Genomic DNA, 72,089 nt, shown 5'->3' with positions numbered 1-72,089 from the left:
ATCTCCTTGATGAAATCCCATTTTCACTTCCTTTTGGTGGATGAGGCTAAATTGCTTAGAATTCTAGGACAGTATTCTGTTAAAACAAAAGGCTGCTCACTCGCAAGTGTTATGGCAAGTGTTAGGATGGGGGCATGAGCTCATAGAAGAGCTGCCTAAGAGGCTGTATAAAGCCAGCTTAAAATGTTTTCATTTCTGTCGTATTTTAGCTCTGCTTCGTTTGTGGGAAAGAAAATGCAGATTTTTGTTGTATTATGTTTTTTGGCTATCCAAGAATGTCTACTTTGCATGAAAATAAAAATTAACCCTGTCTCTCTCAGTGTCTGTCTACTGCAAAGGTTCAAAGTGACTGCATTTTCTGGCTAATCTTTGATCATTTTGTCTGGGTGTTTGCTTACATCTCATTTTAAACATGCACATAAGTGCACTCTCATCAATAGCTTACTCTTCCCTATCTTTTTGTTCACTTTTTGTTCATCATATTTTTTGGATTGATGCCAATTATTTTTCTCAAAATAAATAATATATATTTTTTTATTATACTTGATTTAACTGAACATTGCAGTTTTTAAAAGTTTTGAGTTAAATTGTCCTTTTTGGGGGTCCTTTCTGAGTTTTGATAATGTAATAATGTATTTTCTTAATCTGTTTCAATTATTTACACCTCATTTTTGTTCCTCAACATATCATTCTCCCCTCTATACATAAAATAGATACAATACATAGCATACATTGCATAAACAGACAGCACCATGGACATACAAGCCGGTTTTTACATATATCTCTGTCAACGCTCCTCGTGACTTATCTCTCTGCCCCCAAATGACTCCTGATAGGGAGTTTAAGATATTTCCTTTAACAGACCTGTTTGTTTGTCACCTATAAATCCCTTGAATTTTGAAATATCTTCTTCGGACGTTCCTGAATGGAGGCCTGTGGGCTTATTCTATGGATCACTCCTCGTCCATATACACATACAAAACACATTATAAACAATCCCCCCATTACTCTTACAAAACTAGCACAGAAAACCCACTGACTACCTCTAAATTGCCTCTTAAAAATATTTTTTTTTATTTTCTCTCCCTCCCTACCTCTTAGTCCCCATATACATACCCCAATCCACAGGTGCCAAAGCACTCCCAGCATCATCACACATGCCGACAGCCATGGAAGGCCCCCACGTCCGCCGGCAACGATGGGGGCACACTGCAGACTCATTTACTTACCCTGCCATTCTTGCCAGGGTCCATCTCCCCCATGCCTGTCAGCATGTGCCTCTGTCTGGGCTATCCTTGACCCTCGAAGGACAATCCTCAGGGTCCCCTTCGTGGTCAGCCAAGTGAAGAGAAGGACCCAGTACCCTCTTTGGTGGCACCTGTGGATCAGGCATGTAGAGTCTGGACACAGGACGCAGAGAGGAAGAGACAGGAACCTGGACTGTTTTTCAAAAGTCGCCTTCTAATGCATCTCAGCACATCAAGACACCAGCAATGAGCTCACAGAATCACTGGGCTTATATAGGCAAAACACACTGACTTTCATGCAAATACAGGCTACATTTTCAATTGGCTTTCTTAACTTAAGACAAACCCTTTCTATACCGGGGTTGGTTGGCTTGACTGTCACTCATCAATTCCACAAAACATGTCTGGGCATGCCTCACTTGACTGGCATATAAGCTAATAAAATGTGTATGATGTCTAGAAAAAGCAGCTTTCGGCACCCTCTCAGTCATTTTGGCAAGCTATACTGTGCTTTTCCTGTCAAGAGTTCTATAAATACCCTCCAGACATGTCCATCTTCAGTGGACTTTCAATGAACTGCTATGAGAGAATTATTAACATTATTTCAGCATGACTTTGTGACATTCCACCATTTTGTATTCCTAGCAACCATTTTAAAATTTGCTTGACCTTGTCTCAATCAAAATGGCTGACCACTCTGCTTTTTTAAGCAGAACTCATTTTCTGTTCAGTTTTCAGTCTAGATTTTTGATATCTATGATATATGTGTACTACTTGAAATACCCATTCTAACCCTAAAAACATATATGTCACCTTAAGATGTGCTTTTTTGCTTTTAAAGCACCACAATTCTGATTTTTGCAATACTGGAACTATTAATCAGCATCACAGGTTATCTACATTCAGCTTGGGGGAGGGGTGCTTTAACACCTCCTCTACACCACTCTAGAAGAATTGACATCCGTATCTGGAAATAAAAACGTGATTGAGGAGTCTCAAACTCAGAGAACAGTTTGTTGGTTTTATAAGTAAAATGACACATAGAAAGAACATTCAGCTAAAAACAATGAATAATTCAGCAAAAGAAACAGTGCAAAATATTTAAAGCAAACTAATAGGTTATCACTGTAAGGTTAATCACTGAAAACTCACAGGGTTTTGAACAACTGCATATGTTCCATTTACGCATGAAGAACTCCACATAATATTAAAAGCTGATTATCGTCTTGCACAATGTCCCTCTCTCTATCGCTGTCTTCCTCTCTCTCTCTCTCTCTCTCCAGCACCCTGGTACCGTTGTAGCTTGTTAAATTGAAAATCACCCTCTTTGCCCCACGCGCAGATCATAAATATATGTTCTGTGTGTATTTTTAAAAAGGAGTGTCTTATGACACAAACATGATTTTTCAAATGTTTAGCTAATGAATTTGAGCTTGTATTGCAACACTCACCCAGATCTCGAAATCCCTTGTTCTGTTTTTTGGAAATGCAATTATCTTAAGTTTGAAATCTGCTAAATTCCGTTCTTTGAACAAAGGTGTGAGTTTATGAACCAGCCTGGTTTGCATTCCAGTTTGAGCAGGTTGCGCCTAGCCACAGAAAAAAGCAGGAAGTATGCACTGGGTGAATGGTGTAGCAAAGCCATATCCTTTATTCCTGTTGTGTGCACAAAAACATCCTATCTTTGATTTGTGACAAAAGGAACTAAGTCTATATCGGTTCTGTATACGGTCAACATATGATCATGATTACAATATGCATTGCGATGAGGCTCAATATGCAATTTGCAAGCAGATATAAATAATGATGCACTCTCTAAAACATGTGAAAGACATGGGTTCAATTTTTATTTTCAAAATATGCAATATATACAGATCTGAAATGTTACTTGAAACGTTTCATCAACGTATGCAGAGGTACATCTTCAAAGTTCTTAAAATTGAGATTTAGGGCTCACCTGTGTTGAGCCTCTGTCTGCTGGCTGTAAAGTTGGCATATATCAGTTCTTATGCATACAGGTGTGAGGTAGAACATGAGAGCATAACAGTGAGATTAGGGACTGACCACCAACATATGGATGTCATCACAGAAATACGATGTCTCAAAGCTATTACATTAGGAATCAAATAGGCAATGTCATTTTCCTTAGCAGGAGGCAGTGGGATGCGTAATGTGTGCCCTTTTGATCATTTTAGCATTATGTGTAGAGATTAGACCAATGATTGTTATGAGAATTATCTTTCAGTCAAAGATGAAGCATCTCAATGGAAATGGGGAGGATGCTAACAACGGGCCAACACACTAGGGATGCCTGGTCTGACCAGGCGTTCCTTGGCGGGTACTGCAGCAGTCCTCGTATTAGGGCAGCCCGTAATGAACAGTGCCGGTCCCGTACCGGCACCGTTCATTGCGGGAACGCCAGGGTCCTAATGAGGCCCTATGTGTTACTACTGACTTCTGCAATTGTATTCACTCTCCCTTCTTCCTTCTCCACTCTTTTTGATTGCTTATTCTCTGTTCTCTCCTCCAGTTACAGTTCATGGCCTGTAAGAATGTCGTTGTATTTTCCCTTGTTCCCTCCCTTGCCTTGAAGCGCTTTGAAACGCAATGTGTATAGGCGCTATATAAATAAACTATCATATCATATCATATTTATTTTTTTGGGACTGAAACTTCATGAAATTCTATAAATAGTTTCACAACATGACCAATCATTTAGGATTCAATTAAAAGAGGTTGCTAATATTTAATTAAAAATGATAAAGACATTCAAAAGCTTCACACAAAGTGCATGGAAATGTTCACAAAATTATTTCCCCAGAAAAATCAACATATTCTGGCACATATTGAACACATAGCATATTAGACATCATTCTATGGTGCTGTAGTTAATTTCGCCAATAAATGAATCGTCAATCTGATATGCATTTCATTTGCATGCCATAGGACAACAACAAGGACTGTTACGATCATTTTCCACCTTTTTCTGGATTTTTGTAATAATTCAAACACATTTTACATTCCTCGATAGTGTATTTTTTAGTGTGCACACAGAATATAAAATAACACATTTGGGGCACAACATCTATAAAGGAAAAATGCCTGCAGTGCATAGATAGACAGTCAATGTCAAACATACATGAAGGTCAAAACTAAAAGGTTGAAAACAATCCAAATGTATTGGGATGCTGGATCACTTCCTAATGCACCAAGAGCTGTTACCCCTGATCCTACACAGCCAAAAGAAGATATCCAACTATTCCATACAAATGATCTTAAACTTGCTTTTTATCCTTCATGCTAAGCAAATTAACTTGGTATCAGCATACTGGACAGCATTGTGATCATTACTATCCTATTTGGCTATCAGCATATCTCATATTCTATTTGCATATGTAATTTAAGCCATCTACTTTAACAAGGGGGGTCATCACAAGTTGGGCGGTATGCCGGTGGTAAAGGTGCCGTGATTCCGCCAAATGCAAATAGCATTACCACAACTCAGTCCAGCGCTATTAGCACCGGATCCCAAGTTGTGGAAAGGCAGTATGCCTCCATTTGTATTGGGTCCATTGGAAACAATGGGTCATTTTTGCCGCAATTAGCGCAGCTGAAAATGGGCATAGAGTCGCCAGATTTCCCTCCAGCTTATAGCTGGCTTACTTTCCACCCATCTCGTAGTTGGGCGGAGTGGTAAAACGGTGGCCGTTGGCTAGCTTGATTGTAGACCATGGGGTGTGTTTTTACTCCTATGCAGATGATACTCAGATCTTTTTTCATTTAAATGCCCCAGCGTCGGACCCCCCTCTAAGTTGAGGGACTGCTTATAATCCAATCGGAGAATGGATGACCATTAACTGGCTTAAACTCAACAGGGATAAAACGTAGGTCCTAGTGGTGGGTTCTCTTACTGCCAAGGCCTCGTGGGGTGCCTACTACTGACCTGCCTCTCTGGGACCCTCTCCTGAGCCAGTGTTAACGTTCAAAAGGCTGGGGCTCAAGCTTCTTGCCAGTGGCTCCAGTGAAGGGCAAATATCTTCTGTGTCAGATGGGCTTTGTTAAATTGAAAATTCTTAGAAAAATTCTACCATTTCTTCCTTGTGACTCTAGGACTAAGGTGGTTGCGTCTTTGATTATGGCATGCGTTGACTATTGTCATGGCATCTATCTTCGGCAACCAGCAGTTGTGCATCCGTACTTGCAGATCCTCCAGAACTTGGTAGGATGTTTGGCTTTTGGAGCCCCAAGACGTTTGCTTCCGAGTCACTGCAGGGCACGAGCGGGGGGCGGGGGGATATCCTTTTCAGTGTTGGTTCCCACTTTGTGGAATTCTCTGCCGATGCACCTCTAAGACATTTCTGATCTTCTGAAGAACCTGAAAATGTATCTCTTTTGCTCGTAGACTCTCTCAGTTTCTCTCACCCCTATCACTTGCTGCTAGTGCCTAGATGACTCTGGGCTTTAGTTCATGCTCTACAAGTCCTTACACAATACACTAAAATATGGTAAATATGCAAGTGTGCAGAGGGGACCATGTGTTCATTGGTTTAATGAAGCACTTTGTGGTGAGTTATCATTTTAATGAGCACAAACCATTTTCAAACAAAGATCATGAAGGAATCAGTCAGAGTAAATAAATAAACCAGACCAACCCATGGACCACCCATCAGAGAAAACAGTATTCTTCTAAGCGAAATAGGTCATGCAAATATGCCCAAAAACTGTGCCCCATTTCTTCCCATAGACAATCGTCTTTCCATATTTGGAAAACTCACTCAGACCATGAAGAATCCATCCTAGACCAAGATCCATGTGCAGAGAAACAAAAGGAGCCTAGCTAGATAAACACAGCACTAATGTAATAACACTGTCCTGATTTAATGACAAGCAGCTCCATACCTCAGTGTGCTGTAGGGCAGCCATTCGAACTTTGTCCTAGAAAACTCTTCATGTTGGCTCCTTTCCCAGTTATTCGAAAAATCAATGAACTGCAGTGGATTTATGCAAAAGTTAATTCTCGCGTTTATTCATTAGGGGAACAACAACTGCTTAAAAACATCTGATGTCTAGATAATCAAACATACGCGGTCATGGTATCTGCACCCCTTCTACAACCTGTCTGAGCGTTAAAGATACAAAACTGAATCCATCGCCAGCTTCCTGTACATTGACCATGTTCATTTAAGATTTGGATCACAGTTTGGGATTTGACTTACAATACATAGTTCAACTGATGATCCATCAGGATCTGAAACCTTTTACTTTTTCTGGGTGGCTAGAGAATATTTGAATTGGCCACTGAAAACTCCATTAGCTGATTCACATGGATACCTGCACTTGCTATTTGCTGCACCTCGATGTTATACTACGTTAGTGTGATTTATACTATGCTCTGCTGCCATTTGCCTGGACTTCAGGTGCTCTGGCAGAACTGAAAGGCAGGAGGGTGGGTGAGGTTGGTGGATAGAGGGAGGAGCATGCAAGCTGGCTCTGCTGTTGTGGTGATGCATGCAGACTGGAACTACCTTCGGCTCAGCATTGGGGTCAGGTTCTTTGGGTTCTGTGTCAAGACCATAGAAGCATGTGTGTACAAAGGGGAGCTTTTTGTGCGCATGGTGCTAGGATGCATTGGGTTGCGGTGTGGTATGTAGGTTGGTTTTAGAGGTCTTTTGTTCTGATGTCTGTTGTGAGTTGTGCTCAATAGCTATGTGTCGACAGCTTAGTTGGTATTCACATTTTGTGTTGAAATTTAGAATATGAGATAGTTAGTGCAGGGAGCAGTTAGACAAACCTGAAGCTACATATTGCGGTTCATAAAATGGCATAGTAAAGCCTGAAAATGTTCACGCAGGACCTCATTATGCATTACAAATAATTGAAACACATGGAAAAGTTCTTATAACAGTTGCCGTTGCTAAGCAAACAATTCTTCTAATACAACTTTGGAGCTAGGGCTGCTGTTGCAGTGAGCATCTGTTGCTAACAATTTCTAGAAGTCACTCTTATCCTTAACATTCAGGTAGTCTGTTAGTCATACTCGTTTTCCCTTTTCTGGACACAAAATATGTTTTAGTTCTGCCTTGGTTGGCTAATTGCATTTGGTAACGTGTAATTGGTAATTTTAAGTCATAGGGTATTCTTTGTCCTGTTTCCAACCTTGTAGGCTTTGCTTTATCAGCTGGTTTTGTTGCATACCTGCAATAAATATTCAAACAACATTTGAATGTGGCTAAGATCACTTTCAGAGGCTTAAACAAGAGAATGAGCTTATATCTTATATCTGTCATTCACTCTCTAAGATCGTTGGTATGATGGTAAAAGGGTCAGAATGGGGCCACTTAACGGCACTACATGTGCTTAAAACTTCATTGTGTGGTATAGGACAGTGTTCTCTACGTAAATTGGAGTACTTGAAATCTATTTCCTGCAACAGAGGATAGTAACTACTCTCAATCTTGGGTTGAACCCCAACCCCCTCTACCAGGTATCAAAGCCCAACACAGGCCTAGGACTGCTCTACCTCAACTTTCTTTTCCAAAACATCTTCCTTCTTGAGCTCTCCGCTCATCCACCTCCACCTCTCTGAGGGTCAGATGCTTCTCCGTGCATGGGATTGGGGGCAGATCTATCTCCTCGACTGGGGCCTCGCTCTGGAAAAGCCTCCCTGCCTCTGTCAAACTTGAGCAGAACCACCTCTAGTTCCAGAAGCAACTGACGACCTTCCTTTTCGCTTCCGCTTTCTCTCTTCCTCTCCCCTGCTGATGCACCTGACTGCTCCGCGCACTGGTCACCTGGTTACCCTCTCAACTCGGGCCCAGGCTCCTGCATGTCCATTTGCCCTTGCACTGCCACCCGGCTCCCCAGCACCCAAGGGTCTGTATCTGCAACCCTACAGTCCCTTCTCTCTGCACTTATGCGCCACCCGCTGGCTGCACTTGTTAGTTAACTGCACTTCCCCCTGGCACTTCTCCCCTTCCCTCTTCCCCTCACTTGCGCGATCTGAATGACACAACGCAAGTAAGATTATTATGTCCTCCCTTTGTTTCCCCCTCCTTGTCTTGTCACGCCTAGAAACACTTGTGTACAGGCGCGTTACAAATGCAACATCATATCATAAATATAGAATCCATCAGATTAGCTATTGTGCCTATTCTACCGGAACACCGTTATGGAACATCTGAGGAAACTCCACTTCTTTTGGTGTCATAGTGAGGATGAAGACAGCAGTTGATCGCTGAGCATGCTTGCTTATTCCATATACAAAAAATAAAGCTGCAGGATTACCCAAACTTGTATCTGTGCATTTATTTGGTGACTGTAATTTGCTTTGTATTAGTTGATTGATTTTTACATAACATTTTATAAAATGTTAATGTACCACCTGTAACCAAAATATATGGAATTATAGACAGGTAGCTATACACTATGGGGATATATTCTATGATGGGGTCAGCATGACATCTGATAGACAACAAGAGTGACGTTTGAGTTGTCTATGATGAACCGTTATAATTTTGGACTGGAATATGTACGATAGTTCAAAGTCACCAAACTATCTTTTTATGTTGTGTATGGCCCAGCTTTATTTTTCCATCCACTGCACTGGCCAGTGGACCAGCATGGCAGGGTGTTGACAAGGGAGGCCTGAAGGAACCATAAATATATTAGGTTCCCTCTCAGCCCACTCCACAGCAACCTAAACATGGAAACAAATCCTGACAGAGAAAATGATGTATGCCCATACAGTGACGTCATAGCAGTTGATTAATAATTCCATAATCCTCTGCCATGGTGTCACTGCAGGGATTACAGCATGTAGAATAATCCCGATACTCAACCACAATACCCTGGGAAGGTCACATTATTCCACCTTTTGGATAAGACCAGGCGGTGGTGATGGGCGCAGTATAAATATTGGATAGGATGACATAAAATAACATAGGCATTGTGGCCTAAAAATGTCAAGTTGAAGCAAATGTTCAAACAAATCCTACAATGTACGAAAGTGCCATAACTTCAGAAATGAAAAATGCAAGGAGATAAAGCGAAACATTTGTAGTGGAAAATTAAGGAATCACAAATAGAGGTTTGCAAAACATGTTTAAAAACAAACATATTTTTATCATCAACTAAGAGCTCACTGCAAATAGATAGAAAATACATGCAACCACCCACTAAAGCATTGAACACCCATTGACTGTTTTATGAGGTCTCAGTGACCCTTGAAGCATTTTACGAAATAGCCTGTTTAACCAGGGTCCGACTGCGGCATAAAATTGTCTCGGGCACCATTAAAAAAGTGGCCCACCGTTCCAAATGGCAATTCATGCCTTTTTTGACAGGCTGTTTGAGTAGTGCACAAATGGGAAGTTTTTGATAAAACATGATGTAAATTGTGCATTTTAAAGAATAGTTATTCGGTAACACTGGTCAAAATTACTAGCAGCATGGTGAAGAAACTTATCAAACTGGCCCACAAGTGTCCCAGTTTGACAAAAAAACAGGCCCACGCTAGCACTTTGTGTTTTGGGTTCGGGCATTGGCCTATTGCCCTGTAGGCCAGTCCGAGCCTGCGTGTTAACTCTTTAACATAAAATGCGCCTTAAAACCATGTCCCCATTCTCTCGGCCGCTGTCTTCAGCTACCTGTCCAGGCATGCTGTTTAACCAAACATTATTCACAACCTTGCCCTCTGGCATTAACTCCTGGGGGATGTGTGGCCTGTGCAACTCTGGCCTCCACCCTGTTCACTTAAAATAGATTGAACTGTAACGCTGATTTCACTTGCATAATGCGGAAGATAGAAGTAATTAAGAGTGCTTAGAGATGAAGCTGATGTCAAGCAACCTATATCATGTCATTGGTTTTCGGCATGTGTGCAGACATACTATTCTTTAGTGATAGTTTTTAAATCTATCTTGAATGATGAATAGTAGGGATTATTTCTATAATATGCTTTGAATAGCCTCTCAGGAAGTCACATCTAGGAAGTGTGAGGCTAACAGGGGATTTGTTATTAGCTCTTAATCCTTAGTAGTAGATACATACCTTTGCACTCTGATTTTAACTGAATTGCAATTTCTTGAAGCCTTTTTTTTTTGTTCATGCCACTAAATGAAGCTTTGCTTGTGAGAGGAAATTAGTTTTATATCTTTGCATGAAACCTGGCTTTTTTTGTGTCTGGCCCGCAATATTCAAGGAAATATTTTGGCAGTAAATCAGGTACCCGTATGTGTCATTGTTTGTGGTTTATGTGCTGTTAAGGTATGAGCTAGACATTTGTAGTAACCCACTCTTCTTTAGCTTGTGGTCTCCTTGTCGAAACTGGAGCCGGATACGGAAAGGGCAGGTCCATTTCAGTCCTTGACATTGGGACGCCTCCGAGCTGTACTGTGAGGTTACCTTCAGTGCGCCTCCACTATTGTAGCGTGACCTACCTACTTCTTTTTGCAAGACCACGCAATAAGCAGGGCTGAGCAGAGGCAGTCAGAAAGACGGAGGCTTTCACGAATAAGATAAATACGTTTTTCTTGGCCAACTCAGGTCAACCAGAAAGAACAAATCAAGATTTGAGTTCACGCCCGGTTGAGGCAGCATCAGATAAAACTAAATATTTCTTATGGGAAGCAAATACTGCCTTCAGAGATAAGTCACTGAATTGGCCTCTACAAACTGAAAACACGCAGCTCTAATTTCTTTTAAGAGTTTAAACAAAAGAACCGAGGCAGTGCTTGATTTGTAAGAAAAGAAGTGCTAGGGTCCAAATATTTTCTAGCACGCCTGTGACACACCGGCGTGGGCACCACCCACGTCTGCTCCATACAGTGTCAACATATTTGGGATTAAAGCTGCAACCCCAATAGTTTCATTGAAGGTGATGAATGGTCTGACTCTGGTAGTGGCTACATAGCATATTAGTTGTGGCTCGAAATAACATAAATGTTTAAGTGTTTCTTTAAAACACATCATTGCTAACATTTTGCTCTAATTCTATAATTGGCAAGTGGAACATTTTGACCATCTAACCACAGATAAAATAGTAAACATGCTTTCATTCTACGGCTAAACGATGGACAGATACAGGCAAAATTATTACTGAACTAATGAAATTACCTTGCGGACATTGCAGAAAGGACTTCTTGTAAAGGTCAGAGTATTAGTTTACAGTTCGAGCAAATACTCAGAAATAAGTGCTGCGGCTGAGCCCTGGCAAACACCCCCTCAAATTAAGCATAGGGCTGAGGGATAGCCTATCCCATTGGCAGAACACTCATCTATGGATCCAGGAAGATTTGTGAGTTTTCAGACCCAGTGTCAGTTGTACATCTTGCACCAACCACATGGTGCTTTTCAATAATAGAGTTCCACCAACCTTTTTTTACTTCACTTTCTTTATTGCATTTATGTCATGGTCCAAACATAAACAGTAATAACCGTGTAAGCCGGAACAGTTCAGAAAGAGTGCAAAGAGAAATGACCAGTAGACTCCTTTAACCCCTTCCATTGATCCTAACTCTTCTGAGTGGGTAGAGAATACTTTTCCCTGTAACCCCCAATATAAAACCCTGCTATCTTTTATCATCGACTAACGTTCTATACCATAATGCTCTGCTTCCCTGACAATCCAGAATCCCTACTAATTACTAATAGATTCTCAGCTATTATCAGTGTTAGGGAGAATTCTCTGTTTAGGCTGAATGTCCTAACCTAGTGAGTCCCCCAGCAGCTTTGCTGGATTTTTGGGGTTTATTTTTTTCTCCTGCCAAGAGTGAGACTCTTTTACCCTCACTCTTGGACATGATTTGAGTGTGTTTTATGGGCTATGGGGTCTTTTACTTCATAGGGCTTCATGTGTTTTTGTGATGTGTGTTACACAGCACCCTCACTGCAGTAAAACAGGGGTGTCATAGTGACCCCCCAGTATAGACTCCATACCCTGGGACTGACTACTGTCTCCCAGGGCATGTAAAGTCACCATTGACTTTACTAGTCTCAAATTCTGAACAGAACCAGTACAAACCATCATATTGTGGACGTACTGGCCGGGGCAATTCGATTGCCCCGGGGTCTGTTAGTCGAGGGGGCACGTCTCCGTCCGCCTGATTGAGTTTTGGCTGGTGGCAGTGGATACTACTTTTTATATTCGACTGCGAATATATCCCTATGGGATTTGCCATTGTTCGAGGCTACCAAATTTAATTATTTAATTCCTATAGCCCCGAACATACCGCTGGTTTATTTATTTAATATGAATTCTCCGGTTGGTATTTTTTGCCAGAACTCGGTTCTAAAATGGCGTTTGTGTTCGCTTCTGTGACTCCAACCCAAGTTGAGCCCTTTGTTCCACTTTTTGGCGGGCTTCTCCACAGAAGCTCTCCAAAGTGGTGCCACTTTGTCTGGGGTACTTAGGAGGGGTGGAGGGGGATTTAGGCACCCTGGACTGAGTTGCCTAGGCAACTCAAGTCGCACTCCATCCTGATTGGCCCAAGTGGTGAGCCGGCCGGCTCACCAGTTAGCATGTTTGAGTGCCAGCTAGGCTGAGTGAATGGGGGTTTTCTGCATAAAAGCAGGGCTTTGGGGACTGGAACTTTAGAAGTCACCACAGGACCTAAGAATCCGACGAGGGAGAAGCTGAGCTGACCTGCTACGACGACACCACCGGTGGAGCCCTGCTGAACCGTCTCACCACTTTTCCCAACGACAGAGGAGATCTCCAGCCCGGAGAGTCTTCTTCCTTCGACTGGTGGGGATAACCAGTTTGCTTCCTTTTTCGCTCCCTGGAACATCTCGTGGCCGCCTTGCCTGTGCCAAGCACCCCGGCAACCGGAATACCACGTGTTACCACTACCGTGAATCAAAGGGTAGTACCTTTAACCAGAAAACTCTGTGGCTGGTTTCTTCCCTGGCAGTGCAACGACCTTCATCTTTCCTCCACGTCGAGATCTTCTCTTCCTCTGGACGACGCCGTGACTTGCCAGGAACAAGTGCCCCTGCTGGAGGATCCTTTCCACATAAGGTACCATGTTCCGCCTGGCTTCCCTTGCAACCGACTGTACGGGGTAGATTTAGCCCCGGGCTTTCGACCCTGGGTTAGCCTGGGACACCCTAGCTAAACTTTTCTGAGCCTAACTAAAACCTTTCCGAACACCCTGCAAGACTTTTTAAGCCTGTTGTCATTGTGTGATCTTGGGTGCATTTGTGCCCTGCTCTCTCCAAGAGTGGGCCCGGCCTATAGACTTTGGCTCACAAGTAACTTTGACTTTCCTGCCTAGCTTAAGAGTTCCTAAATATTAGTGTGGTGTATTTTCCTACATTCTGCCTTTTTCCCTCCCTTTTTTGTTAACTTATTGGAGTGCCATCTATAGTTAAGCACTCACCTCTGTTTGGAAATAAATGGTGTTAACTAAGACTTGTCTGATAAGGAAGAAGGAGTGTATATATAATAATAGTAAGTGTGTTTAGAGTGATTTACAATAAAACTTCTTGAGTGTTTCAATAAGTGTGTTTTTAAATAAATAATTATATACCTTGTTACCAAAGCTCGGATCAGTGTTTGCTTGTGCTATTGTATCTGAGTGCCTATTGTGTATACTTTGCATACTGCCTAACTCTTCTTGAGGGAAGTCTGACTGCTCAGCCACAGCTACCAGGTAAATCTGGGTGGTACAGACTGCTACCAAGTGGGTTTACTGCCAACACCTGTAGTCCTAAATCTTTTGCATTGGTCCCCAAGGGAACTGCACAGGTTTCTGCCTAACAATCATAATGATCTGACAATTTTTCCCACATCTTTCCAAACGTCTGTGGCATCCACGATATATGCAATGTCCTCTATCCCAAATCAACATGGTGCTCACACCTTGACTCCATTTTACGACCGATTGAGCGATCAGCTCCATCGAGCGCGCAGAAGTATCGCTCTTTGCGATTATAAAAACATTATTCAAAAATTGTTTTGTATATCTAGACTACTCTATTTCTTTCCACATACCCATACTATTCAATTACATGTTTACATTTATTGACAAACCTATAATGTCCGAAAGAGCCTTCATTATACTGTTCCAAAATGGTTTCAGGGCAATACATTCTCAAATCACATGAAAAAAGTGCCCACGTCTTTGTTACACTTGGGGCACTGATTTTTGGGCAAATAGTATGTCCAGTGCAGATAGTTAAACTGGATCAATTGTAGTCTAAAGCAGATCTCTACATCCCTTGGATGTTGTAGCACCTCCATAAATTACTCTCTAGCCACCTCCCACAGATCAGACTCCCAAACTCGCTGCAGTTCCCTTAGAGGGGAAATTTAAAGGAAGACAATACTCCGCACAAAATTGAAATTTGCTTAGTTTTAAGCTCCTTGACATATATATTATGTTCTAGTGGGGAGGCATTCAGGAGCTCCAATTTAGTTCCTACGTGTTTAACCACTACATGTCTCAATTATAGGTAGTGGTACTATTCCCCGGTCTCCAACCTAAACTCTTATCTCACACCCTGGAAGGATTTGAATTGACATTACAATATGTATGAACCCATAATTCTCTGATAATTCATTAATTCCAGCTAGGTTTCTATTTCCCCCTATAGCTCATTCCAATGTTACCTTATCTACTCGACTAAATTGTTGCATGACCTGGGATAATGCTTCTTACACTGCTCTTGTGAAGCGCAACCTAGTGTTGCTCTTATTTGCTCTATACAGTAACTGGGTAACTCCATTTAGACCCATTCCCGCAAGTTCCATGTCTACCAAATAACTCTCTACTCAGTGGATTCTCGAAACAATTACCACCATTAGGTGTGAAGCCCAATAATAGCCTTATATAAGGTGAATAGTGCTACCTGGGGTGTTTGATTTGCCACAGAAAGGATTACATTGTCTTTTCAATTATCTGTATATTAAACCGTTTCAGCATTATCAGGGAATTCGACACTAGGTATAGAAATCTAGGGAATGTGATAATCTAGCATAAAGTCCCTCAGTCCTTAGAGACAGTGGATTTGTGTTCCAAAGTATATCCCCCAGCGGCCAGTAACAGATTATTATTGTGATACGAATCTGCTTTCAGACTTATATGGATGACCAGGTACCTAAACCCCTCATTTGCTAAATCCCAGGCAACATGTTTGTGATCTGCCTTCCCATTCTAGGTTATGGGTAGGTGAATGGATTTCTCCCAGTAAATGTTTAAACACGAATGCAAGCCAATGTCTCTTACACTATCCATGTCACACAGAAGTGACACTTTTGTTTTTTTCCAGCTACAGCAAAACATCATCTACATACAGAGATATGTGTTCTTCTATCCAATCAGGCCCCATCCAACCGGATAATACAAGATCATTCCTATCCCGCCTCTTCAGTGGCTCAATCGCCATCATGAAGATCAGAGTGGAGAGTGGACACCCCTGCCTTGTTCCCGGCATGAATTCGAAGCTGTCTGACAAGACCTTATTCACCTGTACCCTGGCCCTTGGTTTACTGTATAATAAAAGCACCTAACTAAGAAATGTTGGACTGAAACCCATCTTCTCTAGTACTTCATGGATTATGGAGTCAAACACCTTACGGGAGTCTAGGGAGAAACACTTGGGGGTGTTTCTGTTAGCATTGCAAGGGCTGAGACAATATGGAGCCTCCTTACATTGTCCTTTGTAGATTTGTATTGTATTTATTTGTAACGCGCACCACCAGGCCCGGGGGCATCAGGGGGCAAATTTGAGAGTATTTACATACAGAGTTAAACATAGTTACATACAAGTATTTACAATGGGAGTTAAGGAGGAGGAGAATGGCAGTCATGTGTCGATATGAGCACAAAATATTTACATACATTTTGTATTTAAATACAAAGTTAAACATGGTTACATACAAGTATTTACAATGGAAGTTAACGATGAGAATGGCAGGCATATGTCAGTATGAGCACATAACATAAGGATCAGAGCATGACATAGAGGAATGGAACGGTCGACAGGTATTAACACAGGTTCAGCAGGTAGCAAATGCCTAAAATAGAGAGGAGTCAGAGGCAAAGACAAGCGACTGCGAAACTGTGACACATAGATCACTAGAAGAGTGCCTCAGTTCTGATCAAGGAGCCATGTTTTGGATTTCAACTTGAAGGTGTTGAATGAGACCTCAGATCTGATGGTAGCTGGGAGAGTGTTCCACAGCTTGGAGGCTAGAACAGGGAAGCTCGTGCCACCAGCTTTTTGAAGCTTGAAACTTGGAATCGATAGGCTGTGAGTCTGGGCAGTTCTTTGAGGTCAAGAGGAGGTGTGGAGGGAGAGCCGGTTGGAGAGGGAAAGGGGGGCCTTGTTAGCCAGGCATTTGTGGGTAAGGGCGAGTGTTTTCAGTGAGATTCTCTGCTTGACAGGTAGCCAGTGTAGGTTAGTTCTAAACTCAGATATGTGATGGTTTCTGGGAATGTTTAATGCTGCCCTGATGGCATTGCTGTGGGTGATTTGTAGTTTATTCAGGTTCCCTTGGCTGGTCCCTAGGTAGAGAGCACTGCAATAGTCAATTTCAGACATGATGAGGGTTTTAGCTGGGGTGACGCTGTTTGATGTAGTCAGAAAGGGTCTGCAAGCTTCAATAAGTTTACAGGTGTAAGCAGAGGCTGATCTAACTACATTGGTTTGTCGCGTCAGAGACAAAGTGGCGTAAGATAGAAACCTAAGGTTTTAGTATCTTTAGAGACCTTGATGATGTTTCCATCTATAATGAATGACTGGTAAAATGGAGCTAGTTTGTTGAGACGTTGCGAGGAGCCCAAGATGAGGAGCTCCGTCTTGTCGTCGTTGAGGCATAATTCGTGTTGGGCCATCCAGGCCTGGATGACCAGATAGACGTTGTTCAAGGCCTTGGTGTCAACTATATAGCCGCAAGAGATGGGAATGAGTACCTGGGTGTCGTCAGCATAGTTAGTGTAGGAGACACCCAGATAGTCAAGTACATCAAAGAGCGATTTAGTAAAAATGTTGTAAAGTGTAGGTGACACGCAAGAACCGTGAGGGACGCCACAGTGAATAGGAGCGGGGTCTGCAGCTGCAGAGGGTGAGAAGACCCTCATGGATCTGTTACTCAGAAAATATTTGATCCGCGCAGTGGCTGAGTCTGAGAAGTGGGCAGCAGAATGAAGGTGCTGGCATAGGATTTGGTGATTGACCAGGTCAAAGGCAGCAGAAAGGTCTAGGAGTAGTAGCATGGCTAGTTTCCCGTTATCTTTCAGGACCTCAATTTGGGTTTTCAAGTCTATCAAAGCCATTTCGTTCCCATGTCTGGGCGGAATCCGGATGGACCTAGGCCCAGGAGATTATTGGATTCCAAGTAGTCTTGGATCTGCAGGTAAGCTGCACGGTCTAAGGTTTTAAGCAGTAACGGGACAGTGGTTATGGGTCTGAAATTGGTAGGTATGCTTGGGTCTAATTTTGGTTTTTTGAGCAATGGGATCACCCATGCGTCCTTGAGGTTTTCAGGGACAATACCTATTTTAAAAGAGGAATTAATAAAGGCTGTGATGAATGGAGTCAGGTCGTGGGCAGAATCCTTAATGATAGGAGCAGGGCAAGGATCGCCTTGACAATTGGATGGTTTGATTCTTTTAATGATGTCTTCCACCTCAACAATAGTGAGTGGGGAGAAGACAAAAGGTTTAGTATTGGGCGAAGCTAGAGCAGTAACACTTAGAGGTGGACGGTTGTCCAGCTTCAGGCTGTCTTGTCTGTCTTTGATTTTGGATTGTAAAGTGGAAATTATATTCAGTAGAGCGGACTGAATGTTGACACACCATTTACTATCTTTGATGCTTGTGTCGGGGGGGTGGCTGGGGATTCAAGTTCCTTTAAGATCTTAAAAAGTTCTTTTGTGTTAGAGTCTGCTTGCAAGATACGGTTATTAAGGGACTCCCTTTTAGCAAGGAGGATAGCGTCTTTGTAAGAGAGGGAGGCAAGGATGAAGCCGTCCTTATGTTCATCAGAGGGGTGACTTTTCCAGCGATTTTCTGCGCAGCGTATAGCTTTGCTGAGCATTCTTAACTGAGGTGTAAACCACGAGTTGAGATGTGAGGTGTTTTTGAATGAAGCCACATTAATCTGCATGTATAATTTCCGGTATTACCTTGATGAGCCAGTTTGACATGATCCGCGTAAGGATTTTTGTTTCCACATTGATCAAAGTGTTGGGTTTATAGGACTTGCATTGGTCAACTGGCTTCCTCCTCCTTAGGGATCACAGTTACTGTGGCCTCTCTGAGGTCCGATGAGAGAGACCCTTCCACTCTCCCCTTCAGAAGCATTTCCCACATTGCCTTCACTACTTCATTTTACCTTTTTTACCACAATTATGAAGATAGCCCATTTGGACCTGGAGTTTTCCCCACCTTAGTCTGGTCAATGGCTTTGTCAACCTCCTTTCCTGTGAGTTCCATTTCCATCAATTCCTGTTGCCTCTCTGATAATTGAACAACCTGAATGTCAGACATAAAGCATGAAACATATTCATTGGTGCTTTCTCTCTACTTGTGCTAGAGCTCTCAATAATAATGGAGGAAGGCCTCACTAATCTCCTTGGGGTCTCGAATCCTCCCCTACCACTACCTACACAAATCTTGCTTACCACTTGCGATTGTTCATGTTGACAAGCGAACTAAGCCATTAGTCTCTGCGCCTTATCTCCTTGTTCTTAAACCCTAGCACTCACAGCTGTGAGGAGTCAGAAATGCTACTCGACACACGTTAGACATGATTTTTGCTAAATACCTTTATTAGACCATGAAAGGGGTTGGCATCACTGTCCCTGCAATAGCGGAATTTCCCTACCCAAACTCAAAACTAAGAGTCTGTCGATGTCTGAATGTCCAAAACAAAATCGCCCTGTGTCCAAAGTACTATTCTGACACTCACATTCTAAGTAAATTATGTCTAAGGTGAAAAGGATAATGCCTTGGGCCATGGGGCTTTCCTAAATGTTAAAAATAGTGGAAATATCTATAACTTTATTAAAATGAAGTCTCTCAAGGATGGGTATCTCTGTTCCAGAGGGTTCTTCCCTTCCACTAGATCCTCATTGTTTTCTTGTGTTAAAAATAACAGTTCTTGATGTTCCCTGAGTCAACAACAAAAGTTATTTTCATACTGATAGTCTTTCTCTGTATGTTTGGTTGGGATACCTGGTGCACTCTCCTGCCAGGATTTATGTTCCCAAGTCTCTTAAAGCAACACAGCCTGTTGGCTCTGCCCGGTATACTCTCCTTCCAGGCTTTCTGGCTTCACACTTTTACAATTACCTGGTATACTCTCTTGCCAGGGCTTCTTGAAACACACACTTTTATAACTGCCTTGGTACTCTCCCGGTAGGGCTTTCGGTAATTCTGTATGTGTAGCTGCCAGGCATACTCTTCTGCCAGGGCATGTCTCTAATGAACAAACCTACAGCTGCCTGGTGTACTCTCCTGACAGGTCTTTTCATGTGTGAGTTATTGCTCACTTTCCCATCTTTGATGGCTATGCCTTTTGGCCTTCTTGGCTATTATGCCTGGTTTCTTATCTAATGCTTATTTTGTGTCTTTCTCATATAGCTGCAACAAACATTGACAGACTCGAAAGTCTGTTCCCTTAGAAAACTTCTCTTTCAGTCTCTCTCTCACTCTGGTTTCATAAACCGTTCCTTTTCTTTCTTGGTTTCATTATTTACAATTATTTCAGTTTGGCTTAGATGCCGATATGCCCTGGTGTTCCCCCTATCCCTTCATGGACTCATCAGTTCTTGAGGGCATTTCTTGTTGCCTGTGTGGTCTGCCGGTGGCAGTCTCCTGCTTCTTTCTGCTTTGTTACCTTTTCTCCACTGTGCGCGTTCCTGCTGCCTGAGGCTTCGGCTGCGTTTGTCTGCTTGGCATGGGATTCCGGTGAGCAAAGCAGTGTTCTTGAATGCCGGCGAACACCCAGGAGTCCTCCCCTGGCTTCTGGCATTCTTTCTGTGTGTCATCCGTTTCCAGCAGCCTTCTCCTTTCAAGCTCCTGAGCCGGTTAGCTCCAGAGATGTCTTTCTGCATGGAGAGGAGCAACCCGCTCCTGCCAGCAGATTCTCTGTGTTTCTTGCTTCAGTGATTTAATCATCCCTGGCACAGGAGTGTGCTTGCTGCCCGTGCTTGTGGTTTCCTGTGCTCTGCATGTTCCTATTCTTCGTCCCAGTGTTGTATGCATTGTGGGAATCGTAGTCCCTTTCTAAAAACACTAGGAATGTTTGCAACAGTTTGTAAAGGCAAACTACGTTTGGAAGAAGAGTATGTAGTGTTGGGAAAACTGTCTTTCACAATTTTATAAGACCAATTCGATTCTGATAGTTGTCCTTGGGAACGCAACAAAAGATTCTTACTGCTCTGCATAGGTGGACAAGAGGAGGTACTACAATAGGCCATTAGTCCATGGGGAGTCGGAGTTGTATCTTTCAAAAGGAATGGGGGATAACATGTCTCACCCAACAATACCACCACACTCTCCCGGAGGTTGTCTTCCCCATGTGATCCTCCCTCATATCATAAATGTATTTATTGGTCATTTGTAAGGCACTTACACATAAGTGTTTTCAGGCACCACAAGGCAACACAGGAGGGGGACATAGGAAAGAACATCAACAAAATAATAATAAACGGTTCTATTAGGCCTTGTGACAATTCATATCATGGAAGTGCAATGAAACCATAAGTGCAGGGGAAGGGGGAAGGTTGGGGAGGTTGGGTTGGATAAGGGAAGGGGTGGAGGGGGGGAGTGCTTGAGGCGGGTACCCAAGGGGCTGGGTAATTTTATGGGGGTTATGGGGCAAGTGCCAAGGAGGAACCAGGGGTACAGGTCAGTTTAACAAGAGGGCAGGGACCAGAATCAGGCTAGTCAGTGAAGGGTGACCGAGGGCAAGTGTTGGTATGGGTGCTGGAGAAGACTGGTCAAGGAGGCCCTGGTCCCTGTAAGACTCATAAGGGGCCAGGTACCAGTCACATCAACAGGGGGACGTTAGCATGGGAGGGGAGAGCGAAGGAGTAGGAGAAAAGGAAAAGTCTTGAGAAGCTCCCAGATCTTAAGGAGATCTGGCTCAAGTCTGAGGGCGAGGGAGGCCATTCCAAAGGGAGGCTCCTGCTGAAGAAGAACGAGATCTACCCCCACTCTCTGCTTGGTGAAACGTCTTATCTGCAGAGAGTTGGTGCTAGAGGACCGAAGGCCTCTACTGGGGAGGTAGTTAGGGAGAGAAAGCTGGATGTAGCTGGGTTCCAGGCCCCAAAAAGCCTTGTGGATGATACAGAGCGTCTTGGATTTGATACTTGCAGCCACCGGGAGCCAGTGGAGGAATTTCAGGGCTGGAGAGATGCGTTCCCTGGGCTTGAGGTGAAGGATACCTCTTGCAGACCTATTCTGAATAAAGTGAAGAGGGAAAAGGGAAGAAAGAGGCAGATTGAGGCGGAGGCTGTTGCAGTAGTCCGCCTAGGGAGAACTAGAGTGCTGGAGACATTGAGCTTCTTAGGAAAGGTGAGGAAAGGGAGAATGCATCTGAGGAGGTGGAGCTGAAAGTTGGAATTCTTGGAAAGGTCCTTGATGTGAGGAGAGAAGGAGAGAGAGGAGTCGAAGATTACCCCAAGATTGTTTGCCTCACAAGAGGGTGAGGAGAGGGGACCCAAGGAGGGCAGCCAGAAAGAGTGAGGGAAATGAGGAGCAGGCATCCCAATCAGAAGGATCTCAGTCTTACTGGCATTAAGGCAGAACTAATTAGCAGAGCACCATGCCTGAATAGCAGCAATGCAGTTCAGTATGAGGGAGAAAGGAAAGGAGGTAGAGGAGGAAAGTTTAAAGGAGAGCTTGGTGTCATCAACATAACACTGGAAGTGAGGAGAGAAGGTGATGATCAGGTGAGCAAGAGGGGAAAGGTAGATATTGAAGAGCCACAGTGATAGGATAGAGACCTGAGGTACATCGCAAGTAGAGATTGAGGTGGAGGAGAGGAAAAGGCCAAATTGCACTTAGGAAGGCCGGTTAGAGAGGAAAGAGGTCAGCCAAGCTAGTGCCCAGTCCGAGATGCCAAGGGTATGCGAGAGGTGATTTATGAGGATGGCATGGTTGACCGTGTCAAAGCCAGAGGAAAGATCAAGAAGGATCAGAACTGAGGGTGAGTTGGAATCCAGATTTGATTGTAGGTCATCACAGGTGTTCAAGAGAGCAGTTTCCGTGCCTCTGGATGCTCTGAAGCCAGACTGGTGGTCGTGGTCGTGGATTTGGTGTTGTGGGTCAGTTGGGGGATGACCAACTTCTCCATGAGTCTGCCCAGGAAAGGGGATGATGGTGATATATAACCACCCCCAGGGTCAGAATCAAGTAGCCGCTGCTGCCCCCTGGCCACATGGGAGGAGATTGCCACCGGGAAAGGAGTGATGATACCACTGAATTCATCACATAACCCATAACTGGCTTCGAGCCTTGTCAAGTGCCTTAGCCACCATCTTGTCCCCCATCTTTCTAGTTGCCCTTGTATCTCTTTCAGCACACTGCTCCTCTGTTTCTGTGAGTTCTTTTTCAAGTATTGCTATCTCCTCTATTTCCATTTTTTCTTTCCCTCATATTAATCCTATGGCATAACCTCCCACACTGCCTGTGGATTAATGACTGAATATTTATTGAGGCGGAAAGTATACACTTGTAACCTCCCTCAGGGCATTCACTATCCCCATGTCCAGCAAATTAAATATGCTGGAATGCCAAATTTCCATCTCTCTTGGAGTGCTATAAGTCAGAAAGAAGATCACCACAGGGGAGTGGTCTGAAATACTCCTCACCAAATAGCCCACATAGATGACTAGCAGATTTGTTCTAAGGAGAAAGATATAATCAAAAAGCGACATTGTCCAATGAGCATGCAAACAGAAGGACTACTCCCTTTTCTCAGGGTAGGCCATACACCACGCACCTTTACGTCCCCTTGTGTCCATTTAGGATGCCAACTTAGTTCGTTTTCCTTAGCATTCCCACTACTGCATGGCCTATCCAGGTACGGGTCCATAACTGCATTGAAATCACCAGCCTCCACGCCTCCACCAGGATCCAATTAGGGTTCTTTAATAGCAATTCTTACATTTCCTCCAGTGTATCCATAAGCAAGGTTGGTGGTGTGTAAATATGAATGAATGTGTATCTTTTCCCTCTTGGCAGAACTGTGGACCTTGTCTAGTGAAAGCCAGCGGTGTGGGTTGCACACCCTTCCTCTAGATAAAGATACAGAGGAATGTACGTTATTGGTGTTGGTGATCTTGTTGTATTCGTAGGATGAAAAAAAGTACATGACTACAGATTCTTGTTGAGACAAAACAATGTCGTATTCAATGTGCTGACCACTATACTGCGGCCAGTGGCAAAAAGCTGCAAAGCCTATGCATTTTGGAACTGTGGTCCATTGTCAAGGCATATAGCTGTGCATGTCGTTAAGAAGGCCATCAGGACCAATCCTTAGTTTGGTCATACAGACACTAACTAACCTTGGATGAGCCACCCGGCTATCTGCCCCTTTACGCGCACCTCCTTATCTGCTAACTTTGTAGCCAGTCGGCTCATCCAAGGTTAGTGTCTGTATGGCCCTCAACAGGAGGAACTGGATCTCAGTGAATCTAGTCCCTGAGTCTACAAATAACTAACTATTAGCGACACTGACTAAGGATTGGTAACAACGACCACTGTAGCTAACATTATGCCTAAAAAGGTCCTGCCTGTGTGTCCACAACTAGGGATGTCAGAGAAAGAATAACACCCCGTAGGCCTCACACAGACAAATGAAGGACACTCAAGCTTTGTAGATGCATAGTCTACCAATTTGTCATATGCACTGTGGTTGTTGGATTATTTTTTTTGTTGGATTTTGTTGGTATGTAAATGTATTTTGAGTAAAAGTATTGTTCACATCTGTATCTTTATCTATATGTGATTTTAATTAGATGCATTGGCAGCATAATCTACTGTTATCTGCTCTCTCAAATGTATGCCTCACGATGTTGGTAAAGAAAATAAGATATGAAAATTGGAAATCTCTAGCTTTGAACAGTACCAAATCAATGGTTATTAGCTTTGAAAACTGGAAAATAAGAAGAATATACAATAAGTAGAATGGGCAATGGGAAAAAGCCCTTCATGAAAAATCAATTTCTTAAAAAAAGAGTCAGTTATTGAATTATTGAATAACTGAACACAAACTGGAAGGTAAATAGGTATTGGATATTACATATGGGTTTCTTTGAATGATACATGAATTTAACATTTGTTGAATTTGACTATTAGGACACATTCTGTTATATGAGTTTTGTATGCCCAAGTTCTAACAGTACAGGCCCACTCATGTTAAATATCAATGGCCCTCATTACGATACCGGCGCTAAACCATGGCACTATTAGCACCATGGTTGGTGCCGGTATCGTAACGTGTCCGCCATGGTGAAATGGGGAAATACCGCCCCATTCCAAGGTTGGCGGGGCGGTATTTCCCCATTTCCCCATGGCCCTTCCCCATTCCCATTTTTGCCCCATAGGGCATAATGGCAATGGCGAAGGCGCTAAGTACGGTACCGTAAATTGCGGTACCATACTTACCGCGAAGGTCCCTTTGTGGGTCCCTATTTTAACGGCTGGTCTAGACCAGCCGTTAAGGTCGGGTCCCGCAAAGGTACCTCGTAATTAGGCGCTAATGGGTTAACGGCGCCGCAGCCTTTTACAGCGCCATTAACCCATTAGCACCAGGGTCGTAATGAGGCCCAATATCTAAATCATGCCTTCTGAGGGTCCAGCCCAGAGGCACCATGATTTTTGGATATCTAGTGGAAGGCATACAGTCTCTGGTACATCTGGAAAATGTGTCACCCAAGCGGCCCGCTTCCCTTGAAAACAAGAAGCAGCTGTTGCCCATTGCCTCTAGCATATAAAACAGAAACTGACAGATGGAACCCTTTGCTTAAGCAATACCGGACCTTCTCCTAACACCTAGGCAGTAGGGAATGAACAGAAAAGCTAGAAAATAAAAATGTAATAATGGGTAAAGTTATTGGTAGTGCATTTGGCACCTTCACCTTACAGTGCTATGAGTGAACTTTGCTAGAATCTCACAATATCTCACAGGGGTACGATGTCCTTTCATCACCAGTAATTTCAACACCTGGTATTTAAACGTGGAAAGAATTACAAAATGTTAAACGTAATTATTAGGGGGGGGGGTTTGGGAAAGGACAGATAAGTGGGGAAGGCGGGTTTGGTGCGGAACCCTCCCAAAAACAATCCAGTAATGACCATTTTTGTAATTCTTTCCATGTTTAAATGCTAGGCGTTGAATTTACTCGCGATGAAAGAACATAGATCCCTCACAGGGACCTAAATCCTCATTTAAGACAATTATAGATATAGGTGTCATAGGGAAAACCTGCACTGGTGCCTTCCAAAGAAAATATTTTTTTTAAACATTACATGATATTTGAGTGCAACATGCCTTGTATTGCACTTATAACAATACAATAATTCAACTAAATCTAAACAGTTGCATCCTAATGTGCTTGGCTAATAATATAAAATTGAAAAGACATATACACACAAGTATATCAAAAACAATACCTTCTCAATTTACAGCATGTATTAATTATCACATTATGGGATCCCATTCAAGAGAAAACAAATTCCATCAATGTATATGTTATTCAAAACATACATATTCCAAAGTGTTAAAAAAAGACAAATTCCATCAAGTTACATGTTCAAAAATATATCTCAATTTTAATTAAACAGCAAATGTCATCAACCAATACATTAATTTCTATTTAAATTAAAGGTCCATTACCATTTATAATTCTTCACCTTCTATGTAGATAAAAGGTCCATTGCTCTTTATAATACTTTGCCCAACACGTGTTTTGCACTACAAAGAATTTGGTTGCTCCGCATCCTGTACTTCTTCCGGGGTTCAAGAGTTGTGGGCTTCTGTTAATTCTAGCACTGTTTTCCTCAGTCACTTTTATTAACCTGGATAATTTTGTTGCCTCTTTAGGTGAGTTGTGATGGTTTGTGATTTGCACAAGGGTCATGCTTCTTTCTCAAAGTATATAGCCTTGCAACATAGTGACCTGCCACGTTCGAGTTCCTGCATGTTTTCCTCTGTATGTGTGTCCCATGTGCTCTGAATTCCATAGTTGTGAACCTTTCATCCTTAATTCTAATAGTTCTGAGATGTTCTGTTATGCGTTCTCTAAATTTCCTTGTGGTGCTTCCTAAATACAGTTTTTTACATTTACAAACAATAGTGTATACAATGAGCGTACTATTACAATTGATAAATCCATTAACATTTATTTGATGATTGTTCAAATCATGTTACGTTTTGACATTATTTAATGCAAGAAAACAGTTGTTAAAATTACCACATTTCTCAACCCACATTTTTCAGAATTCAACCACGTCCAGTGTATATGCATTTTAGTTTTGAGATGACTTGGTGAAATCTTACCTTTTGTGGTTTAAGCCCTTATAAAAGTAATGATAGGTGATTTGAAAATGTATTGGCATAAATCCATATCCGACTTTAGTGCTCTCCAATGTTTGTTTAACCACTTGTAAATTATGTTACTGTTAGAATTGCAACGAGTCATGAATGTTGTGTATCCACTTCTAGTGTACCCTTATCCTTTGGAATCAACAATTCCATTCTCGCTTTATCTTGTACCTTTAATTCAGAACTATGTGAAATATTTTCATTGTAGCCTCATTCTTTGAAGCGCTTAGAAATTAATAGCACTTCGCTGTCATGGTCCTCCCTGAGACTGAAGTCCCTTTTAGCCCTTGTGAATTCACCAGTGGGTATATTATTTATCATGTTTCTTCTGTGGGAACTCTTGCCAGGTAAAACACTGTTATACTCTGTAGGTTTTCGATACGTCTTTGTCTCCAATTTCCCATTATGTAAATATTTTTCCAAATCTAACAACATAATCTTTTTTTACTCAAAAGTCATGTGTACTTTATACCCAGAGCATTGTTATTCAAGTAACCAAAATGCTTGTTCTATGCTGTTTCATTACCATTCCAAACCAAAAAGATATCATCAATAAATGTCAACCATAACACTATATAACTGTTGCTGCTAATGTTATCAAGAGTTTTTTCCACAAATCCCATAAAAAGATTTGCTAATATTGGAGACCATTTTGCTTCCATAGCTACTTTAATTCTTTGGCCCTCATTACGACCCTTGCGGAAAGCGACTGACCGGACCGCCACAGCGTAAATAGCGTTTCCGCCATAGCACGAAGGAGCAAACTGCGGCCCATTCCGACCCATCGAGCACGAGCACCACGGCATGGCGGAAGTGCAAAGTCCGCGATGGCGGAAATGACCCCAAAACGGCCCACACCGCCGCCGTACGGCGCCCCAGGTGCAATACCGCCACCCCTCTTAGCGGTCACCGCAGTGTGCGCCTACCGGAAAGTACGGTGGCCGGAAATATACGGAAACGGAAGTCAAAACACGGGGCCGGAACGGGAACCATCCCGGCGTACACCTATAAATACACTAAAACCACACAACCACTAAAAACACTACCCTGAGACACACCCCACCCCGTCAACCACCCTAGCGAAACCAAGAAAAATGGGAAAAGTAGCGAAGAAAGCGTGCGATCGCAAGCGGCAGGTCCACTTCTCCCGCGAGGAACTCACCGTGCTAACAGAGACCCTCCAGGAGAATGCTGCCGTCATCTTCAGCACGCAAATGACCAGGACGGCACTTGCAAACAAGAAGGCCATATGGGCTCTGGTGGCACAGCGTGTAAGTGCGGTGGGGACCGCACCCCGCACCCCACAGCAATGCCGCAAGCGATGGGACGACCTGCGGATACGCGTCCGCAGCATACTCTCCGCCAACCGCAACATTGCCACAGCCACCGGGGGAGGTCCTGAATCACCCATCAAGTTGACCCCCTGGGAAGAAATCTGTGCCTCCACCATCGGAATGGAGAGCATTGAGGGAGTCGGAGGGATGGAGAAAGGAGTGCAGACATCCGAAGATTCAGGTAGGTGGGCCAGATATAACAATCCACACAGTCCATCCATGTGAAGTACCATGCGTCCACATAGTGCAACAGAAACACATGTCCAGGAGAACGTCCACACACATCGGCCTGATAGCGCACGTTAAAATCCACAATAAATACATAAATAATTAAAAACTCCTAATACACGCACTACACGTGCAGCAGGCACACCCAAACTGCAGGCTGCCAAACAACTGCACCCTCACTCCACACACAAATCAAAGCACCTCCAAGTCCCCGACCCAAATCACCCTCAGGTACCACCCCAAAGCATGTGATACAATGCCATTCCAATTCCCACAGACCCATCAATAACCCTCGCCCTCCTTTACTCCACCACAGGGTCCGATCCAAACGACGAGCTACAGGACACCCCTACCAGCACACCTGCAAAGAGGGCCAAGACCAACGGCCAGAGACCCTCCACCTCAGCTGCACGCATCAAGACACGGCAGCAGCACAAATCAGGTGGCAGCACAGAGGAGGGAACATCAACAGGCACCCCAGCAGCCAGCATGGCCACCACACCACCACCACAGGTCCCCCCAACGGATGCCACAGAAGGCACTGCCTCTCGTGGCAGCAGCACCATAGGTGACACCCCATTGATGGCAGCATGCTCGGACACAGAAGACGGGGATGTCGAGGTCAGATCCATCCATGACCTGTCCCAATCCCCCTGCCTGTCCCATCCCGTACAACATGAGGATACCACGCAGGTGCAGCCACAAGACGACGACTGGCCATCCCCCCCAAGCCCTGTGGCAAGGCAACATGAGGACAACAGCCCCTCTGTGACACCACCGCAAATGGCCATGGCCCAGCAGAGGCAACAGTCCCTCGACAAGTTAATCGTCCAACAGCAGCAAATGGCCACACTCCTCAAGGGCCATGCCGATGAATGTGGGGGCACCAAGGCAGACATAGAAACATCAACAGAGACACTTAGGGCAGAAATGGAGAGAGGTACAGAGACGCTAAGGGCACAAATCGAGAGTAGCACCGAGAGCCTGAGAGTCCAAACGGAGAGTAGCACCGAGAGCCTGAGAGTCCAAATGGAGAGAAGCACCGAGAGCCTGAGGGGGGAACTGCATGCGACGTCCAAAGACGTATGTGCCGAACTTGCCGCAGTGCGCCGTGTGCTCACTGAGCTCTCGCAAACCCTTAGGGACATGCATGGACGTGAGCAGGCAGACACATCATCCGTTGCAAGTTCGGTCCAGGGCAGCCCCCAACGTAGATCAGGGAGGAACCTGCGCTCCACAGGCAGGGGTGCCCCTGATACCCGCAGAGGGGGCTTGCAATAGCGACAGGCCACTGACAATGAGCATCTTTGGACACTGGTATTCGGGGGGGAGGTAGGAGGGTGGAGGGGGTGTGTTGGGCTCACTTGGGTGGCGGGTCGATAGGGTGTTCAACATGATATCACATATGCCATAAAAAGTGCACGATCAACAAATGAGATGTGTGGACATTGATCTATGTGTACTAGGCCATCATAGGCGTATAGTCCATATTGTGCATGTCCCAGACACACGCAGTGCCACGAGTCCCGTGTCCATGTATCAGCCACCAGGCGTGAGTGCTAGAAGCATACATCAATGAGATGCTGACGGATGTCACGGGCCTCCGGTGCCTCGCAGACTCCATGAGGTGCTGCCACATCCCCACCCTCATCATGACCATCATCAGGTGCTTGCAGTTCTGCGTCAGGGGGCATGGGCACATTTCTACGTACGCACATGTTGTGGAGCATGACACATGCCATGACCATCTTTGCAACCTTCTCATGGCGGTACAGGAGTGCCCCGCCAGACCTGCTCAGGCAGCGGAAACGAGTCTTCAGTAGGCCGAATGCCTGTTCTATGACTACACGGGTACGTGAGTGGGCATGGTTGTAGTCCTCCTCATGCTGGTCCCGTGGGTTCCGGACTGGTGTGAGGAGCCATCTCTTCAGTGGATATCCAGCATCACCTGTATGTGGACGAGAAACGTAGGATGTGGAATGCCATTGATACGTACGCACACCCCCCCCCTTCCTGCCAGTACATTGCCAAATCACATACCCCACATCATCATGCATGCAATGAGACTCACCGAGTAGCCAGGATCTGTTCCCTGCGTGTCGCTCCATGTAGCGTGGTATGGTAGAGTTCCTCAAGACCATGGAATCATGGGTTGATCCAGGGAATCGGGCACAACAATGCGTAATGATCCTGTTGGAGTCACACACCATTTGTACATTCAGGGAATGAAATTGTTTTCGGTTGCGGTACTGGGCCTCCATGGCATGTGGGACGACCAATTCAACATGGGTGCAGTCGATGGCACCAATGCAACCCGGTATGCCGGCAAGTGCATGGAATCCCACTTTTGTGTTGGTTATTTCCTGCTCCGAGCGTGGTAGAGAGATGTAGTCGTCTGCGTGCTGCAGGAGGGCATCGAGCACTTGGAATAGTGTCCGTGAGAACAGTGGCTGAGAAATGCCATGCAACTGTCCGACTGTGTGCTGGTAGGTGCCAGTGGCCAGGAAGTGTAGTACAGACACCACCTTCAGTAGGGGTGGGATGGCGGTTGGGCTATCTATCATGCTGACTAGGTCAGCCTGTGTCATGTCCACAATGGCGGCTATGGTGTCCCGGTCCAGACGGTAGAGGGTGTGGATCTGCTCATCAGTGAGGTTGAACGGATGTGCTCGGAGGCGTGGGATTGCGGGCTGCCTGCGTGGTGGTAGTGGCTGTGCTGGTGGGCCTTGCTGGCCCTGCCTTGGCCTCCTCCTCCTCCTGCGTCTCCTCCGTGCGGCTGGTTGTAGTTGATGTTCGTCTTCCTCTTGGAGTCGGAGCACTTGCAGTGCTATCAGGTCCCCCAGGGCCAACATCGCGAGTCCTGCCGGTAGCATTTCGCTGTGGTTGTGGGAGGAGACTGGCTGTGCAATTTATGTGTTTCCAGGCTGTATGGCCTCCACCTGTGGTGATTGATTCCACCTGTGCCAACTGCTCTCCCCTTTGGCCGAGCATGTCCCGCGCACGACGCTGCTAATCGGGTATTTGTATCTTGCTATTGCATTCATGTATTTGTACCCGATGGCCGTGTAAGATTGGTTGCTGTGGTCCCATTGTTTCCCATACTGTCTGTGCAGTCGCGGACAGACTTGTGAAGGGTCAGTGGAACGTAGTACTCGAGTAACGGTGGGCCCTCATGCATCACTGTACTGAGTTGCAACGACGGGCGTGGCTTCCCATTCGTGGGTGAAGGCAGTTGCCATTTTCACGCACAGCCGCACTCGATGGAATAATTAGTGATTTCAAACGGCCACAGATGCCTTTTCGACGTGATGTTGCAAATGAGGAATTCGAAGGGCGGCGCTTTCGGTTTCCGGCTAGCGGCGAGGAGATGCCCACAGGTCTGTCTGCAAATATAACGTTCTTTTGTTCTATGTCCTTGAGACAGGGCCCATGGCGAGGGAGCAATGATTGATATGCTCCCTCGAATAGTTTGGGATGCGCAATAGCTACGTGGGCGATGAGGCCGGGCATTCCCAAATACATGTTACTTCACAACACTGGATTTACGGGCTGGGGCACTGTGGATTTAGCAGGCTGCATTACGCACAGACTCAATGGATGTTTCTAATGTCATGTGAGTAATTATTCAGGCGTTTTGATTCCTGGATGAGGGTATGATGAATGGATGCATGGGCAGGTGATTTGATGCAGAGTTTCCCTTGTACAGGGCTTCTTGGGGTCTATCCGCCTCCCCTACGCTATGTGATGCAGGGCTGCCATAGTGGGCCCATCGTCTATCTGGCCTTGTTGAGCCCTCCCTGTCTCGACGCGCACTCAGCCACTTGTGTCCATGCACGTTAACATTCCCCTCTGATGGATTCTGTTATGGCAGACGCATGCACAGGTACACTCGTTTGTGATGGTGTTTACACCTCGATATAGAGAGTTATAAGTCGCAAGTGGTTTTGGGGTGGTGATGATCCTTTGGAGTGGGCTAGCATGCATATGGCTGTGGATTTCGTGTGCTCATTGAAGTGAGTTGTTCGTATGTGGTTCTGATGGCCATTCTGTTCTTGTTCTTTTCTTTTGGTTGACAGGTATCTCCTCCCCTTTTGCCACTGCCATCTGTATGCCACTCCTGCAGATGGATTTTACTCCCGACACCTGCTGCTTCGTGTTAATCGGTGGAGCAGCATTACGATCTTATGGGACGATCGCCAGTGGCCCACATGCCCTTACGCAGTACTGGTGGCTCGGAGCAACATTTCGGCCTTTCAGCTGGACTAGTGCCTCCACATTGGGACGGCCCTGCGGTTGTGTGCGCTTCCATGTAGCCTTTTCGTACGTGAATGTGGCTCTGTGTACCATGCTGGAACAGGGCGTCACACAAGTGGTGGATGGTCATTTCTTGCGGATGCAGCCCTCAATGGTGAAATGTGTTTTTGAGTTCGTGGCCTGATGGCTGTATGGGCTTGGTGATTTAGTTGTGCATTAAATTTCTGATCGGATTTGGCCCGTGTAGCGTTTTTCTTTGCAAGTGATGTGGCATGTGCCTATTTGTGGGGCGATGTATTGTGAGGAGATCTGCATTGGGTTCCTGCTTCGGGGTTTAGTTGCGTGGTACTGTACTGGGCGCGTTTGCCTACTGAGCCCGTGAGGTCAGGGATGGGGGCTGCCAATGTGACAGTTTGAATGTTGTCATGCTCAGGGGCGGGGGATTGGGTTTTGTGTAACAGATGCCGGTCAGCCAGGTGGACTGGTGGAATGATGTGTTTTCGGATTGTTGCTGGGCACAGGTGCCTGTGTTTGCGTGCGTTTCTTGGTGGGGGACTGTGGTCATGTCCATTGGGATGGCTTCTGTATTCGTGCCATCTGTGCCCTGCAGCTCCCATTGGCACCTCTTGTGTTGCTTTTGTTCGTTGGCATGCATGGGTGCTTTGTACTTTTCAATGGTTGCATTGTGACTTCTTTGCACCTACAGGGAGTTGTACTTTGTGGGCAGGGAGCGGTGTACAGGCACTCAGTGGGGCCGTTTACGGTTGATTCGCGATGCCGTACTTCTCACCATGGCGGAATGGTCCATTCCGCCATGCCTGATGGCGTTAGGTACATGTCCGCTAGGGTCGGAATTGGCGTACCGTTGCACCATGGTGGTGTTTGCGGTTTGGCATGGCGCGCGCGCGCGTGCTTAGTGCAGTTAGCGTTGGCGTTCACTACGGTGTCGCTAATGGCTTCGTACTTTGCGGTGACGGGTCATAGTCGCACCGAGCGCTATTCGATGGCGGTATTGCATTTCCGCCATCGTTTTCCCATTTCCGCCAGGGTCGTAATGAGGGCCTTTGTCTGCATAGAATACCACCAAACAGAACACAAGTGTTCTTCAAGGTCAACTATATAATTTCAAGAATCATTGTATGTTCACACATATAGGAGGCTGATATTTTTTCATAAACATATGTGACAGTTTATTTAGTTAATTTGTGTCTAGTAGAAGCGTACAGGGAAACTACATCTTGTGTTGGCAAAATGTAATTACTATTCCATTGTAAGTCTGAGAATTTTTCAATGCATGCATGGAATCCCTTATATAATAGGGTATGTTACATACCATTAGACTTAATCTTCAATTATGTGTTTCTGTAGCCGAAGGCTCCTTCATATCCCTCCACCCACAGGGTCATTTGTTGTTCATCTCACCCAATCCATCCTTTTCCGGTGGAGAGTGTTAGTGCAAGACATTTTGTCTCTGAGTATCTGTTATCTCTGAGGTTCCCTGTGTTGTTTCCCCTTCCCATACTGTATCCACGCCCAGATCTCCCAACACCTTCACCCCTCCTCCATAACTCTACCCTTAGCTCACTGATAGTCTTTCTATTGGACGGTTATGTACCAACTTCGTTGTGATCACGGCTGATCTTTGTCAGCCATGGTTGTCTGTGCTGTATTGCCCTGACTCTCGATTCGTTCCTGCATGTCTTGTGGACCTGTGAAAAAAAAATGACTTGCCATTTATTAAAATGTTTAGCTTTTCAGGGTAAAGAAGCATATATCCAATGTCTGCTGATTTTAATTGTCTCTACACTGCTTGAATGATCACCTAATACATTTTTCTTGCCACATCGAGGATGATGTCGAGGTCTCTAAAATTAAAGAGCTTTCTTCCGATTGTCCATTGTGGCACATCATCAGGTGAAAAAACGTTGTGAAGTTCTGTAACTTTAAAGTCTCTGGTAGCCATTTCTCCATGAATCAGTCCATGATTTCTTCCTCCTCTCTTTGAGGGAGACCCACATTATGTACATGTTACTTCTGCACGAGTGTCCTTCATCATCCTCTGCTGTGTGCTTGCACTCTGCTACCTCTAGCAGGTGATCTATTTATTTTATGACATCTGCCACATTTTCTTCTAACTCTCCAACGCAACCTTCAGCCTCTGTTACTCTATCAGAGATTTGTGGAGATCTGTTCATATCAAAGTCATGTACAAGACAACTTTACCAATCCTCTCTTCCAGTTTTAGTCTTGAATCTTAAACTGCCTTCAATATTGTCACCATCATCGGTTCCGCTTCACCCTGTGCACAAGTAGTTCCCAACATTAATGTTGTTGCTGAAATGTCTTTACCTCTCTGTTCTGCTGGTTCTTGTACATGTTGTTTATTTGTGGATTATTGGGGCTTATGCATCTTTTCTCTTTGCATATTAACAGGCTGGCTCTTCTCTGCATTTAATTCTTGAGGTGGGAGCTACCACCCTGTGGGGTTCACCGGCAGCAGCCCACACATCCCCAGTCTCATCACTTACATGCTGTTTCTGATGTCTAATATCTTCACCAGGTCTGCAGCATTGATCTCTACTTTGGATCATCTCTGGGGCCTCCGCGCAGTACAGTAACCTGATCACTGCGTTATATGCCTCTGGCCTTTTCACTCTGTTCCCCTTCGCAACAACAGGCTACGGAACTCCTTAGCCATGGTAGCCAAGGTCTCTAAGTGGGAAGTGCATAGGCATCTGATGCTACACTTGCTTCACTCACCTTGGGTGAACGCCTCATAGGCAATGAAGTCCTTCGCCAGCACCATCTTCCTCTAATGGCAAGTCATCCACCAACTTCATTTTTCCAATCTCATCTGTAGTAACGTCCACCGCCAGAAAGGGGGAGGGGGTTGATCACACCGCGCTCCATGGGTTCTTTGAGGCGGGACAGGCCAGCCTCCCTCTCATCCGAAATGCCTCCTTTTGGTTTTAGGCTCTGCCAGGGCTACACCCTGACAGCATGAGGACTCTCTTCTCTGCCTCATCACACCCCCTGGATGTCACCCCAAGCAGTCAAGTGTTTTCTGAGTCACACAGGTGGTCTCAAGTGGTCCATAACATCATGATCACAGATTAATGTTGGCGCAAATACAGAGGCCGAGTGGGAGTCTACTCATTTGGAGTCCGCAGATTTTGACCTCAAGACAAGCGCCCCTCAACAGTATGTTTAATGTTGATTCTTGTGAGACAGCATATTAGTTTGGCTTACAACCATTACTTTGCAACAGAAAGAATTTAAGATGCAAAGTTTATACAACATATATCTGGATGTGTGAACCTTCAGCCAAGAGGGAATGCTATTTTTCCAGTAAGACAACCAACTTGACTTGATTGTTTCTACATTCCATTTAAAGAACTGTTGGTAAAGGGCCATTGATTGCAATTTGCCTATCTATCATTGTTTAGTTTTGCATTGAGTGAAGAACTTAGGGATATCATGACTACTCTGAATAGAAGAAAATAATGATTCAATTGGCACTTCCATTCAATCAACACATTCTAAACTAAAAGATGTTCTTTAGGCAGACAGATGTTCCGCCACTTTGGGTTATGTCATCAGTCCCTGAAATTGAAGAAACCGATGCAGTTTAGTATTCTATTCTGGTTTCATTACCATTTAAGGAAATGCAATATTCAATTGCAAACATCAACACTATCAATACTTTATCCAATATTCTATCACTATATTTTTCATTGGTATATCATTGATTTAACCAATGTCACACATTACTTTTAGCTTACCAAATAATGTATCTTTATCCAATGAAATTCAATTCCATTTTCAAAACATGTAAATCCTCACAGCAATGCACTAGAGGTTAATTATGTTCCTCTAATTATGAATATGAGAAAAGTGTCCCTATGAATGAATAATTAAGTGTAATCAATGCTAATATTATCTTATATACATTACAGCCCAAGAAAGAGTCTAACTCATGGTCTGTACTCACAATTGTACTATGAAAGAAAAGGATTAATCTAGCTTCTTTTCAAAGCGATTCTTCATGATCTTCTCCTCTCTTGCTCCAGATGATGTTCTTTATTCTATAAAATCATACTCTTTCTAGCTGTTCGCCAGTATTTTTTAACACAGAGTGTAGAATAATGGTTGTCGTATGTCTTGACTCCTTATGGATCTTATGTGTTCATACATTCTGATTTTCAATATAGTACTTCCTATATATATTTGATCACAGACACATGTTCTCCCATACAAGGTACTCTTACAGCAGACTAATTATTTTATTTCCACATATTTGTTATAACTGCCCCAAAAGCTTTGTAGGTTGTTTGCTTATTTGCAAAAGTTACAATCACAATATTTATAGAAGCCTTCTAATGGTTTATTTAACCACAGTCTTGTTTCCATAGTTTCCTTTTTTATATTAAAAAAGCTTGTGCTATTATATCGCCAATTGTTTTTGCTTTTGTAAAATGTATTTCAGGTCTGTCTTCAATAAATTGTTCTAATTCTTTGTTTTGCAATACTGTATTCCAATGTTTGTTTAACAATTTGAACTATTGGATGATTTATGTGTTGTATTTTGTGATAAAAAAAAGTGTGCCTTGCATTTTCCTTGATTTCCATGTTGGTATTAGAAAATGCATTATCTTATATGCATTACCTTTAGTATACACTACTTTTGCCAAATGCCATTTTTGTGGAATGCATTTTCACCATTTTGTTCCAACTTTTCTATACCACAAACTTACAGATGGTAAGTATGGGTAAGGGGTATAATAAGGAGGAAAGTAGGGGGTTAAAGAGGCAAAGTGGGGGCCTCCCCCTGCTGTTTCTGTTGCAGAAAATGTGGAGCATTTAGCGATAATGCATTCAGCAAAAACCATTCTGCAAAAAACTAAATGTGACAAACAGTCATAGAACCTTACCTTTCATTTCTGCATTTTTAATATCTTGCATATTATCCTGTGTCTACAAATCACACATTCTTCATGGCAAAAAATATTATTACTACAATTTCTCTTAGCTCTTAAAATTCAACAGCTGGTACATTTTTTGTTATGCTTGTTTGTGGCAACTGGATTCAAAAAGTGTAATATTTGCTTCCTTTTTTTTCATAAAGATTTTTGTTTTATTCCTATTGTTTATTATGACGGTTTCTAAATTTCTAAAATGATATATTTGTTTTTATCATATGCCACTGTACATTTTATATTGTATGCATTTTCATTGAAATATTTCACTCATTCTTTCAATTTAATTTCAGTAACTCCCCATATCCAAAGATGGCATCCATGAGTCATGTCCTCTTTATTATCCACGTTGCAAAATACATGTTGATATAAGATTCTTTTATAAACCCATGAAGAGGCTGGCTACTGAAGGGCAGCATTTGGAGTCCATAGAGACACCTTTCAATTGTTGATACGCTTCATTGTTAAATGTCAGCATCCATTTCTCCAAAAAGAATGTTGCTAATTTTTTGTTGTAGGAATAATCAATTGCTTGTAATGCTGTTGTGTGCTCTATTGAGATGTACAAAGCTACCACATCTAGTGTTATTAAACATTATGTACTGTTACACTTTACTACTGTCAATTGCTGCAGTATATGCATGATGTCCCTCATGTAAGAAGCAAGTCGAATGACAATGGAATTGCGAAAACTCTCTATGAATTCACAAATTGGTTCCAGTGTTGACCGTATTCCATTGACTAAAGGTCAGCCTGGAAGAAGTTTGGTCAAAAAATATGAATGGCTATTTAAGATGTTTCACATGAAGTTGACTGAAATCTCTTTTTTTATTAGTACTTCCCTAAAACAATGATTAGTACTTCCCTAAAATAATGTTGTTTTTTCTCATTTGTTGTTTTCACCAAGTCTTGCCAAGGGTTTACTGTAATCTTTTCATATTCACCTTCTATTTGTAGGTGATTTTTATCAATTGTCATGTAATTGCAGTGTCTGTCCATCACAACAGTATTGGCTCCTTTTTCTGCAGATTTTATTATTATATTAGTGTCCAATTGTAATTTCTTCAATGTCAATTTTTCTTCTAGAGTCAGATTATAATCCATGAATGCCCATTTGCGAGCATATTCATAATTTATGTTAATAATGTTCTTTGTTACTGGGCTAATGGGAAGGTCCACTGCATTCTATTTTGGCAATATTGGACTACATTTCGATTCTAGACACTATTTACTACTAGCTCACGGTTCAATGTCCCTTTCTACGATAGGGAAACATACTGAAATAAGATTTCAAAATGATGTCAAATAATGAAAGAACGCTGGAAACAAGGTTATCATGCCACAGTGTAGTAAAAGCAACAAATAAGGTACTTTTGAATACAAAATAAATATATATTTATACATAAATATATATATTACAAACAAAATGTGAAAATGGGTAAGGAGAGTAACAAATAAAAAAACGAATAGAAATGCATCAAAAGCTAAGTGAAATACCAGCATTCCCTATCATTAAAAGATGAGGGACCAGTATAAAAAAAGAGAGTGCTACACCAGACCTCTTTCTATGGTATGGAAAAATACTTAAAGTAAGATTTCAAAATGGTGTCAAGTAATGAAAGAATGCCAGAAACATGATTCTATCATGCCATGGTGTAGAAACATCAGCGAATAAGGTACATTTTAATAGAATTGGGACTCAGTTACTACTGATGAATGTATGAGCAAAAACCAGGCATACTAAAAGTAGCTAGCATATGTTTAAGATCATTCAACAGGTTATGAAAATGTATAATTTTGAAACAAAGAACATGAGCGAATGTAAACCTTGTAGGATAAAGCAGAATCTGAAAATATATATGTACACTAAGCTAATGGGACCAATCAGTTTGCAGAAATGATCTCATCTATATAATATTAAGTATCAAAGAAATAGCAAAACATGTTGTGCATGAATTATTAGGAGTATATTTCAAATAAACAAGAATTTAATTTTAATTATATTTTTTACAGACATAAAAATTAAAAAATACATGCACTAAACAAATAAAAGAAAACAAGATTGTCGGAACCAGAAATTGAAGGCAAGTTCAATATATCAGGACAAATCAGCAATACATTCAAGTATGCACAGACTGCATGGTCAAAGAATTTAATGTCACTCTTGGTTTCTTAACAGCTAAAATCTCATACTAACTCTACAGCAAGAGTTTTCTAGGCGAACAATGGACTAAATAGCGGAAGGATGCAACATCATGTGTGCATCAGCACTTGTGTGTGCACCATCATGATATGATCTTAATAGCAATTTATAGCAATTGCTAAATAGTTGAAGCTTAATTGTATTGGTGCACCAATGTTGAAATCATAAGAAACATTAAGAAAATATTGACAGTAAATTAAACAATTTTGATATAAATCAATGTTATCGATCAGATGACGGAATCATTAGATTTAAGTGACAACAGACTTCCAGTAATATACACTAGAAATTCATTAAAGTTCTATAATAAAGAAAATAGCATGGAAGAAAAATTGAATAACAAAACTGCATTTGATATATGATAAGCTGTTACCAACTAATTGATTGTTGTTTGTATTTTTGAAGTTTCATTTTTCTCTTAAATTTAAAATGTTTGAATTTTGGTTTATATAGTGTCCTCTTCTCATGTGAATAACTGCCATGAGTCCCTGTGTCTGGCTCATCCTGGTGCTGGAAATGGCTTTCTGCCTCTGGTGACAAGGAGGTGTCAAGGGGCAGATGAATGGGTGCAGGAATTGTGCCATGTCTGACACTGGCACCATATTGCTCCTCAGGGATCACCACAGGGGCAGTCTGTGGTGTGGCAGTCACAGCTTCTGGGGGTGGTGCACCTGCAGCTGCATGTGCAGTTGTATCTCAGGTGCTGGTGGAGGGGCCACTGGCACACTTATCAGGGCTGACATGGCACTGGTGTGACGTGGCTTTTGTGCCTCCCACCTGCTCTTCCTCCCGCTACTTCAATGGCTGGCCTCTGCAGGGGTAGAGATAGGTGTGCTGCCAGTGGAGGAGGTCTCCTGGGCAGTGGAGGGCCCCGCTGCATCAGCCTCAGTCGATTGTGAACCTGTTGGTTGGTTAATGACATGCTGTCAATCACCATGCATACTAGTAAGTGGGCTAGTGAGACACTCATGGAACAAGATGAATGGTCAGTCTGCACACATTTTGCCTGTTGGGCATGGTCAGTTGCAGGCCAATGAGTACAGCTAATGCAAGGTGGGAGAAGTGTCTGCTGAGGGTGTACACCGCACTTGCATGGGCACCTTGCCTATTAGCCTGCCAATATGGCTTGTTGTAGTGGTGGTTCAAGGATTCCCTTTGCATCATGGACTTTCACATCACATATGAATGCTTCTCATGGTTCCATGGCTTCACATGCACATTTCCCCCATAGTGCATGTATATAACTAGAGTATCCCACCTCCCCTTGCACATGAATGTAGTCTCTATGGCATTGTACAGATTGCCATGTGGCCGCCCATTCCCCTGACCATCGGGCTCTTCCATGCTGAGGGACACATGCTTTTGACCAGTGTATAGTAGTGGGAACTAAAAGACTCACTGGCATCATCTTGGCTGCTTACTCCCACATCAGTGCTGCTGGTTCCCTCTATCCCTTCCATGTGGAGGATTGAGTTGGCATTTTCCTCCCATGTAGTCAGGACGGGGGCTTCCATGGTGCCACCTCCTGCAGCTGATGTCTCACACCAGTACTTGCCGATGAGCTGCACACCCTGGCCTTCAGGTCGTTCCACCTTTTTCAGCAGTCTTCGATGTCCCGTGGGGCATTGACCACTGTTGCAACCTTGTCCCATATGCTCACCCAGATAGCAGTGTTCCTTTGGCCAGAAGTCCTCCACTGTCTGCTTCTATACAGCTCATCCACATGAGCGACAACTTCATCCACCAGCACCTGCAGTTCCCCCTCACTACATGTGTGCTTCCACAGCCCCATGTCGGGCCCCTTACCTTTCCCCTTTTCCTCTGACATATTCCCCATGACTGTGAAAGTCACTACAAGGTTTCCGTGGTGAGTTAGGCATGTTTTCCCACCACCACGTACAAACCATAGTTGTATTAGTTTCCACTCTTGTTATTGTTCTGTTTGCCCTCCAAGCAAGTTTTTTAACGTAACCGACATTTGGGTTTTTACATAATACATTTGTTGCTACTAATTAACCCAGTTATGTCCAGAAAAAATTAAGGTTCTGACAAATAAGAACCTCTTACTCATTTTTCTTGTTTTTTCTCTTGTTTTGGTTTCTCTTGCTATAGGGGCCACCTACTTGCCCTGATGAAGGCGGTTCTTGTTGAACAACACTCTGATGCATTTTCAAATTGGATAACTCTTCCGCCGAAACGTGCACTATGTACAAGGGGGTTGCACAAACCAACAAGTACCCTTGGGGTCCATCAATCATATGTTATTAGGCCAGCACTTGACATTGACAATCTGACCACGGTTTTCTTTCCCCTGTCACGCTGAATACAAGCTACTCTAGGACCTAGATGGTTACAGGTCCATTAACTTTCACAACTCCCACATGTGTTACACATGGGGCATGCTTTACACTTAGAATCATTTGTGTACCTTCCCCTCATGGGTTACGTTTAATACTTGTCATTTAGCAAGCACTAAAGAGCCCAGATGGGTATTTTATTAGTTATTGATGTTTAGATTATGAAAATGTGTCATATGTATGTTGTTTACAAATGTCTTTTTGATGTTCTTTGTTTTAATACAAATCATGTATGTTCACAATCTTTGATATGTGTGAGTTTCCTTTTTCTACCTTTTTTCTTTCTGGACAATCTCATGGGTTACAAATTTAGGGATTTAATCTATTAGTATCAATATACTAGGCTCCCCAATTCCCACCACATATTTGTTTCATTTATTGAAAAAAATTGGGTATGAACCTGGAACGTAGCAGTTCTATTTCCTTTTTGGTTTCGATGTCCCGTGGGGCAATGACCACTGTTGCAATCTTGTCCCGTATGCTCACCCAGATAGCAGTGTTCCTTTGGCCAGAAGTCCTCCACTGTCTGCTTCCATACAGCTCATCCACCAGCACCTGCAGTTCCCCCTCATTACATGTGTGCTTCCGCAGCCCCATGTCAGGCCCCTTGCCTTTCCCCTTTTCCTGGGACATATTCCCCATGACTGTTGTTTTTGGATGGCACCAGGAAATAGGAGATTCAGGGTGTATTGGATTTTTAAAGATGGCCACCAGCAGACATTCTGGTCTTGGCGATGACACTGTTTCCGTCTGCGGTAATTCCGTCGACTGCAAATCTGCATAAGGAAAAAGCACTGAGTTGGTCAGCGGAAACAGTAAATCTGCTGATGCCGTGCGGGATTACTGCCCGGAACTCATTTAAATCAGATGACGGAATCATTAGATTTAAGTGACAACAGACTTCCAGTAATATACACTAGAAATTCATTAAAGTTCTATAATAAAGAAAATAGCATGGAAGAAAAATTGAATAACAAAACTGCATTTGATATATGATACGCTGTTACCAACTAATTGATTGTTGTTTGTATTTTTGAAGTTTCATTTTTCTCTTAAATTTAAAATGTTTGAATTTTGGTTTATATAGTGTCCTCTTCTCATGTGAATAACTGCCATGAGTCCCTGTGTCTGGCTCATCCTGGTGCTGGAAATGGCTTTCTGCCTCTGGTGACAAGGAGGTGTCAAGGGGCAGATGAATGGGTGCAGGAATTGTGCCATGTCTGACACTGGCACCATATTGCTCCTCAGGGATCACCACAGGGGCAGTCTGTGGTGTGGCAGTCACAGCTTCTGGGGGTGGTGCACCTGCAGCAGCATGTGCAGTTGTATCTCAGGTGCTGGTGGAGGGGCCACTGGCACACTTATCAGGGCTGACATGGCACTGGTGTGACGTGGCTTTTGTGCCTCCCACCTGCTCTTCCTCCCGCTACTTCAATGGCTGGCCTCTGCAGGGGTAGAGATAGGTGTGCTGCCAGTGGAGGAGGTCTCCTGGGCAGTGGAGGGCCCCGCTGCATCAGCCTCAGTCGATTGTGAACCTGTTGGTTGGTTAATGACATGCTGTCAATCACCATGCATACTAGTAAGTGGGCTAGTGAGACACTCATGGAACAAGATGAATGGTCAGTCTGCACACATTTTGCCTGTTGGGCATGGTCAGTTGCAGGCCAATGAGTACAGCTAATGCAAGGTGGGAGAAGTGTCTGCTGAGGGTGTACACCGCACTTGCATGGGCACCTTGCCTATTAGCCTGCCAATATGGCTTGTTGTAGTGGTGGTTCAAGGATTCCCTTTGCATCATGGACTTTCACATCACATATGAATGCTTCTCATGGTTCCATGGCTTCACATGCACATTTCCCCCATAGTGCATGTATATAACTAGAGTATCCCACCTCCCCTTGCACATGAATGTAGTCTCTATGGCATTGTACAGATTGCCATGTGGCCGCCCATTCCCCTGACCATCGGGCTCTTCCATGCTGAGGGACACATGCTTTTGACCAGTGTATAGTAGTGGGAACTAAAAGACTCACTGGCATCATTTGGCTGCTTACTCCCACATCAGTGCTGCTGGTTCCCTCTATCCCTTCCATGTGGAGGATTGAGTTGGCATTTTCCTCCCATGTAGTCAGGACGGGGGCTTCCATGGTGCCACCTCCTGCAGCTGATGTCTCACACCAGTACTTGCCGATGAGCTGCACACCCTGGCCTTCAGGTCGTTCCACCTTTTTCAGCAGTCTTCGATGTCCCGTGGGGCATTGACCACTGTTGCAACCTTGTCCCATATGCTCACCCAGATAGCAGTGTTCCTTTGGCCAGAAGTCCTCCACTGTCTGCTTCTATACAGCTCATCCACATGAGCGACAACTTCATCCACCAGCACCTGCAGTTCCCCCTCACTACATGTGTGCTTCCACAGCCCCATGTCGGGCCCCTTACCTTTCCCCTTTTCCTCTGACATATTCCCCATGACTGTGAAAGTCACTACAAGGTTTCTGTGGTGAGTTAGGCATGTTTTCCCACCACCACGTACAAACCATAGTTGTATTAGTTTCCACTCTTGTTATTGTTCTGTTTGCCCTCCAAGCAAGTTGTTTAACGTAACCGACATTTGGGTTTTTACATAATACATTTGTTGCTACTAATTAACCCAGTTATGTCCAGAAAAAATTAAGGTTCTGACAAATAAGAACCTCTTACTCATTTTTCTTGTTTTTTCTCTTGTTTTGGTTTCTCTTGCTATAGGGGCCACCTACTTGCCCTGATGAAGGTGGTTCTTGTTGAACAACACTCTGATGCATTTTCAAATTGGATAACTCTTCCGCCGAAACGTGCACTATGTACAAGGGGGTTGCACAAACCAACAAGTCCCCTTGGGGTCCATCAATCATATGTTATTAGGCCAGCACTTGACATTGACAATCTGACCACGGTTTTCTTTCCCCTGTCACGCTGAATACAAGCTACTCTAGGACCTAGATGGTTACAGGTCCATTAACTTTCACAACTCCCACATGTGTTACACATGGGGCATGCTTTACACTTAGAATCATTTGTGTACCTTCCCCTCATGGGTTACGTTTAATACTTGTCATTTAGCAAGCACTAAAGAGCCCATATGGGTATTTTATTAGTTATTGATGTTTAGATTATGAAAATGTGTCATATGTATGTTGTTTACAAATGTCTTTTTGATGTTCTTTGTTTTAATACAAATCATGTATGTTCACAATCTTTGATATGTGTGAGTTTCCTTTTTCTACCTTTTTTCTTTCTGGACAATCTCATGGGTTACAAATTTAGGGATTTAATCTATTAGTATCAATATACTAGGCTCCCCAATTCCCACCACATATTTGTTTCATTTATTGAAAAAAATTGGGTATGAACCTGGAACGTAGCAGTTCTATTTCCTTTTTGGTTTCGATGTCCCGTGGGGCAATGACCACTGTTGCAATCTTGTCCCGTATGCTCACCCAGATAGCAGTGTTCCTTTGGCCAGAAGTCCTCCACTGTCTGCTTCCATGCAGCTCATCCACCAGCACCTGCAGTTCCCCCTCATTACATGTGTGCTTCCGCAGCCCCATGTCAGGCCCCTTGCCTTTCCCCTTTTCCTGGGACATATTCCCCATGACTGTTGTTTTTGGATGGCACCAGGAAATAGGAGATTCAGGGTGTATTGGATTTTTAAAGATGGCCACCAGCAGACATTCTGGTCTTGGCGATGACACTGTTTCCGTCTGCGGTAATTCCGTCGACTGCAAATCTGCATAAGGAAAAAGCACTGAGTTGGTCAGCGGAAACAGTAAATCTGCTGATGCCGTGCGGGATTACTGCCCGGAACTCATTTAAATCAGTTATGCAACTGGACGGAATTACAGTTATCGCTAATGGTGTGCGCGTGCTCCTGACTACATTTAAAAAGCTAACATGCAAGCAGAGCTCAAGGTACTTCTGATCTGCAACTTCAGCACAAAGCACTGCAATCTTGCCTTCCCTTCTCCTCCTAACTAACCAAACCCACTCCCTCTCTTTCAGTTCCACAGAGTGCCTAGAGACCATTCAACTGGCAGCAGTGCCTGGTACAAATCCTAAAACCATAACTTAATATGATGCTACTATTGCAGAAAGTAGAGGCAGGGGTCAGACCATTTATAAAAATCTCAGACAAAGTATTAGAATAATGTAAATAACAAATGGAAACTCTTTACTCGTGTTACAAATTAGAATAGTGTGCCTGTGTTGGGAGATATTTTCTGATGAGTATTGTCTTAAGGCTGGCACTTACAGAAACATGGCATAAGGTTAGAAAGAGCTCCCAAACAGGAGGCGAAATTCAAATAACACAGCTCTGTGGTGAGAGGGAGTCCATTTTATTAGAGCAATTTCTCAGACAGACTACGCCTTGGCTAATTCTGAGGCCGAGTACTTTTTGTTCTAAAAACGTATGAACAATTGTTAGCCTGAATGTTCGGAGCAAATAACTTCGAGGCACAGCCCTGCGAAAAAACGGTGTTGTTGGGGCGCATGCGAGAACAATGTTGGGGCTGCATATTTGAAGAAAGGAAACTGCTTGTACTAAAGAAAAGTGACATTGTGCGCCGGATGTGAGCTTGTTGAATGTGTGGAGCCACACTGTGAGTTGGGAGAAAGACTGTGGGCATCCAAGCAAACTTTGAGACTGTATCTATGAAATGCACCATACATGAGTGATAGATTATTCGTGATGCTCCAGGGATACTCAGCACCATGGAGAGCATCATGTAGAAACTCTGGAGACACACTTGTCATGTGAAGCAGTTGCTTTCACATATAAGGGAATGCCAGTCTAGCACCCTTGCCTTCAAACATGTATACCTCAGCCCAGTTGTTCTACGTAGGCCCTTGCAGGCAGCATGTGGCTGTGGGCAGCTTTGCATCTTCTACGGGAAGGCAACTGGGCATATGAACACATTTTGGACACACCTTTGCAAGTTAGGCACAGCAGATAAGCCTTAGTTCAGTCGGGCACTGTGAGAGTACCAGATCCAATCGTCACAGAGGCATTATAAGCCCAAGGCTACTTTCTGATGGCCATATACCTACTCTCAACAGCTTAATCACATGATTTGCATGATACATATTGTGACAGACTTTGCTTGGCGTGTAAGATGGCGCACGTGCTCCTGTTCATCCCCAGCCGTATGAAAGCAGTATCAGCAATGTTTTCCCAAAAGGGAGTGTTCAGGAATTGATGTGTACATCAAATGCAGAGATCCATTTGGGTCACATCGATTTAAGGAAAAATCTTTATTCCACATTGCTGAAAAAGACAAATTCAGGATGAAGGGATAATAATAATTTGGAATCCTACGAACCCTCAGGTATCTGAGCGCTGCTTATTATTACCCACTGTGTGTGGTGGTCATTTATTGACCTCGGAAGGATGAAAGGCTGAGTTTGGCCCCGCTGTGATTTGATCCTGCTTTAGCAGGCTCTGCAGGAATGACAATGCGAGCGCTCTACTCCCTGTGCCACTGGACCCGCTGTAGACCCAGGTAACAGAAAAGAGTAAGCCACAACTTCAGAATTCAATAAGCGTTTATACCTTTTGTTGTCATTTTGTTTTTAACACACAGTCAGTGGACGTTTCTATGATCTCATCAAAGCAAAACTCATTGACCCAATTAGTGCGTTATGTGTTCCATTCAGGTCAAAGTTGGCAAGGTTGGATGTGACTAGATAAAGGTGCTATGAATCCAAAAGTAGGCCTTATCAGTATGCATCCTCCTTAAGGTTATGGAGTATTGCACTCTACAATTCTAAAACATGCAATGAATAAAATGTTTATTTTCTTTTTGCGTCAACATAAATCAGTACAGTATGAATTCCAGCCCAGCTGGGCCATGTCCCTGCATTATGTTGTACTTCAAATTCTGTTAATACTTCAAAAAATCTATCATTTTTTAACAATAGTTGAACATCAACATAGGTTGAAATATAACAAGGAAAATAGGCCTAGGCAGTAGAGAATGTTTATACTATGGGTTTGCAGTTATTGGGACCATGAATTGCATTACCTAGAGGTCGTTGCAACTGCCCTGCTGAAATGTTATATGCAACTTGAATTACACCTGTGATAAATCTTTTGGAGTCATCACTGATTCTCCGGTGATGGTCTGCTCCTGCATGGCCAGGGGACGGCAGCCACTACCTGATCCTGACCCTGGGGTTGGCAATATGAGGGAGGACCATGGTGATGACTCCCTCAGGAGAGAGCAGGAAAAGAAGGCAGAGGCAGCCGTATGGCGAAGGACCATGCTGGCGGAGGTCTAGAATGCAGCTGTTCACAGGCAGCAGCTCCCCACTGTGAAGGCAGCTTACTGGCATGGCGCGAGGCCAAGAGTGACGCTTCAGGCACCATGAAGAGACTGTTGGAGCTTCAGAAGCAACAGCAGAGCCACCAGAGATACAGTTGTGTAGAGAAGCAGCAGCCTTTGTTTTCAGTTGCGGAGACAACCCAGCGGGGATGCACACAACTGCTGCTGGTCACATGGAAGGAAGGTCTGCAGTGCAAAGGAGGCCATCCCATGGAGGACTCATCAATTCCACATTCTGCCACGGGTTGGGGACCTTGCAGGATACTGGCGAGTCTGCCCAGAGGCATTGGGGACCCCGGGGCATACCGACAGGCATATGAGCAGATAAATGCAACAAGAATATTTCAATACCAATCAAATATATTGCAAAGGAAAAACTTGAACAAGTACCCATGTATGAAATGTCAGAGTGGGGAAATGTTGGAACAAGTACTACCCTAAGCAAATGAACACTTCAGAAACAAGTACAGTGGCGGAACGTGTACAAGTCCCCATGTGTGAGATGTCAATGTGGGGAAAGTAGGAACAAGTAATACGGAGTAAGGTAGCGTGTCTTGTGATTTTGGGCAATATTGACATTTCCTATTTATTAATAAATATATATATCCTTTCTACCCTCTGGCCTGATTCTTGGCTTACCTATTGCTAAAGGTTGAGGGACAAAGTGGTATAATATGGTGCACAGACAGGGCTTGATTGAATTGTATGAACAGATATATTAGTGTGGCGCTTTTGATTTTGGGGACAGATGCACTCCCTGTATTCCTTGTTGCCCCATAAATATATTCCACAATATAAGGGGAACCAAGTGAAGGATAGTAGTGTCCGCTAATCAGGTCCACGGAAGGTTTGACACGAACATGGTATATGCAGGGAATTTGATTGTTAGACAGACGGAACTGGGCCCCTTTCGAGGCTCCATTCAGGCAGTGGGATAATAGTTCCCTGTAGGTGAAATAGCAAAGAACAGAATACTGGATTGGAGACCGAGGATATATGCAAGGCAGCGTATTCTGGATAGTCGATATAGCATATGCGATCTGCTCTTGTAAGCAGCCAACTTGAAAATAGAAAATGGAGCAGAAAGTACGGAACACCCTTGAGACCCTGAGACATCCTTCCGTCCACTTAGATCCAATTTCATGGATAAGGCTACTCTTTCCTAACCTGGAGAATACCAGCTTCCTTATTATCAGCAATAAGAAAGTCGATTGCTGTGAAAATAGAGCAAAGCTGTGTTTCCCACATTTGGTGTCCGTTGTTTGTTCTTTTCTATGACAAGGTCCAAACTCGAGTAATAACATACATCATTTGTTCGAAAATTAAAATAGAAAGAATGCGGCACACACTTTTAAGATAAAGCAAGACGTAAATGTACACAAACACTTTGGAGATAAGAAGTTCATCTTTTCATAAAATCAACAGAAGATTGCCAAGAGCATGCATGTAACATGTAACGCGAAGTATAGGAAGGAAGAGTTTTAAGAAAAACATTGTTTTATATGATAAGTTGTCTTCCATAACATACCCTGTGTATCGCCCATCCTTCCCAATCGCCCTTCTCCACGTCCCTTAAAAGGGGCATTAACCTACTGAATTCCATAGTGATATCTGTAGTGGTGTTTTTGGCACAGGGGATTATATTGGGTGAATGTTGCTCTTCAAATAGCATTAGTACATTCATAAATTGCACTCATGATATTTTTCGTTCACCCAGCTAGAATCCCCGATTTCTGGCCAGCTAGAAATGTCTGTAGCTTTGTTGATGTATGCATTAAAGTACTTGGTACACATGTTCGTACTGAAATGCTTCATGCTACCACACATCACATACAAGGACACCCCTCCCAACTAGAGAAGGACCAGATATGTGAAGTATGCGAAATAATTGTCAAAACTTTATGCAATTTACAATTTGTAAAGAATTGTAGGAGCAATTAGATCTGTTATGTTGGTAGATCTGTCTGCAATGACTGTTTACACAAAAAGTGCTTTCAGGCAATCGCCATACTTTTCAGTGTATTGCATTTGTGTTGTGCTATGCTATGTTGCTGTATTCACCAATGCTCGATTCGGCACAGCAGTGTCTTGGGTAATCTCCCTTCTTCAAAGAGATTATCCTATTCTGTGCTATTCAGAAAGAAGTATTGCAATAGATCTTTTTTTTTATAAGAGGTTAGACTCAGGTAATTTAATAAACATGTTTATGGATAGGGTGCTGAATTAGGGGTATTTGTATTCCATATGTTATCTCATTAACTGTTTAATACTAGCATCTACCCATGCATGAGGCATGCAGAATATGGCCAAAAATCACAGGCCTGCGGTGAGCAAAATTAGACAGCATAAAACAAATACACGACAAGCAGTCAAGCAAGCCCATTTTCTCTACATTGATCTCCCCTACTCATGCACCGTGACAGATTAGAAAATAAATCTGTCTCTACTCAACACATGTAGAGGATGGGGAGGTTGCAGATTCCCATTAATGCACACTGGCATGTTTGAATTTAGGCATATAATTGAACTAAAGAACAGGGACAACGTGATGTGCTTCGGTAAGTGAGGCAGTCTTTCCTTGCAATGTCAGCAACATGGTACATCTCCCACCTTCCCATCCTTGATAATCGTTTTGATTTAATATGGCATTTCATATTGGTGTTGACTTCATTTCTAAGCATGCCCTCTTTTATCAGATAACAAATTTGAAGCAGGGAGGAAAATATATTTGCCAACACTCATGGAAGATTGGTCAAGTGGGTAATGAGGATTAGACTTATTGACAATTTTACAAAAGGAAGTGACCCCCTCAAACACACACACACACACGTGTGTGGACACACACATACACTTACACCTATACTCTCTCTCCCGCTCTGTCTCTGTCTCATACTCTCTCACACTCTTTTTCTCTCTCAGTGGCTCAGATATTACAAAACAGTTGGTGCAGAAACTCCATTAAACTGTGGTACTTTTGTTTTGCTTGTTTGTGGGTCCACTGTGGGTGAAACGTACCACAGTTTTTGCATGAAACACAGGGAATTTTCAACCCTCCGGTTTCTTGCTTGTTGGAGGCACAATGTGTTTCTGTTAAAGTTTGTTAAATAGGTGTGATTTGTTCACAAAAGACATTGGGGAGTTTGGAATAGCGTATGCACTAACGTCAATTGAGGTTTTGCAAAGGGCCGCAATTGCAACCCCTGCCAACTCCTGTGTGACCCTTTGCTCTGCCTCTGCGACCCCTGGGGTCTGCAGAGGCAAAGATAAACCAAAAGTAAAGAGGCCTCTCAGACAAGAGCCCGCTTTACATTTCTTTCTTTTTGAAGTCAGTCTGGCTTCAAAAATAAACTATTTCCGTTATGATTGTAATTTATTTTTGAAGTTAGACTGACTTCAAAATGAACCCTCTCCCCCCTCCCCTCACCACCCTCCACAGGACATGGAAGGTTCTCTCCCCTTCTCTGCACATGACAGGAGCCAGAAATGGTTCCTTATGTGTGTGTGGAGTATGGGAGAGAGGCCTGCATGTAGAGGAGCTCCTCGTCGGAACAGCAATTGATTTGGAAAAATTAAGGAAGTGGGTTTTTTGTAAATGTGTGTGCATGCATGATATGATATGATATGGCATTTGTAACGTGCCTATACACAGGTGTTTCAAGGCGCGACGAGGCAGGGAGGGGAGGAACAAGGGGAGACAGACAACGATCCTACTAGGCCAGGTGTCATTCAGATCGCGCAAGTGCAGGGGTGGCGGAGGGGGAAAAGTGCAAGGGGAAGGGGAGGAAGGAAGTGCAGTACAAGGTAGGTGGCGTAAAGTAATAAATAAATAGGGCCAGCTGGTGGCAAGTGCAAGGTAAGTGCAGAACAAGTGCTGGAAAAGGGGGGGGCTGTAGGGATACAGAGACAGTCCCGCAGTGCAGAGGGGTTCCAGGGCATCAGTGCAAATGGAGAGTGACTGGGCCCAGGACCGAGGCTGTTAAGAGTGGTCCAATTGCAGAATCAGTGCAGTTTCAGTGAAGAATATTAGCTGTTCAGCAGGGGAGAGGGAGAGAGAAAGCAGAAGCAAAGAGGAAGGTTTTGAGGTGCTTCCGGAACCGGAGATGGTTCTCCTCAAGTTTCAGGGAGGCAGGAAGGCTGTTCCAGAGGGAGGCCCCTGCCACGGAGAGAGATCTACCCCCAGCTCGTTGCTTCGAGAAGCGACTGACCCTGAGGGAGTTGGAGGCGGATGAGCGAAGGGCTCGGGAAGGAAGATATTTGGGAAGAGAGAGTTGAAGGTATTTAGGACCCAGGCCCCAGAAGGCCTTGTGGACAATGCAGAGGGTTTTGAACTTTATCCTCGCAGCCACTGGGAGCCAGTGTAGAGATTTCAGTCCTGGAGAGATACGGTCCCTGGGATTGAGGCCAAGGACAAGTCTCGCAGTTCTGTTCTGGATGAATTGCAGAGGGCGGAGAGTGGAGGCAGGCAGATTAAGATAGAGGCTGTTACATTAATCCAGCTTCGAGAGAACCAGGGCTCGGGAGACAGTGAGCTTCTGGGGGAAGGAGAGGAAGGGAAGAATACCTCTGAGGAGGTGCAGCTGGTAGTGTGACTTCTTAGCGACGTCAGAAATATGAGGTTTCTGATGCATGAAAGGGTGTGTGTGTATATATATATGTATACTATGTAATGTGAGTGCATGATGTATGGGTGGCTAGTAGTGTGAGTGAATGGTGGATGGGTGCAGTATAAAGGAGTATGTGAATGGTGTGCTTGTGTTCAATACCTAGATTACTTACACCTGTAATTTACAATACTCCTAGTCCTACTCTTTCTTGTCCCAGTACCTGCCTATGAAGCACCTTGCCTAATACTCTGGGGGAGGAAGGATTGCGCAGGGATACCACGTTTGTCTTGGATGCAAGACAACACTGCGCAACACAGGTTCAAATCCCTATCCCATGCTTAGAAACCACTCCTGGTATTAAGTGCGTTATAAATGAACACTTTTAATTAATAATTAATTCTAATTATACGTAAGTTCTGGGAAGAGGAAGAGGCGTGTGAAAATACTGGCCCAAGGGTCTGAGTTTGGGTTGGAGGAGGAGGTTTAGAGGGATAGGGGATTTGTCATGACGTAGGGGCATGTGGGGGGAGCCCTATCACGTAATGGGCATAAATGATAAAGCAGTCATAATATGTATTATTAGTGTCTAGACTCACATTTCGGTACACTGAGTCTAGTAATTTCTTACTGTGGCATGACATTTTTACAGGAGTTCGCTAATAAAGTAAGCATGATACGTGTTATCACCTGTTTATGCTGACATTTGGGTGCAGCCAGTCTAGCCATTTCTTAGTGTGTCGTGGCATTTATAATGAAGTAAGCATCATAAGTGTTATTACATGAATAGCATTTTGCTGCACCTTGATTAGCCATTTCTTACTGTGGTTTGACATTTTGTACTGGGCATCTCTGATACAGAAATCACGATATGTGTAATTACATGGCTGGCATGTGGGTGCAGCCAATCCTTACTGTGGCATTGTACATTTTTGTGGGCAGGTATGATAAAGTAAGCATGATAAGTGTTAGTATGTAGCCATTTTGGAGCTGCCAGACTAGACATGGATTTTTTTACTGTGCATCATCAAGGCTACAGCAAGCATGATGAGTGTTATTATGTGTCTGGCCTACATTGTGCAGCCAGTTTTGACCTGCTTTCTTATGGTGGCATTACATTTTTAATAGCAAAGTGTTAAGAAAGCTCATCGAGTTTAGCGCTCACTTCTGTGATCTGTCTGTGATCTTCAGGCTTCAGGTTCAAATCCTGGAAAGGCCAACTCAGCCTGTCATTCTTCTGGGGTTGAATAAAGAGTACCAACTTCGGTTGATAATTGCATGTACATATTAGCTATGTACAGTGCTTTGGCAAAAGTGCTGGATAAATACCATATCAGTATCATTAAAGCATTAATGCTCATGTGCACTGAAACTACCGTGCATCTATTGCATTTTTGCATACAGTATTATTGCAGCTACTGGCAATGTAGGGGATCAACTTTTCATATAATGACAATACCCGACATGCAACTATAATTGGCATAATCTTGAAGTAACTGGGCATACAATGCTGAAGTGGCATATCTATGGCAGTGCTTCAGTCTATTTTGTGTGTGTTTATAGTTCATTAAATACTTTAACACATTTTTCATCATATGCTTCAAAGCTCTTAGTTCATTACAAATGGCAATGAATTACTTCAGGCCCAACATTCTAAAACAAACATTACAGACATGAATTCATTTAACACAATACAATATAATATCCTATTCTATATATCTATCAGGACCGCCCTTTCTAACCCCCCAAAATTACATTTTCCACCTATTTGACAAATGCCTCCTTTCCCTACTTCATTATGGTGGATTAATCGAGAAAAATCTTTTCCCCCAACCTTTTGTGTATCACTATTAAAATATTCATTAAAGCAATGATCAAGAGCCTAGCCCACTTGACTTCACTGTTTAAATCCCCTAATCTCCTTAAGAACTTTCCCAAACCACATTTTCCTCGGCCCTAGTGTTAGGCCACAGCAAGTTAGCCAATGTTTTAGCATTTCTGCTTCTTTCGGCTTTTTACAGAGCTAACAATTTCTTTCTTGCCAAGGGATCTCTCTGATGGGACCCCACCTTTGTAGGAAGCCTAGTAAGTTAAGACGATAGCACATATAAATGTTATGATATTTCAGACCTGGGAATCTCATCACGGAGGACTGCATCTCCCTATATGTCCTCAGGTGTGTGGTTAGCTCCCTTTGTAGATTGTACAATGCCATTCCCTGAATATCTTTCCCTATTTTACAGTTTTCATTTTTTCCATACATCTTCACCGGGCTTTCCATCAATGTAAACTTGTCAGAGTCCATTTTGGCAAGAATCGGGTCACAACACTCCCCATAATTGCTCAATGCTTTGTCATAATTATTGCTTAAGGGTGTATTCAAAACTTTAAATAGTGAACCCGATGGTGGAACCAATATTGCCTGGCCTATGTTGTACTATTATGTCTAACGCTATTATATCATGACCCCATCCATGGCATATGAAGGCAGAAGCCTTTTTAAAATGTGGTTGGTATCTAAAATATTCTTGCCTGGGTCAGCACGTATTTGGTATTTTGAAATGTTTATGTACTTTTTTTACTCCCACAAACTTCTTTCGGTAATGTCGCTAAGGGTTAAAAAAGTACTGATGCTTTCGGGTCAAACTACCCCTGGCATTTTCGTGTCCCTGAAAGTATGATGTTTTGTTTTTCAGCAGGTGCTTTGCCCTGAAGAAGATGTACCTTGTCAATAATAAATAAAATTGGACATCGTAGAAAATAACTTCCTGAGCTCTAGACGTGGGCAGCAGATTCTATGGCCATAGTCATAATTTGTAGGCAATAGCAAGCATGTACAAGAATGTGTACCAAAAAGAACAAACAATAATGATTAGGCTAAACTGTCAGCAGTGATGTGGCAATTACATCTGTCAGAATAAGTGTGTGAATTCATAAGGGTGGTGGCACAGACATTTTTATATGTATTGTAATATTTCGTTTTTCTATTTATATAATCATATATTGTCTTGTAAAGTGATGAATGTTGTGGCTATGTTTGAGGGGCTGATTGTTGTAGGAGTTTGAGATCTGAATGTGAAATATCAATGTATCGAATGAATTGTTACACAGTTTAAAATGTGGTGGACATATTACAAACATTAAAATACACTGTCCTTTCATCCATCTTGTACAGCATGTGCATGTCTAACACACCTTCTGGTTATTCCTGCTCCATGAACTAAGATGGATTGATTCCATGTATGGAATAGTTTCTGATTGATCTCGTGGTGGGCTATTCTGTTTTGTTTATGTCTTTGCCCACTTACCACTTGAGTTATTGGGCGGCCCAATAGTAATACGACCCTTGTGCAGTGACGTGTTCCATGGTTTATGGAAAACGTACCTGTCACTTAATGGATTGGTTGTAGTGGGAGAGTTATGAAATTGTTTTTCTCCTTCTATTTCTAAATAACCTACTTCACGGTGATCCATCTTCGAGATCGATAATACCAGCACTTCAGCATAGAGTACCCCAGGGGTCGATCTTACTACCTCCCCTATTCAGTCATCACACAGAACTGCTAAGGTAGGCACTTGAAATTCATGCTATAATTACATGAATTCATCTTTTATTAAAGGCAGGACCAGGATTCGAACCTGTGTTGCTCTGCACTGACTTGCTTCCAAGACAAACGTGCTGTCCCTGAGATATCCTCCCGACCTGTTATCATAGCCATGGATTAACATGGACATAACATCCATATATAGCAGCAAGTCTACTTGGGTTCTTTGGAAAAGAGAATGACCAACTCTGCACTGAAACAGAATATGTCAATGGCTTTGTGACTATGATTATATATCACCCAGGAGCATTGATATACCACATTGACAATCACTCCTAGAACATTCAGCTGAATCTCTCATCCCTCATAATGACTCTGGAACAGCGGCAGGACCTGTTGCATTATCCCATCTTGCCAGAGGAAATTCTATTTGGTCTGGTTTATCCAAACCGTCATTAGAACCTGTTAAGCAGGATTTAACGTACTGGCCAACCTTCGGAGCCAAGAAACCAAGATCAGATCGCCCCTATCCTCACCAATACTCATTGGTTCTCCCCTTTTGTTGCATCACTTTGGATGCATAGAATAGGTCCACCTCAGTCAATCTTCCTCCCATTTGTGGGCAGTTCCCTCTCACCTCCGCTCAGCTATCTGCTGCAAAAGAACAGCTAAAATAGCCAAGAACAGATCCTTCTGCTGTGCCCCTAAATTGTGGGATTCCCTTTCTGAGAAAATAATCAAAGCCCATGATTGGTTGCCTTTTTGAAGGGCTTTAACAATCCGCTTCTTTTCCATTTTGCTGATTGAAAATTAAAAAGTACTCTGTTCCTGCACTCACTCACTGGTTCTTTTCACGTTTTCTTATGCCTAGCTTTCTCTTCTCCTCTACTCACGTTGATGCCTCTTTCATCCCTCTGATGTCCCGTTCCTCTCCCATTCCCCAGGTTCCGCACTCTAGCCTTTTTCTGCCTTGCGTATTTCTTACTACAGTTGTTTTAAAGGGCTGCACTACGCGAGTGGCAAGTTTTGCCTAAATAGGACACAGCCACAGATGCATTAAACCTGTGCCATCCCAAGGAGCTCTTGTCAACAGCTCTGTTTTAAAGACCTCTTCTGTGCATAGTTTGTCCTCCGGGGTGGACTGGTCTACAGGCAATTCTGGATATTTCCTGGTGCACCTGTGCACCATGATTGGCCTGATTTTGAATTCACTTTTTGAACTCATTTGTTCAAATCGTTCTCATGGGAGACCTCCAAAACCTTAGTTAGAAAGTTTGGGATTTCTTGCATGGTGCCATACAGGGCCACTTTCAGAAACATTTCCAGGGCTACATTTGATTCCCAGTACACCCCTGATTGCAAGTATTGTAGGTTTATGATTCCTGCTACTTCCCTATATGTTACTGGGCTCAAATGTATCCCAGTCTGCATAGCTCACGTTTGTTAGTGCAAATGCTGCTCGGTAATTCTAAATGTAATGATTAAAACATGTTGCCAGCTGTAAAACCTCTGGGTTATTCCATGTGGCTAGTTCTGTGGCTAAATTGGCTTAAAGCTACTGTATGCAAAGCTTAAGTGGGCTGGTTAACCCTTCAATGTCGCAAATACAAAATAAATACACTACAATTACAAGGCCAATAAAAAATTCAGAATGTCAAATAAAACATTAATTTAAACGCAGCCATACAGTACAGGCAGAAGAAAAACATTAAAAAATAAACCCACATACTTCATGTGCTTTAGAAACGGAACTGAGAAATTGAGAGTGTTTAATGTGTACAAGACTAGTGAAAGCATAGACATCCTTCCCAAATGTTCATTTCAGTTTTCAGAGTCATTGAACATCTGCCATGTGAACGTCTGATTACAGCGATACGCTCTAATGCTTTCCCTGCGCATAGATCTAATTACAGCTTCACCGGGGACTGCAGTAGACGTGAAACCCAAACGGTGCTCTCACAGAGAGAACCCTGGCCTGTAGGAATGAACGACCATGTGTGTCGACTCGGCTTTGAGGGAAAGGCAGAATTTTGGGATTGGTGCTAATTTAAATGACTTCCCTTAAGGAAAAACATCCAATGCAAACAGCACAGCTTATCCTTGGCTAGGGAGGGCCAGCTGAGTCTTCAAAGGACTTGAGAATGCCGCGGACACAGCTGGAGACTGGAGACATCATTCCAGATGGCACTCTTCACTACACGCCACATGATTTGGTGGAAAGCAACGCAGGAGCTCTCTCTGTGAGGCAGTAATTAACCCGTTCTTCTGGCAGCAATCCAGTGCATAGTCGTAGAGCAGACTTCCTATCAGATGCCCTTTGCCTTCTTCCATCTGCTGAACAGAACAGCTGGGCTTCCAATGAGGGGTCGTAGACTGCAGGGGCAGTGCGTGACCATTCAAGGAAGGAGAGCTCGGGTGCGCAGGGTCTGCGCACCTGGTTCATCTGTACTCTTAGGAATAATTCAGGATTTGCTACTCTTTCCTCAGCTGCAGAGTTGCTTTTTCTAGAGCTTACTGCAGCTCTGTCAGTCTGGGCAAGCAAGTCCTTTAATCCGTCTCTTCCCTTCAATCAGGTAGAATTTCTCCAGGACATCAAACTGTGCATTATGTTTGGGAATGGAGAGTTTAATATCAATGATTTGCGATTAACCATTTCTCTCTCCAGAACCTCTGTCTGTATTTTACTTTGAGGAGAGAAAATAATAAAGCCAAAGGATGGGTCAGAGTTCACGCCATTTCTGGTAATTTGCCGCCAGTCAATTCAGGTGTGTGCAGTGAACTGTAAGGGCTTAACATGTTGTCATGATGCACCCTTCTAAAAATGGAAGCTCCTGTTCGCATCAAGCTAAAACAAATTCAAGAGTATATGCAGGATGTTCCCTGCTGTGTGAATCTGGTACCTTAACAGGTCCTTCTGAACACAATAGACCAAAGGGGTCTAGTTATACCATTAAAATGCACCATTACACAGCCTCTACCAGTGGTTTCCGGATCAGATTGTACAATTAGCACATCAATACAACTCAAGAAATATCTGCATTGGTAGGGGCTTAATCCCCAAAATGCCAATAGCACAATTGCAGTCATTGTCCTTGTCATTTCGCACTGCCACAAAATGGTGTTATACTTACTAGGCACAGATATTGCCTGGACTTCGTATTTTAAATGGCCATGAATAGGTAGTGATGTGTAAAATGCATTACAGTATTTGAAAGATTTTTCAATGAAAAATGTTAAATGAAAGAATTTTTCATCGACATTTTTTTTCAATGAATTTTTTTATCGAAAATGTATGTATGTATGTATGTATATTTGGGTGGGCTGAAGGGTTAAAGGGTTAAAGGGTTACATTCAGAAAACAGAAGTTTAGGGGGACCCCCCAATTAAAACAAAATATTTGGGAATGTTTGGGGTGGTTTAAAGGGCAAAAAATAGGGGTTTGGACTGACCCCACCCAATTAAAAATAAATGTAAAAAAGTCGTTAATCAGGGTTTTTGATGAAAAGTGGTATTAATCTACATTAGAGGAAAAAAATGTGTTGCATAAAATTCGATGGAACATCTCTTCAATGAAAACAATGTGATGGAAAGACATGTAACCCATTTGAAATGCACCCATAGTGTTAAGTTAAAGGTGGTGGAGCCAAAGAATTCATGGGTAAAGTCAAGTTGAGCCGGGCCATGGGGCTTGGCTTAGCTCTAGGGGCCAAATCTGATCTAAGCCAGCAAAAGATGCTCATCGTCCCCACTGACAAACCAACCACATACACAAGATCCATTCTTGCCACCCTTCCTCCTCAACCCCCACAATAAAGGCCCAATACCTGGCATTCTACTCCCTCACCCTACAACAAAAACCCTGATGTCCTGCCACCCTGCTACCATAACAGTAAAGCTATCTGGAATCCCAGTGTTTGAAGATATGGCACACTGAAATGATTTCATTTGTCCAGTAAAACACACTTTAAAAAATAAAATGGGACTTGATAGCAGTATGCACGTTAGGCACTTGACTACATATCTTCTCATCTTTAGTTAATATAAATGTGTGTTAATGTATGTTTTTAAGGAGCTACGGCAATGCCCTGATTCATAAAGATGACTTAAAAGTACACAAATCACAATATAAACAAACTTAATAAATATATAAAACCTTCCATTAAGAAAAAAGATTGATAATAGCGTTATATTCACCTTCCTGAATGGAACTCTGTCTGTGCCAGCATATAAAATATCGTCAGACATAACAATTCCCTCTGTTTTGCGACAGGCTTTCAAGACTTAGACAGCTCACAACAAAACTGTTACTTGAAGTCATTGTTTCACACAGACGTGCAGCTGGTTATTGTTCACAGCTTCTAGTGGCCTTACACATTAGTGGAATGATCCTCCGTCTTTCATCACACACAAGTGGGAGGAAGAGGCTGCATCCACATGTCCTTGATATTGGCAGATTGAGGACAGCAGTTAAAGGGCTCTGTGGCAGGTGCAAAGTCTAATGTCTAGGCAAGCATCCTCTCTTGCGCAAGACCAGTCTGACCTCTCATCGTCCCATTCACAAATTGGGCAGTACATGGAGAATCCATGGCCATTTACCCTAGCCCAAGTAAAGGAAATTATCCTGGCAGGCTCCATGCCCCAGGCAAACTAGCTCATCCACCGAACAATGTAGTACATCATCTTTTTTGTTTTTCGGTTACGAGAAAAACATGGCTCCCAAGTGACAGAGCAATGAACAAGTTAATGGATATGTCAATATATAGTATCAATATTCGTATTCTCTTTCTAGCAAATACTGTAGTTTATTACGGTTTAGGTCTACTTGATTGAAAATATTTGACCTTTTCCAATTTGACCTAATTATTTTGGGTTTTCTTTGGTCAAAATTTCCGGGGGAGAACCCCCACACTGCTTCCCCACCTTAACCTAATCCCTTACCTCTCCCTATATAGGTATTTAATTTAATTTGACTGAAAAAATCGAACAAAATATGTTGTGAAATTGAAAAAGTTTTTCAATCAAATATGCCAATACCGTTTAATACACTACATGCATGTGGGACTCTTTGTGTAGTACTCATTTAACAGAATCACTTCTAAGTGATCTCAACTGTGGCAGTCAAAGGAAAAAGGACCCATTTAAGTAGGTTTATTTTCCCAGCATTGCATAGATTGTTTAAGTGTGGAAGCCGGGTTTTCTGGCTGAAAGGTGTGCAGTCTTGCAGGTTTCAGACCACACATGCTCCCATTGCATCTTCAGTTTTGCACCAACATCCATTTCCTGGCAAGAGATAAACAAAGTAGCAGGCAGATGATTGCATGGCATTCTTTTGGCTGCCATTGGAAGGCATTGTCACTTTAATTTGCTCTGTGAATGTAATGGAGGATGAGGAAATGCTCGGCTTGGCTCCAGTTGGGCATCCAAGGTGAGCCAGAGACAGTAATTTGGCTCTAACCATACTGGAGCCGCCTCTGACTCCCCCACCTCTATGAACTGTGAGGCCTATCCATGTCTTAAAGACAGTGTGTCACAATCACTCTACAACCGAGTGGACAAGATATGTGTTGCAGTTCACAATACATCTGAGAACATTCTGCTGAACATCTCGAGTGAGAAATACAATACACAAGAGGGAACAGGGCAAATCAAGAAGAGTCTGGCTAGGAGACGCTATGCATCGACTGCTTCTCAGTGCCTTGAAATTGAGGCCTCCTTCTACATACATATTGTGCCACATATACCCCCAAACAAAGTTGTGGTGCAAGCTGGTATGCCTTTCAATTACATGGTAAGATTTTGACACAGAGAGCGCGCATAATGGCACAAATTCACATAGAAAATACTAATGTGATGAAGCTCAGGACCATGTATTTATAAAACACCTATAATGGAGTTCTAAGCGTATTGTAAGAGTTCAGGTCTGTTGGACGAGCCTGTACAGAGGCTCCTTCTAAGGATTTATAAAGACTAAACCACTCAGCGCGATTGTGTTCAGTGCAGAGCCTGTAACTAGTCCTCATTCCGGGACACGTGAACAGTAGGCTTAGTACTTTTAATCCAAAGTTCACATTTCTAGTTAAACACCCCAAAAAGAAAGGATGAACTGATAAGCACGCTGGCAGTCTGCGTGGTGGAGCCACACTCTCTAGTCCCCCTAAGCATTCCTTACCTTTCCTTGATGTGAAGGACCACCTTCAGCAGGGCAATCATGGAGAATGCATCCCTTTCTGATTAAAGGAGAGATCCCTGGCATCCTGCAGCATATGCACCTTGGTCCGTACTGTCCAGTTACACCACAACAGAGGAATGATGATGAATTGCTGGCCAACACTATGAAGAACTAACTCAATTTGCTCTGCAGATCTTACTAAATGTCCGTGCAGAATGTAGCCATCTGCTTAGTATTTGCAAAAATGCCCAACAGCTACTTTCAGTTGCCCTAGGCGGAGGTGTTGCTAGGTCTGGAAAAGACCTGGGGCTAGGCTGATGTAGGAACTTTTGGGACTGGGGGCTAGCTAGCCTTTTGGCTGTAGCTCCTGAGATTCTGTCCGGGGCTACAACCAAAAGACCAGGGGCTATCGCCCCCTAAACCCCCCCCCCTAGCAACGCCTCTGGCCCTAGGCCTATAGCAATTTCCCAATGCTCTGTTTTAATCTTGACGTTAAAGCAGTGTTGCAAACTCCAGCAGAATTGGGAGCATGTGCACGTGCATTTTCAGTTGCTAGATATCCACCGTTCTACTAGGTGGGCAGGCATCAATAGCCTTAATGAATAATTAAAAGAAATAAAGTTTGGCAGACAGCCCTTATCTGACACCTCTGAAATTTGAATGAGTCAATTCGTCCACCTCTCCTCCCACCAATCCAATTCTTTCACAAATCTCATTCAGAAAGAGATTTGGCATATGCCCCCCAGATATCTTATTATTATTTCCATTGACATGGTCATTCCCCACCTCCATCTCTACAGTACTTGGGAGCGAATTCTGTGCTCATTGCTCGTTTCTATCAGCTGAGCAAACAATCTCACCACCACATCAGAGCACTATTATGGCCCCGATGTATAACTGATGCTCACCAGACACATTGTTCAAAGATGCTGAGGATCATTTTGCAACAAGGTTGCTTCTTGTCTTACAAATGTGGTAGATGCACCTGTGCTTGAGCGCAAATGCTCAATGAGGAGACTGTGACGTAGATGGCCTTTCAAACACATATGCGTTCAGGCATCCATCGGCCTGTGTGACATGAGAGGGCGTGGGCCTGCACGCGCATCCAGTGAACCAGTCATAGATTGGGAACTAATGTTGGAGCTTGGTGAATACCTAATTATTTGGGAAATGGTAACAAATGCTGAGTGTAATGTGTTTGGTTTTCATTTTTTTTAATTATTAATTGTTTTTATTATATTCCTTGATTTTTTGGGGGTCAATGCACTGGTCTTAAACATTCTGTATTTCTTATTGTTTTAGCATATTTTCTTCTTTTATTTGGTAATGGATGGCCTCTATTAGCATTGTTGAGGCACACATGATGTTATGCCAAACAGTTTTTAAATTAATGTTTTTTGATTGATATAAATATGGCGCTCTATACCCATGTATGTGTTTACAAAAAACAGGATTGATGAGTTTGGTAGTGCGTCGGTAGTAGAGATTAATGTGTTTAGGCCTACAATAAGCTGCTTGGAGAACATACTAACAGATGCAGCATACATGACTGCAGCGTATGTTCTAAGAGTCACTGTAAGGCTATGTGCCCAGCCCTTTAAGATGAGAAGCAATACCCTGGAGATGGATGGGGATGCAGATTTTATTCATACATCAATAATCAAGACGAGTCAGGTAGTTTGGCAAAAGGGAGTCTGTTTTAATGCTAAATATCTAAAACAGGGAGTACAACGAATATCAGCACTTGCTCGATCCTCTTACTCAACTTATCTTTAGTAAAAACGGAGGTTATATCATGCAAAATCGTCATCAGTGAGGTGCTGATCTGCGTCACTTACCCGCGTCATCCTATGTGGCAAACTACAAAACCTATTGGAGGGAGTGATAGGTTCTATGTGAATATCTAAGTATAAGTTCCATATCAGTATAGAACAGTTAAGGAAGGTGATAGGGTACTTAACATCAGGTGGGGCAACTAAGCCTTCCCCTCAAAATGGCCACTATGAACGTCACTAAATACACAATGTCCCATTGGCTACACAAACTATAGGACCCTTAATTACACAGTTCTCTATGATTGTTGGCTTCTAACCCCTGTCAGTACTGTTCCACCTACGTCTAGCAGCATGCAGACTGAACATCCAGGTGCTGGTGAGCTTTCTTAACACTAGCTTCCCACCAATTAATGTATCAATCCATCATCACCTCAATGGTCCAGTGTCAATTAGTGCTTTGAAGTTTGGCCTTGGGTTTGTACTGTGCTCTGAGAATTTTAAGGAGTGCAGGCACATCCTGCCCTCATGCGTAGGTGTGGCGTCCTCAATCGTCCAACATCATTCTTCCAAGTGACTGGAACCATGGAATCGAGCCTTTTGATGTATTTAATATTATTTTCTAATAGTCCTCTGAAGTTTTTTGTTTTGCTCAAGCCTTCTGAAAAGGAGTTTGTGTTCTTTCACATGATTTGTATCCAATGTCAGCCAATTCCTGTTTGATAAGACCTTGGCTTCTTGGCTCATCCAACTCCTTCTGCTGAGATTCATTTGTAATTCGATTTGTTTTTTAACTGCGACACACTGAAATGAGGCCTTCTTGTTTAATGTTTAGCACTGCTTATAATGTATATTGGGAATATTCATTCTTTATTCATTCATATGCATCTATATATATATTGGCGCTTACCGCAATGTATCCACTATAAAACTTGAGGCTAGATTTTAAGATTACTTTGCTGCTTGCGTTTCTTTTGCATCTGTACATGTATAAACTAGCTTAAATATCTTCATCTGTTTCTGTGGCATAGGTTTCTTCACCTTGATCCTAAGATGTCACTTATCCTTGGTACTTTCTTGATGCCTTATAGAGTATCTGCAATCTCTGGTATCTGCATCTCTTCTATGTGCGTCATCTCTCTTCCGTGTGACGTCACCATTCATGTTTGCCATTCATCTGGTCTGTTGCTTCAGGAATCTCATTCAAATGGCCATCATATTGTCTTGTGTGCGGTTTTCTCAATGGGTACCTTGCCTCCCAGATCTTCTTAGGTATTGGTACTCTCCTTAGTACTGCACAGAGTCCATACTGTGCTCTTTGTCTGTTCAACTGCTCCGTGTATGTCTCATACTCTGGTTTCCAACAGACAGGTAAAATGCGCGAGGCAGTTGGAGTAGGGTTACTTAGCTCCTCCTCTACACTCACCCATTTGGGTGATTTATCGATCACTTTCTCATCATCCTTCACATCTAGACATCCTTGTCTTAAGAAATGTTTCTTTGGAATCCATATCTTTATGACTCCCTGTAAGCATCTTGCTGATTTCACATGCTCATCCTTGTTCCATGTCATGAGCATGCACTGTCCACTTGGACTGCAATAGATCCAGCTACCCACATATTTCTTATGGTTTTTTGGATACAGGAACTTCGTTCCCTCAGGTGCATGGATACTGGCCTTCACTAAGTCTCCGATTTCTTCATCTGTCAAGTCCTTGGGCTTCCATCCTGGTTCAACATCAATCATAATCTTCATCCCTATGGCTTTCTTTGCTGTCTTCTTGCGCTGCGAGATTATTATCTTGATCACACCAAATCCAAGTAATACCAACACGATCAGGGTTCCAAGAAACTTAAACATGTCTGCCATCCATTGTGGAACCCAAGAGAAGAGTGATCCAGACCAGCTGTCATCAGCAATATCTTCAGCTTCGTCTATCATCTGGCCATGGAGTTTCATCAGCATGTCAATGGCCTCTGTCAAGGTTCCATTTTCGTCATCATGAGATGGTTTGAATGTGCAACATGATTCTCCAATTCTTGCACAAACACCTACATCCATTACTGTGATCATGTCCAAGACGTATCTGTTCTGAAGAGACATCAGTCTCATGGCTCTCATTTCTTCTCTGATTGCATTGAATCCCTTTAAAGTAGTGTGTATTGTCTGCAGCAATTCCCATCTGGTTATCTGAAGCCACTTGGTATTTGCTCCAACCTGGATTATTGGCATGAAGATCAACATGAACAATGAAGAAGTCTGGCTGAACAGTCTGTGTTCATATGGGATAGAGTCAAAGGCTTCTATTGATTTGGCTGAGAAACGGTTATCTCTCTTCATCCTCTTTATCAGCTCCAAAGATCGCTTCTTCCTCAGGTGAGCATCTACTTTTGGAAAACTGTTGAGATTCAGATCACTCTTTGGAATCACTAATGCTGGAACATGGACATTCACCAATGCGCATATTCCTCCCCAGTCTTTAGGTAGCTTCATGTCTGTTTTGGATCCACGAGCCCAATAATGATCCAAGATTACTGCTGTTCCAATGTTCATGCTTGGTGCTTCAAATATTCAACCACATTTCTGGTTTTCTCCCATTCTTCTTATTCCATTTTTTATGAAGCACACGTTGCACTCTCTAACTGCACTATCTACAACGGTCCACCCCTGTCTTCTGCCCATGTCAGTAGCCTGGCAAGTTTCGGCCATAGAGGCTTACACAACATTTGTGCATGTTCACTTGTTGGCTGGTAGTGACCCATTATTACCCAATCTCTGCAGATTACCACACCCTCTTCCCAGCCATCTGGTGATAGGCCAGCTCCCCAAATCTGCATCTGGCCTCTGTTCTTCCATCTAGGAATGTCTTCTGCAGACTTTCCTGAAACTTTCAGTCTTTTATTCAATTCCCATCTGATTCCAATTCCTTTTACTCCAGGTTTCTCATAACTAATCACGAGATTCCTCGTCTTGGCGTTGTTTCTTGTCTTTTTATCTTGAATATAGTCATCTTCTTCTGGATCTGTCATTCCGTTGCCCATTTGAGAGAGGCTGTTCGGCCCATGAACTGGCCTCTTGTACTGCAGAATGCTAGATGTACTATCCAATGTGCAGTCAGGACATCTATTTCAACAGCTATGAAGATTTCCGACTTCCCCATGCTGTATGGCAGGAGTGCACATTCAAAGCATTCCTCCTTTAAAGCTATTCTCCCAACTTCCTTCATGTGTTGGTACCATACATTGTTTCCGAAGTGTGCCGTGCTGTCCAGGTAATCATTGAATTCATAATGATCTTCCTGTGTGCTTCTTTTAGGTCTCATTCTTTTCATGTGAGCTTCCATAATCATATCATGAAGTGTACCAACATAGTTTCTTCTTTCTGGATTAGACATAGGTGCATCTATCAGTGGACGGGGTACACCTACATGTGCTCCTTGAGTGGGAGAAAGTTCAGAACGTCTCATCTGCTCAGCAGCCCTTTTAGGCATGAAAATGTCTTGCATAATCACCATTTGGGATCTTCTTTTCTAAACTGCTTTTGGGTCAATTGTCACTGAACCAGGTGTATTTGCATGTATTACTTGTGTAGGCTCAACCCCTTGTCATGCCTGTCTTGCCAAGCCTGTCTCTGGTGTCCAAAAATAAGTTCTAAGACACACTTTGCATGTGAACGATTGTTAGTGACATCCATCTCGAGCTCAGGCAGTTTGCCATCTTTCTTTGGAACAGGAGTGACTACAAATGGTCTAGGCTGCCTAGTAGTTGCCACGCATACATTTTCCTTCTGCTCAGGAGCATGCACTGGAATCTTAGCTCCATTTGCACCAATGTAGTATGCCGTTCGTACAGTCAATGAAAGCAGTATGAGTATGAACACAATGCAAGTGTAAATGACACAAAGACATGTCACTCTACAACATTTACTTCTTGGACAACGTGAGCATCTCTCTTCATGCAGTAATTTTATATTGCTACTGAGATTCCCCAAGGAAACCTAAGGGAAGAAAAAACTCAAACTTTAATACATCAGCATTGTGAACTGCTTCTGGAAGCTACTTTCTTGACTCAGCAACTCGTCCTTGATCAGTTGTCTGCTTACTAGATGACACAAACTGCTTTCTCTATATCATTGGAACAAGTCTTTCACCAGCCGAACTATAGATGCCTCTTTAGTATGAAGAAAAACGACCTCAGTAAGTCTAAATGAGCTCAATGACATAGATTATGTCCCAATCTATGCCTCACATCTGCTTCAGCCCAGACGACATGTCAAATTTCTTTCAGCATGAATCAAGAGTCCTTTTTCATCAGCAACCTCTCGATCTGTCCCTCAAAAGAAAGTTTCTACACTGACCTGTGATTTCGCTCAGAATAAACGCTGACTTGGATTATAACGCCTTCCAAGATCACATTCAGATTTGCAGTGTTTTTCGGAACCCTTAGAAAAGTGAGCACATCAGTGTGCCTTCTAACAAGATGCAGGTACTCCTCAATCAGTCGAAAGAACACCACACTGACTAGTCTGTGAGCTGCATCAGTTGATAGGGGCATGTGTACTCTCCCCACTGTACTCAGGTAGTTGCAAGAATTGTTCAATGATGACTATAAGCAATCTTCTTATAACTTTGTCATTCTTAGGATTTTGTAAGAAAGCTGGAATGCGAGCAGTTCCCCCCACCAACGAAGGGAAAGAACTCAGCACCAACTCAAAATAAGTAAGAATGTGCCAAGAAAGGTCATCACTGGGTAACACCATAGGTAAATCCAAACAGGAGCTCAGTGTTAAACGAATCTGGGTACTGTACCCTTTTTCAATTGTTGTATCCATGATCAGAATCTGGCATAATCCTCTTCTTATCAAGGCCTAAGCATGCCTCATTCCAAAGTCAATAAGCTACTATGGCTTCAGGAATACAGATCTTCCCTTGACCCTGCAACCGATATGCACACGGTATTCAAATTTGCTTTCCTTAAACCTTTTTATGAATGGCTTAATAGGAGTGTCCCGAACCAAGCCACAGTCCAGTGAACTCTTTGTCTTTCTACTTGTCAGCTTCTGCGTCCTTCTTCCTCATCATAGATCTCATCTGCACGTGATGTGGTTGTTTCCCGATGCTTGTACTTGCTTCATGTAGGGGTGCGGGCAGAGCAGTTTTTCCAGAATAAATCTTAACGTCCCCAAGGAAAATCTAGCATGCCTGCCCTGCACTTTGACAGCACCCTGCACTTTGACAGCAGACAGCGTGACGTCTTCCACAATGAATGGACTGTTAAAACGGGTTTCGTCCCACTTTTTCCTCACGTGGTTGCGGATTAGAACTGCATCTCTGAGGAAAAGTTGGGGAACACAACTTTTTTGAGATTGGTTTGTTGAAGCATCTCCTGTGTTCTGTACTGTGCTACACCTGTGTCGCTGCAGCTGTCCTGAAATGACAGAAATACTGGAAGTCATACAATTCAAATAGTCACGCAATTGCATTCCTAACAGTTCTGCAGTTGGCTGAGCATCACTTCTAACTCTGGATGAAAGCATTAGAGGTCTCCTCATTCATCTCCCCATCACTATTTCGTGGGGTATGAGATGGTGGTCAGAACCCGGTTGGTTCCTTAAAGCATATAATGTTGGTGGTAGGCAATGCAACCACCCTTTCTTCAAGGTAAGCTTCAACTTGGCTATTCTTTCTTTAAGCAAGCCATTGACCCTCTCACAGATCCCATTTCCTTGTGGATGATAAGCCGAAGAAAGCTTGTGCTTTATACCAAGCAACAAGCTGATCTGTTCAAATATCTGATTCACAAAATGAGGACCAATATCTGACCTCATAACTTCACGTACTCCCCATCTAGGAAATAGTTCCTGCACTAAGAATTTTACTGCACAGGTGGAATCTGGGTGTGTACATGGACTTGCTTCTATCCATCTTGAGAAGGGACACACCACTACGATCAGGTAACTCTATCCATTCCATACTTGTATCATGCCGACATAGTCGATATGCAAGTGCTGAAAAGGGCCATTAGGTCTCAGAATGACTCCCCTAACAGTGTGCAGTGTATGCCCAGCCATTAATTGTTGACACACAATACATTTCACTATAAAAAATGCAACATGCTCCATTAAATTTGTCACAAACCAATACTCAGCAATAGTTGCAGCGTGATTCTCCCTAGTTGTGTGCGCGGGGTAGTGTATCTGTTCCAGCGCCACCCTTAATAAGCTATTGGCATCACCGTTTCACCAGTGCTGTCCTGTCACCACAATGCTTCAGAGGGTTTTAAAGAACACCCTCTTCGCATCCACAAATTCTTTTCCTCTTGAGGTGCTTACCCCTGGACCTCCCCTAACTGCGTTTTTGACAAGTGGTGGTATCCTTCAGATACAGTCATCATAACAATTATTTTTTCATTCACATCAGAAGTCTCAACATTCATCATCTCTTGGCCTCAGCATCTGCTGATTGATTTCCATGTGAGGTAATATCTACCTCTTTAGTGTGGGCTGCGCATTTAACAACTGCTATGCCTAATGTGAGTTGTAGTGCCTTAATAAGCCTATCCAATAAGGCGGAGTGCTGCACTGGTGTGCCGTCCGCTTGGAGGTAGCCCTTCCTTTTCCAACATGCTAAACCTGCGTGCACCGTTGATGTCACATAGGTGGAGTCGCTGTACACTGTTACTTCCTGGTCTGCGTGATTCTCGATCGCGAGTATCAAAGCCAATAATTCTGCAGCTTGTGCTGAATAATGGGACGGCAATCGAGTACTAATAAGCACCCGAAATTCCCCATTTTCCATGTGCTTTACCAAAGCGGCACCTGTATACCTCTGTCCATCTTTTTGATCAATCCTTGAATAACCGTCAATAAAAACAATCTCTCCTCCTGCTAATGCATTCTCTTTTATTCTAGGGAGTTCATCATAGAACTCTTCATAGTTTGCGCAATCATGTACAGGTTCTCCTTCTGTCATTGGCTCAGCTACAAACATGGCAGGATTCACTATTTTACATCGAACTATTTTGATCGCTGGGTTTGATATGACTACCTCATAGGCAGAAGCCCTTTGAGAAGTCAAAGTGCTTTTTGGTTTTTCTGAAATGGCAAATAGTGCGTGCTCGACAAATAACGTCATGGAGCATCCAATCACTATGCTTGCAGCCTTCTCTAGGGCAAACGCGGTGGAGGCTAAACTTTGTTCACACAAAAAATGACCTCTCATTACTAGGTCTAAGATTCCACTGTAATATGCAAGGGGCTTGTACCCCAACGCGGTTCTCTGCGTGAGCACTGCTGTCATAACAGTGCCATCTGTATGCGAGAACAAAAAGAATTCCTCAGCATAATAAGGAATTCCTAAAATTGGAGCTTTGCGAATTGCTTTTTTTCAATTCTTCAAACCCTTCTTCCATTTCCTCAGTCAATACAATGTTTCCCTGCGTTGTCTGTGCTTTCTTTAGAGCCTGTAATAGAGGCCTTATATACA

Source organism: Ambystoma mexicanum, chromosome 5p, assembly GCF_040938575.1.
Source record: "Ambystoma mexicanum isolate Mex_15411 chromosome 5p, UKY_AmexF1_1, whole genome shotgun sequence".
NCBI classification, from domain to species: Eukaryota; Metazoa; Chordata; class Amphibia; order Caudata; family Ambystomatidae; genus Ambystoma; species Ambystoma mexicanum.
The sequence above is the reverse complement of the archived record's forward strand: the minus strand, read 5'-3'. Positions refer to the sequence as shown.